General features: G+C 38.7%; 1 protein-coding gene and 2 pseudogenes across 2 annotated transcripts; all 3 read left to right on the top strand.

Moving 5' to 3' along the window:
• The first annotated feature begins 23838 nt into the window (after positions 1-23838).
• On the top strand, positions 23839-26038 carry LOC143609547 (amino acid transporter AVT1I-like; annotated as a pseudogene).
• A 7965-nt stretch (positions 26039-34003) lies between these two features.
• On the top strand, positions 34004-40324 carry LOC143609540 (respiratory burst oxidase homolog protein C-like; annotated as a pseudogene). The gene is made up of 13 exons (XR_013149439.1): positions 34004-34437; positions 34578-34740; positions 34817-34865; positions 35538-35651; positions 35734-36114; positions 36908-37174; positions 37262-37368; positions 37442-37537; positions 37893-38017; positions 38122-38230; positions 38325-38368; positions 38948-39474; positions 39897-40324. The product of XR_013149439.1 is annotated as a respiratory burst oxidase homolog protein C-like (transcript).
• A 9782-nt stretch (positions 40325-50106) lies between these two features.
• On the top strand, positions 50107-57474 carry LOC143609545 (respiratory burst oxidase homolog protein C-like). Its single transcript, XM_077084273.1, has 12 exons — positions 50107-50735; positions 50822-50987; positions 51463-51511; positions 51957-52070; positions 52148-52570; positions 53228-53611; positions 53837-53932; positions 54014-54129; positions 54211-54313; positions 54385-54452; positions 55629-56161; positions 56944-57474. The coding sequence occupies exons 1-12, from the start codon at positions 50150-50152 to the stop codon at positions 57051-57053; spliced, it is 2748 nt and encodes a 915-aa protein (XP_076940388.1). The 5' UTR covers positions 50107-50149; the 3' UTR covers positions 57054-57474.
• Positions 57475-72089: the final 14615 nt, after the last annotated feature.

Genomic DNA, 72089 nt, shown 5'->3' with positions numbered 1-72089 from the left:
TTTTTGTACACTATGGGTATTGAACCCATGACTTTCCCGTTCACACCTATACCACCTTACCACCCCACCAAAGTGGGAATGGCTACATATTCTAGATATATAAAAACATTGAATCACTTGAATATATAAACAACATTGAAAACAATATTCAAAGCCAAACATAAAATAGATAAGGGTTTTCATTTTTCAAGTAGTCAAACTCATGATCATTAAAACCTATCACCAAATACATATAATTGATTTGTGACTCGAACCACACAGCCAAATTAAATCCACGCATATTAAGTGACAAAATGGGCATATAAAAGTACTTAAAAATAGGAATGGACCTTGCCCACCTACCCATCCATGTTATTGCGTGACCAAGCACAATGGTTGGACACGAGGCCACAACATTCAAGCCATTGAAATGGAGACATTTTTTTCATGCAAGAAATCATAGCTTAAACACTTATTAGTACTCAAAAACTTTCAACAGATACGATTTTATTAGGATTATGGTTGTTTCATGTCACACACGTCAAATCATAATCGTTTTATGTCCGCTTTCCACTTATTTATTTAATAAGATTTATATTTCTGAAAACTCAAAGTTAGGTAATGTTAATGAAAATGCCATGATTTATTCAAACTACGTCCGTAAAAGTAATCAATCATTTTTATATGTATAATAGACAAGTCAAGAGGCAAAATGATAATGCTATTGAAAAACATGACCTTTCATGATTCATCATCAAACATCACTCCCTTTTCATCAAAGACATCATACATTTTGCCAATGGCCTACAAACACTAATTCTAGAAAGGAAAGTCCACTTAAAAAGGTACATAAGTTCTATATTAAGATCTTGTCAATTCCAAGTGAAATTTGATTCTTGGCACTAAGCTTTTTCATCATCCAAGTTGTACAATAATTTAAGCAACTTGCACTTTGTTAATGTTTAGATTAAATAATTTATGTCTTTGCATTTTAGGTGGTGGTATGATCAAATCTTTCTTTTTTCATAAGTTGAATGTACAAACGACATGATGTTTTGCCTTTTGAACTCATAACAACCATACTGGTAGACCCAGTTAAAACCAACTGGATTTTGGACCACTAGTTGGTCCGTATCGGTTTCTCTTTAGTAGTTAGTGATAAGATGATTTAACAATTCTCATGTTTATAGATTCTCATAGATCCCGTGATCTCTAAGAATTTTAGCTAGAGTGACAAATAACTATCAAGTCAAAACAATGACTAAGTTAAAAGTTTCTTGAAGTCCTGTTAATAAAATTGTGTATTGGGGTTACTAATACTATTACACATGTTTATACCATTTTATCTTTAGTAACTACAACATCAAGCTCTTTCCCAACTAACCATTGACGAAGACTTGTTGCTACAAAGCCCGGTCTTTGTTCGGACCAGTTAGAAGATCGAAACCAAGGACTGATTCAATCTTAGAAGACCCGAACTGTCTCAGGTGAAACCCTTTTTTATTTTTCTTTTTTGTTTCTTTATCATGTTTCTTTTTAGTTGTATAATAATTTTGGTATGATATTTTGGCGAATTATAATTATTTTTATTTTGGGTATTCCTGGATCCGCATTGTTCTGTTAACACTTTAATAACTTAACAAAGTTACTTTATTCAAACGATAACTAAAAAGTAGCATTTATTGAATGGGAAAAAATATTGTATTCACAGACAATGAAAATAAATAAATTAAAAACAATCTATAAGATAAATATTAATAAAGCGTCGTACTATTTTAAATCTTTGATCAAGCCCAACCAAGTCGCACAAACGTTGCAACTTGCAACACTACTTTTGGGTCAGTCCTCTGATTGTTATTTGCTAAACGAGACCCGGCCCAGGTTGGCCCACAGTCCGCAAAATGTGGCCGAGGTTCACTTTACTATAAGTTAAAAGCCCATATCATATTTGAGCTATAACACTTCTCCGTTTATGACCAAAGAAACCTAAAATAGTAAAATCAGATTTAAATCTATGGCTAAAAACTAAGAACTTTAATACTGAAGAAACACTAAGCGACCCCGGGCAGATTATGGATAATCTGGGGGCTAGATAATGTTTCCCACGAAGGTTAGGTCCAGCAGAGTAAGTTGTACTTTAGGGAACCTGCAAAACAGACACCGTAAGCTCGTCACTGAGAAGGGGGGGGTTCCTCCTTGTGACCACCCTCCGGCGTGAGAATCAGTCTATATTGCTCTTTGAATATAAAAGTATATGAATACTATTAGAGCAATTATCAAGTAAGTTATACGAGATAGTAGATGATCTTACCATTCCAAGATATTGGAGTATTTATAGCCGAAGGTAGGTTTTCTAGAAGGTACAGCCGGCTGAATAGTATTCCTGTTCAACCAACAGTGGATTACGCACAGGCCATACTGGTTGGTGGGTAGGTTACAGCCAACAGTAATAAAGTCGGCTGCACTATTCCACCAACTGTAGACCATGCACGTCCCACTGACTGTGGATTGTACGCAGGCCATGCTGGTTGGTGAATAGGTTACGGCCAACAGTAATACTATTCCACCAACTGTAGGCTGCGCCTGCTCCACAGTGAGGGTTGGTGAGTAGGCAGCGGCTAATAGTGACAAACAGTACTAGAGGGTGCTCCTCCTCGCACTGTTGTCGGTGAGCTGTCACCCTGTGATTGGCTCATGGGCTGTTCTGGTCAGATCATCTGTCCTATCCATACCTTGGTAGGTATGGTACAAAAGATCTTTCAGAATCAGACTGGCTCATTTGGGCGGGATTGTTCCCGCCTTGCTCATGCCTTCATGTGACTGCTGAAGTAGCTAGTCTTGTACGTGTAGCCCTGCTGTCTGCGGGTAGCCTTCCCTGATGGCTTGTATCCGCAACTGCGGGAACAGGCGGGGTACTTCACCATTGGGAGGCTTTCCCTGCGTGTACAGCTTGCGTACTGCGCGTAAGATTCTATGAGCATGGTGGGTCCTGCGGGAGCAGATGGCCTTTGCGCAGACAACCCTGTTGAAGGTGAGTCTTGCGGGACCAACTGGTCTCTGCTGGGACCTACCTCTTCAAGTCCCCCCAGTCCAATGTTCTTCTCATGCGTGTTTAATAAAGTGAGGTGAACTTTTGGACTTAAGCAAAGGGTTTTGAAAAGGGTTTTGTAAGGTTTTCCATGGGAAGTCCTTGTCACTTGCAGAAATGCCCGAGTTTCCTGCTTGGTCTTTGGGTATGATGCGGGTAGGTCTGTAACCTCCTCGCAAGTCAGGAGCATTGAGTCCCAGTTGTATGTATTTTCCATGAGGTTTTGGTAGTTTCGAACATAGTGATCAATTATGTTAAGACCACCAATTCCATCTTGGAGCTTCAAACAACGTAGTTCTCGACGCTCCCGCTATGCGGGGATGTTATTTCCGTTTCCGCAAGCATTGCCCAGAAGATCCTTCTTGGTTTCAATTCCCAGCGGAGCGCTAGGTATGTGAAGGGTTTTGCCTTAACACTGTACCTGCGCTCGTCTTACGGTTACTTTACTTCCAAGGTATTCCTGGCGTTAATTCCCTGCGGGTGCTAGGTATGTGAAGGATTTTGCCTTTACACTGTACCCGCACCCGTCTTATAGTTACTTGGTTGCCGAGGAATACTTGGCTTCAATTCCCTGCGGGTGCTAGGTATGTGAAGGGTTTCGCCTTAACACTGTACCCGCATCCGTCTTATGGTTACTTGTTTGCCAAGGTTTTCTTGGCTTCAATTCCCTGCGGGTGCTAGGTGTGTGAAGGGTTTCGCCTTAACACTGTACCCGCATCCGTCTTACGGTTACTTGTTTGCCAAGGTAAGGGGGGATTTTCCCGCTTTTTAATATTTTCGAATTTTGAATTTTGAAATTCGAAGAGTTGGTGAAAAGATAAGAACAGTCCAAACCTCTGAAACGTCGCGCGACAGTTTCTTCTGACTGTCAGGACGTGCAGGAAGTTATGGTGACGTGACAGAACATGGTCATTCCAGTCGCTTTTTCAGGCGCGTGGGCGTGATTTTTCTGGCGCGTGGCCGCGAAATTACTGGCACACGTCCTTTCAACAGCTGTTGCCAGCCTGCTTTTTGCCACGTGTCATAGTTTCATTGCACCTTTGATTTCTCTCTCCTCCGCATTAAATTCACCGCATTAATTGCGATTACTATATAAAGGGGAAGAGAGTTATCTGTAATTCACACTTTCACCTTTCTTCTTCTTCTCAAGTAATTTCCGGCAAATTTTTCTGTTCAGTAAAGCCTTACTCTGAAATCTTTTTCTTTTTTCCACCATGTCTTCTCATGATACTGATGATCAGAAGACTGCTGGCGAATGCCAGTGTTCTCTTCCTGTCGATCTGTACCAGTATATCGTCAGGAAGTTCATGCTCGAGTCTCTCGAGCCTGAGTTTCCTGAACCCCACCATACTGTGTACGATGCCCCTAGTGGCAAGATCGGGGTTTATGCTGCATTCTTTGTCTACGGAAACCTTAGGTTTCCGTTGACAAAGTTTGTGTACCGTGTCCTGGAGAGGCACGGTGTGCACCTGACAGAGGTGCACCCCATGGCCATTGCCAAGGTCCGGCACTTTGAGTGGGTGTGCCGGATACTGGGCCTTGAGCCCTTTGTTGACCGTCTGATGACCTTCTACACTTGGAGGTGCATCCAGGGGTGGTACACTCTTACAACCCGTATAAAGGGTTTAAAGATTTGTACCACCGAGCGGAGTCTTCGCTCATGGAGAAGAGAGTTCTTCTTCATATCCGCTCGCGCCGTCCCCATCGCCATGAAGTTTAAGAATGGCCAGGCGCTTCCGAACCTTCCCGCCCTTAACTACGAGGAGGCGGAATGGTTTTCGAAGATATCCCGGGTCCAGTCCCCGGTTTTCCGTTTTCCGGAGTCGGCGATGGTGATGCTGGGGATGAGCCGGGTGTGGAAGGCGGCGAATGCGGATAAGGTTCCGATCGTCCTTGAATATGGTTCGAACTCTACCCCTTATGGTATGTCTTGTTTCTTTTTTGCTGACTACGATTTTTTCTAACTTTCTTGTTGATTTCAGAGGGTAACGATCTTCAGTCGCTCCTGAATCCGCGGGAGGAAGATGGTCCTGCGCGGATGGGTACTCGTGCTCTAGACGAGAACGAGTTGCCCATCCTCGAGCAGACTGCGGGTCGGTTTGTGGAGGTTTACCCGCCAGGCCAAGAGATCCTGAGCCACCGTCGGCCAGGTAAGCCTATCTTCTACCCTGAACCTCTCAAAGCTGTGCCTGCTGCTGGAGTTCATGACATTTCTTCTTCTGAGGAATCCGCAGAAGGTCCTCCACTGGTGCGGAAGAGAAAGGCTGCCGTCGCGAAGGGCAAGGAGAAGGTGGCCTCTACGGCCGACCCGGTAGTCCTATCTGACTCGGAGTCAGATAATGCAGAGGTGGCGGGGAAGCCCGGTGGTGAAGAGACCACCGCTCTGGAGGCTGCAGGTGTCACCTCCGAGGAGGCAGCGGCAACGACGGTTACCGGTGGCAAGAGGCCGGCTCCATCGGGTTCGCCCCCGCTCGTCCGTGCGTTCAAGCTCAAGAAACCCCGTAAGTACCCCCATAATTCTTGTCTAGATTTGTTGTTTAAAATAAATTTTTCTAACACTTTTGCTTGTGTAGGTGTGGATGTTGACGCATTCCAGGGTGGAGTTGGAGCAAGTATTCCCCCGCCAATGACGGTAGGCTCGGTCAGCCTTCCCGAGGCATCGACCCAGGCGTCTACGCCTGCTTCCGCTGGTTCCAGCCTTCCTGAGGCTGTTCCAGCTGAGAAGGTGTCTCCGCCGGCCGTGAGTGCAATTTTTACAGCATCTTTCACGGAGCCGGCGGTTACTGTTGCTGAGGAGGTGGCGCCAACCATGGCTACCACAGCGGCTGCCACTATACCTGCGCCACCGGCACCGACGGCCGGACCTTCAGGTATGCGCCAGGTTTCCCGCCGATCTATGCCACCTTCCCGTCTGCCTGACCTGTTGGATGGATTTCCTTTAGGTTCAGGTGATGGGTTTGGCGGCTATCGGCCTGTTATTGACCCTACAGGTACGTAGGGTTCTTTTTCCTTTACATATTTTTATCATCTTTTCCTAACTGCCTTTGTTTCTTTTGCAGTGTCGGATTCCAATGAAGTGTATGTTCCAAGATGGAACATACGCCGAGGAACAACCCTTCGCACCCCTGTGGAGTGCGTGGACTGGGCTCGCCACGCTGCTCCTCATGGTGCGTTGGGGGAAGCCATGGCTAGCTACCAAGAGGGTAGGCTAACCAATGAGCTTCGGGTTCTCCAGGCCCGAACGCAGCCCCGCGTCGAGCTGCTTTGTCGTGAAAACGATAAGTTAAAAGCAGCTCGCGCCAAAGATATATCTGAAGCGCGGGCTCTTCGGGAGGAGAACCGGCAGTTGGCCGCTGCCGCAGCCGAGAAGGAGAAGGCATTCAAGGCCCTTGAGGTTGAAGTCCAGGCGCGACTCGAGGCCCGCTCCAAGGCTGCCCAAGCTGTGAATGAACAGCTTCGGCTGGCCAAGGAGACTGCGCGAAACTCAACTGAGAGGGCTGCCAAGGCTGAAGCTGTTGCTGAGCCACTTCGCGAAGAGAATGAGCAGCTTAAATGCAAATTAAAGGCTCTTCAGCATGCTCATGACGCCTTGGCAATGGAAGATGCCAAGAAGCTGCAGGAGATCCTTGACCAGAGGGGGGTGCTTGACCGTACTGAAAGGAAACTCAAAAGCGTCGAAGAAGCTGCCGCCAAGGAAGTTCAACTTGCCAACCTTGATAAAAGCGGAGCCGAACGTGCTTGTAAAGAAAGTCAAGCTACCCTCCAATGGTTGCTTCGAGAAGCGTTGCCTCAGGTATCCTCTTTTTCTTTACGCTTTCTGCTCGTAATTAGAAAATGTTCTAAGTATTCTTTTGTAGGTTGTGCGTCAGGTCCTCTCAGAGACCTCTTACGACGATGCAATGAGCGCAGCCCTCAACGCTTCTCATGAGGATGGGCAGAAGACTGGCTTCCTGCTTGGTCTAGGGTTTGCTGAGAGAGGCTTTCCGCCCTCCAACTTCCCTTTATTCAATGTTAATACTGAAGCTGCTTATGACCAAGCTGTGAATCAGTATGCTGCCTTCCCGCATCCAGTGGTGGAGAAGGTGAATGAAGTCGCTGCTGCTGATGATGGGCTAAACATCCTTAAGGCTTTCCTTGGGCAGCCGCGCTCTGATGGTGCTGGCCCAAGCGGAGGTGGCCCTGAAGCCTGATCCTGAAGATCCCTTCCCGCTGCTAGGATAGACTTAGCTTTGTATAGATTTCTTTTAGGCGGGTAGTTACCCAGCCCTTCTTGTAATTGATTGTGAAATATTAATCTCTTTGCGTATAAGATTGTTATTTCCTTGGGTTCTTTGCTTTATAAACTTATGACTTGCATACTTAGTTTAAATTAGCAATTTCCCAAGTGCTTAGAATAAGAACCTTTGAACGTGGTTGATAATGGGTTAAAGTTTCGCCTCCTCCTTCGTGATTGTGCGGGTAAAACCGTCACTTGCACTTGGTAGGATGGCTAATCTTTACCCTTTATCTGACCTGCGTGTAGGTTTTTCAAAATTTCTAAGGCATTAAGTTAAACCTTTGAACGTGGTTGATAATGGACTAAAGTTTTCGCTCCCTCTTTCGTGATTGTGCGGGTGTAACCGTCACTTGCACTTACTAGGATGGCTTTAACTTTAGACCTATATCTGACCTGCGTGTAGGTTTTTCTTGTCCTTTTTTTTTTTAAGTGTTCATAAGTTAACCTTATAACGTGGTAGACGGTAAGTTAAGTTTGGCTTCCTTGTTCGTGATTGTGCGGGTAAGACCGTCACTTGCACTTCCAAGGATGGCTAAACTTTACCTATATCTGACCTGCGTGTAGGTTTTCCTTAGGAACTTTTTTAACATTTTGGCGTTGTGTTTATGCGGGTATTGCCGCCTTCCACACGCAACTACTTCTTCCCGTAAGGGAAGTTCATAGGTTACAAGCTATCAATACATCGTGAAAGGAGAATCATTTCCATTAGAAGTGGCTCTAGGCCTTTTCTTTACAAGTTGGAATTGATCTACATATAACATTTGCGTAATTGAGCTCCATTCCATGTTCTAGGGATGGGAGTGCCATCGAGCCTTTCGAGCCGGTACGCGCCCTTTCCCAGAACTTCTTTGATGATGTATGGCCCTTCCCAAATCGGGGCCAACTTTCCTGGGCGTTGTTGGTTCGAAGCCTCGTTGTTACGCAGTATGTAGTCTCCTTCCTTGAAGTTGCAGAGTTTTACCCGCGTGTTGTAGTACTTTTGCATTTGTCGTTTGTAGTTTTCTTCACGCACGGCGGCTAAGTCTCTGCGCTCTTCGGTTAGCATAAGGTCTAACCGTCTTTCCGCATCATTGTCTTCTGGTTGGATTAAGACCCTTGGTGAGGGTAAACCGATTTCGACTGGGATCATGGCTTCAGTGCCATAAGTGAGACTGAACGGGGTTTCTCCCGTACTGGTCTTCTTCAGCGTTCTGTTTGCCCAAAGGACGTGCGGAAGCTCGTCCACCCAGCCGGATCTGTGTTCCAAGAGTCTTTTCTTGATGCCTTCGACGATGCTCTTGTTTGCTCTTTCTACCTCACCGTTACCTTGCGGGTGTGCCACTGAGGTAAAGGTGTGGGTGATTTGAAGTTCTTTCAGCCACTGCTGTAGCTTCTTGTCAGCAAAGTTGGTGCCATTGTCGCTTACCAAATTCTGTGGAAGTCCAAAACGACAAATAATAAATTCCCAAATAAATTTTTTGATATGCTTTGCGGTTGTTTGGGCTAAAGGTTTCGCTTCTATCCATTTGGTGAAGTAGTCAATGGCCACCACTAGGAACTGAACATTCCCAGCTGCTGTTGGAAATGGGCCTGTCACGTCAATGGCCCACTTCTGAAATGGCCATGAGGAAGTGACAGGAACAAGTTCATTTTTCGGGCGATGCGTGTTGGGTGCGTAAAGCTGACAAGATCTGCATTTTCTGATGTATGCCAACGCGTCCATATGCATACCCGGCCAGAAGTATCCCGCGTTGTTTAGCTTGGCTACCACAGCGCGGGGGCCTGCGTGTACTCCACAGATGCCTTCGTGAACCTCCCTTAGGAGGTAGTCAGCATCTTGGTTGTCCACGCATCTTAACAATGGGCCAAGAAAGTTACGTCTGTAAAGGGTGTCATTGACCAGCTGATAATTCAGTGCTTTACAGCGTAGTTTTCTTGCCTGTGACTTCGACTCTGGTAACGTTCCTGCTTCAAGGTATTTTATTATTGGGGTCATCCATGTTTCTGTACCGGTTTGGATGACACAAATTTCCTTGTGCGGGACTGATGGTGTTTCGAGGAGTTCCACGCGGATGTCCTTACCCAAGTGGGTGAAGGCCAGTGATGCAAGCTTGCTTAACGCATCCGCAGATTTGTTTTCGCTGCGCTTGACATGTATCACTTTACAATCGTTAAAATCGCGCATGATGGCTTTGGCCTGGGCAAGGTACAGGGCCATTGTGTCGTTTACAGCCGTGTACGTCCCGTTTATTTGGTTTGCCACTAGCATGGAATCTACATGGGCTTCCAAATTTTTTACACCCATTTTACGCGCAATCCTCAATCCGGCCAGGAATGCTTCATATTCAGCTTCGTTATTCGTACTTGGGAAATCCAGCCGAATAGCATAAGTATATTCCTGGCCTGCTGGGTTTGTTAATTTTAACCCTGCGCCTGAACCCTCGTTACTAGCTGCTCCATCAGTATAGAGTCGCCAGACCTCATCGATTTCGTGTGCTGGGGAGGGTTGAACCTCCTCCTGGCACTCTTTCTCCCGCGCAGCGGGGACTTCGGCAATAAAATCAGCCAGGACCTGGCCTTTAATGGCTGGTCTCGGCTTGTATTGAATCGCATATTCTCCCAATTCAATTGCCCATTTGGCTAGGCGTCCCGATAACTCGGGTTTGCCTAGAACATTTGAGAGTTTGAAGTTGGTGAGAATAGTGATTGGGTGACCCTGGAAATATCGTCTCAACCTGCGTGAAGCGTGTATAAGTGCCAAGACCAGTTTTTCCAGGGTAGAGTACCGGGTTTCCGCGTCTGCCAGCACGCGGCTAACATAATAGATTGGCATCTGGATGCCTTTTCGTTCTACAAGCAGGACTGCCCCGGTTGCTCTATCTGTTGCGGAGAGGTATAGGATTAACTCCTCTCCCGCTTGTGGTGCTGTGAGTGTTGGGAGTTCGATCAGGCGTGATCGAATCTCCTGGAAAGCTGCTTCCGCTTCTGGTGTCCAGCGGAAGTGCGTTTTCTTTAAACAATTTCTTAGTGTTGACACAAAAGGGAACGACCTATCCGCATGGTTTGCCAAAAAGCGGTTAAGCGCGACTAGTCGTCCATTAAGTGTTTGAGCCTGTTTTATGGTGGTAGGTGATTCCATTTTGACAATGGCTTCGACCTTTTCAGGGTTCGCTCTGAAGCCATCTTTAGTAATAATGACCCCTAAGAACTTCCCTTCTTCCACCCCAAATGAACACTTGCTCGGGTTGAGCTTCATGTTTATCTTTCTGAGCGTGTTGAAAGTTTCCTCAATGTCTTTCAACATCGTCTCTGGCTCGGGGCTTTTGATGACCAAATCATCCATATAGACTTCCAAGTTTCTCCCAATTTGGGCGTGAAACTCTTTGTCCATTAGTCGTTGGTACGTGGACCCCGCGTTCTTAAGTCCGAACGGCATCATTTTATAACAAAATGTGCCATCGGGCGTCCGAAAGGCGGTTTTGTCCTGGTCATCCACAGCCATGTGGATTTGATGGTACCCCTTATACGCATCCAAGAAGCATTTAAGGCGAAATGGTGCCACCGAATCCACCTTGAGATCAATTTCTGGCAACGGATAACAATCTTTGGGGCATGCTTTATTCAAATCTTTGAAATCTATGCACATGCGCCATTGTTTGTTATTCTTCGGTACCATTACGGGATTTGCAACCCATGTTTGATATTTGCTAACGCGCACGATGCCCGCATCAAGGAGTTCCTTGACTTGGGTTCTGCACGCGTTGGTTTGCTCGGGCCCCATTACTCTGCGCTTTTGTACGATCGGCGTTACGGCCGGATCGCATTTGAGCTTATGCTCTGCCTTTCCCCGGGGTACACCAGTCATGTCGGCTGGTGTCCACGCGAAGATGTCTGCGTTTCGCTGCAGTAAGCGCTTGAGTAAGGTGCGTGTTGGATCAACAATTGTCGGGCCAATGGTAACGGCCTGATCGGGATATTTCCCATTGAATGCCCACTGTTCAGGCTCAGTGATGGTTTGTTTGGCCATCTTCGGTTTGGGTTTAGAGGAGACAGATGCGATGCATACCTGGGGAATGCCCGTGATCATCGCTACGCCTTCAGTTGTTGGCCATCCCATCATGCCGTGGACTGAGGATACCACAGCGTTGAATCTTGCCATCCCGTCTCTCCCGAATAGGATGTCATACGTATGATGTGGTTTTTTCATCACAACAAAATCCACATCCTCCGTGCGTGAATAATTTCCATCAGTGAGAGTGACGGGGAAAGATAGGATGCCCAAGGGAGTGTTCATGCTGCCGTCAAACCCTTCCATTGAAGCGTAGACCGTCTCCAGGCGTTCCTTGTCTTCATCATCGAGCTTGTCGAAGAACTGCCTGTACATCACTGTCGACGATGCGCCATTGTCAACGAGGGTGCGGGAGGTGATGTAGTGCCCCAGCTGGCTTTTAATGACAATGGGGCCTTCTTTGTTTGGGCCTCCCGGCACTCGCGGGAAGCGCACTTCTGCTTCCTTCCATGCGCATGGTTCGGTCATTGGTCTCTTTCTTCCTCTGACCTTACCATGGACCATGTTGATGCTAATGTCGACGGGCTTCCGTCCGTTACCCCTGTACCTGTTGTCGTTCCTTCCTCCCTTCTTGATAGATGCCACGAGGTGTGCGAGCCTCCCATCCTTGACGAATGTCTCGACGATGTCCCTCAAGGATGTGCACTCCTCAGTGCTATGGCCCTTTGTCCCATGGAAGTCACAAGACTTGCTTTGATCCGCATTGGGTTTCTGTCGGATCACTGGAGCTTTTGGCCATGGCAGTTTTTCCGTGGCAAATATCTCCGTGACGCTCTTGGTGAGTGGCGTCCAGCGGTTTTTTCGGTTCAAAGGGTGCGTTTTGTCCCTTCCGCCAACCAGAGGGCGAGAGCTTGAGGGGGCGTCAAAGTTTATCCTTGACTGCCAAATACCTTGCCGCCTCTTTTTGTTTAGCCGGGCGGTTCTTACATTATTCTCCCTTGTCCTCTGCGTGTAGAGGTTTGTATTGTGGGGGAGATCTCTTCCCAGCTGTTTCTCTGTTTCGGCAAAGCGCTTGGCTGCCGTCATTATGGCATCCCACGTGGATGGCATACCGTCTTTACCCGTCAGAGTGCGGATGAGTTCTGGGTATTCAGCGCCCTGAATGAAAGCGGCGCGAACGAGGTCTTCACTGATGTTGCCCAGACTCACCTTCTTGGAGTTGAAGCGGGTGATGAAGTCTAGTAAGGATTCATCCTCTTCTCTGACACAGTTGAGGATCGTCCACTGCTCCTCAGTGTGTTTCCTCTGTTGACTAAACTGTTGACTGAACTTGTTCTGGAAGTCTGCCCAGTCATAAATGTGGTGGACCGGTAAACGGTCGAACCATGCTCTGGCTGCTCCTACCAGAGTCATCTGGAACATGTAGCACCACGTGGGTTCCGTCCAGTTACTGACGGTTGCCCCCGCAATGAACCTGTTCAGATGGTCATCTGGGTCGGATAGACCATCGTATGTGCCAACGTTGGACATTTGTTTGGCACTCCTCGGGGCGATTGCTTCTGCGATGTCCCTTGCAAATTTTGACCTTCCTGCGTTTGTAGCAGTAGGTCTAAAGGCCTTGGAGAAGTCGCGAGAGCTTTTTTCCGTGACTGGTTGGAATGCTTCCCCAAAGTTCCTTTTTGGCTGGGGATCCGTTTCCTTACGCTTCCCTTTCGCCCTATGGCGAGGGTTCGCGTCGGTGTCGGAGTCTTCCCCCTCGCCGTCTGAGTACTCGTACTCACTACTCATGTTGAGGTGCTGGCGAGTACTACCGAATTCCTCAGCTTGTTGGACTGAACGCAAGCGTTCGTCCAACTCAGCCTGAAATTCTCTTTGACGTGCCTCGGCCCATGCCTTCACTTGATCAAGTGTTTGGCGAGGGGCTCGAGGTCGTTTTTCCAGCTGGGCATCAGTGAATCCCAGTGGAATATTTACTCCACTTGCCCCTACATGAGTGACTGGGGTAGTGTTCGTAAAATGTATTTCACTTGCCCCAGCTTGGGTGGCTGGGGTAGTGTTTGTAAACATTGTGTTGCCGGTGTTAACCCCAGTGGCTGGGGTTGTGGTTACCGGAATTTCTCTAGTCATCTTGGAAGTTTTGAAAAACTGGAGAAAGATGTAGTTCTAGCTTTATGCACGGATGGCGCCAATGAAGAAACACTAAGCGACCCCGGGCAGATTATGGATAATCTGGGGGCTAGATAATGTTTCCCACGAAGGTTAGGTCCAGCAGAGTAAGTTGTACTTTAGGGAACCTGCAAAACAGACACCGTAAGCTCGTCACTGAGAAGGGGGGGGTTCCTCCTTGTGACCACCCTCCACAGGTTGGCCCACAGTCCGCAAAATGTGGCCGAGGTTCACTTTACTATAAGTTAAAAGCCCATATCATATTTGAGCTATAACACTTCTCCGTTTATGACCAAAGAAACCTAAAATAGTAAAATCAGATTTAAATCTATGGCTAAAAACTAAGAACTTTAATACTGAAAGGACAAATACTACTTTTCTCATAGCTGTTTTGTCACGGGACATACACTTCATTCAAATTATGTGACCGATTCCATGTTTGGAACGGGTAAACATGTATTCAACAATGCATATAGTGTGTGTTTATACATTCAACGATTAATATGAACGAGTATTATAGGTTAACACATTTAAGTTTAGAGGGGTTTCAATTGAGAACTTTATATTTTATGAGAATTATGAGACCCAAATCAAGAACAATGTTTGTGTAATTAAGAAGAAGATTATGGATATTTGATACAACATGCAGAAAAAAAAGCTATCAACAAAGTATGGGGAGGGTGAGATATAAGTAAGCCTTATATTTATCCTTGGTGATAAACAAATTGTTTCCAACGAGACCTCCAACTCCATAACAAACAACATAATAGTAAAACGAATAAAATAACAAATAATATATTAGAATAGTGTAGTATTTAGTACTAATAATGAAAGAATTTAGATACAACAACAAAGTTATGGCCCTAAGACACAATTTTAACCAAAACTATATCTTTCATTGTAAAGTTCTTAACTTTAATCTAGACTTCCAAAAGTCATATCATCTACCATGTCTTCGTAGAGATGAAGGTATGTCTAATAGCCTCTCATCCTAAGTCAATATGGGTTTGCCTTTACACCGAATATTCAATAAGCAAATTCTTAATTTATCATTGAGGTAATTGTTTACCATTGTGAGTATTCAATCTTTTATACTTGGTAAATGAGTTTGTCAATGAGTGATACAATCAACGAAAAGCAACAAATTCGACCGGTTTCCAATTTTATTTTAAACTTTAAGCTTTTTAGAATGTTCAGTTGTAACATCCCGAAATTTCTAAAGTAATATTTAATATATTATTTTGTCGGGTGAAATAAACGAGTTAGTGGAACGATAATAATAATAGCAAAATATGAAGACTTAGTAGGATAATTAGATGGGATTAGATATGGACCAAAAGGAAATATGGGCCTTCGGTCCATATTCTTAAGGGAGTATAAATACCCCCTTAAACCCCAATCCTTTCCATTCCATCCATTTATCCATCCTAATCTCTACACACTCCAAAACACACACAACCCGAACCAAGATCCAAAGGCGAGGACCCGAGCTCGTTGGTGCTAGATCGTCGTGACGAACCAAAGCAACAAGACCAGCTCGTGTTCGTAGTTCGACTCATTTACGGTACGTTTATATCGAGAACTTGTTCGTTTAGGTTTGGATTAGTATAGAAATGATAGATCTGTGTTTGTATGGTAAAAACGAATCCAACAAAGCTAAACTTACTGAAAATGGATATGATTTGATGGGTTAATCGATTGATAAAAGAACCCGTAACCTATATGCCTAAATCGCACCCATTAAACATCGATGTTAGGTCGATTTAATGGTTGGGGTTTGTAGGCGCTGGTCAGACGATTCCGTGAATACCTAAATCGAGTTATTTGGTTAAGAAACGAAGATGATTAAGGGATTTAAGGACGAACAGTACCTGCAGCTGGACAACTTCGCCTGCAAGCTAAGTTCGCCTGATGAACTTCGCCTGCAAAGCTAAGTTCGCCTGATGACAACTTCGCTGCAAAGCTAAGTTCGCCTGATGACAACTTCGCTGCAAAGCTAAATTCGCCTGATGACAACTTCGCCTGCAAAGCTAAGTTCGCCTGATGAACTTCGCCTGCAAAGCTAAGTTCGCCTGATGACAACTTCGCCTGATGACAACTTCGCCTGCAAAGCTAAGTTCGCCTGATGACAACTTCGCTGCAAAGCTAAGTTCGCCTGATGACAACTTCGCCTGCAAAGCTAAGTTCGCCTGATGACAACTTCGCCAACAAAGCTAAGTTCGCCTAAGGTTTAACTTCGCCTAAAGCTAAGTTCGCCTAAGGTTTAACTTCTCCTAAAGCTAAGTTCGCCTAAGGTTTAACTTCGCCTAAAGTTAAGTTCGCTTAGAAAATAAATTAAAAACCTAATGGAAAATGTGTTAAGACAGTTAATGTAAATAAAATTTTTCCAAGCTGACCTGGCAGCTCGACCCCAGCCAGGGGCTCTGCCCCTTGGACCCTGCTAGGGGCTGCCACCCCTAGACCCCGCTACCAGGGGCGCTGCCCCCGGACCCCCGTACGTTGTGGGTACTAGTTAAGACTAGAAAGATGATATGAGAAGTGATAGTTAATTGATACGTATACCTACAGTCAGCCGTGCACAATTGAAGAAAGGGATTACGATTAACGGTGAGCGTAACCGTGTTCAGGTGAGTTTCTAGCCCCAATTATGTGTCATGTTTTCGGGGCTGTGTGCATACTCAATATGTTTGTTAATACGCTTATCCTAAGAGATAAGTGTATGCCTCATGTGAATAATGTGAAATGTATGAATGATGGCTTGACGGTACGTGAACGATCTTCGGATATTGCATGTACTGTCAGGTTGTAACGCTAAGTATAAGGTAAGTATGATATGTATGCTTATGTGTATAAATGTGATAAAGTTAATAAAAGCAGGAAAGGATGGATGTACGGTAACGAAGAGGGAATCGAACCGTACTAATATTCGAGAACTAGGGAACCGAACCCTACTAATATTCGAGGAAAGAGGGAATCGAGCCCTAATAATACTCGAGGAAAGAGGGTACCGAGCCCTAATAATACTCGAGGAAGGAGGGTACCGAGCCCTAATAATACTCGAGGAATGTAGGGCGTAATGCTCTTTATAACGTAAGATATGAAAGTAAGTTAATACAAAAGAAAGTATGAAAGTATGAAAGTATGAATGAAAGAATATAAGTTTATGTGTATTGCATAGTGTATGATTAACTAGAACTCACTCAGCATAGCTGACTATTAGTATGCACGCAGGTGAGTAGGATGAGGCAGCTCACTTGAGGAGACACGTGACACTGAATAAGAGGCTGGCATCGGAAGACTCAAGACGTTTAAGTTTAATGTTTCGTTTATTTTGAAAGACAAAATGATGTTTTAAGACAAGACGTGTTTTGTTATGAAATGTTTTATGAAAGCTTTTATATTCCGCGAATGTTTTTATTAACTCTGATATTTAGAACTGCGTTTATGAGTAAATCCAACACGAAAGTAGGGCTACCGGTAACGGGGCCTTACATCAGTTGGAGTTAACTAAATTTTATTTCGATTAGAAACAATTCCACTTCTGTTACATGTGAAATATATAATGTCAAATGTATGACACAGTAGATTGTTAAAAGTTAAAACTGATTGAAATGAGTCGGGTTTTGGTTATGTTTCAAACAAGAAATATATTGTTACAAATATTTTATATAGTTTTTGATACATAGGCAACGGATAAATGATTAATTATCTTATGTTAGTCTCTTTAACATTTTTTTTCATAACATGTTATTACTTATTAGGTCTATGTTTGTATATAAGTCCACTAACTTACCGTTAATGGTGTGGCCATAGTCAGATTGACATAGTCTAATGACATATTTTAGGCATGCCAAGTCATTTTAGGTTTATGTTTGTAGATAAGTCCACTAATTTACCGGTAATTAATGGGCTTTATCATGTGCTAATGACTTTTTTAAACTACACTAGGTCCTTTAGGCGTTATCGACATGTATTGATGATAAGTTGAGTAATTTAGTGTTAATGACCCTTATCATATGCTAATGAATTTTATAGGTCTCATAAAACCATTTTAGGTCAAAACCAATCATTGAGGTTTTAATGGCTTATGAAGGCGATGACTTCACTAATTCATTGTTAATGAGCATTATCATATGTTAACAACTTATTTGTGGGTTCAGAAGTCAGAACTGTGGATATGTTGTTTTGGTGGTGACACTATAAGTATGTTTGTTTTAGGGTCTTTAGTCCCCTAAGCCTTATATTTATATATACAAGTTTCTATTGGCCGTTTAAAAAAAGGTCAATCAACTTATTTAGGTGTTAGTACCTTAATGGGCTTATCATATGCTGATGGCTTGTTTGCGTTCATGCTTTACCAAAAAAACATGCTGAAAATGATTGTTATGACAAATGATTATTTCAAAACTTGCAAACAATTCTTGTCAATGATGTGCACTAGGGATGGGATGAAATCGGTATCATACCGGTACCGAAAACCACAAAATTTTGGTACCAATATCGGTTCGTACCGGTATTTCATGTAAAATTCGGGAAATACCAGAACCGTACCGGTATCAATTGATATCCCTACCGAAAACGCTCATCTCTAACGTGCACCATTGATTTTCATAAATAGGCGTTATTAGAAGAGGTGCACAAATCGAGTATTAGAAAAACTCGGGTTCGGGTATAATCGGGTATATTAATACCCGGGTCGGGTTTGGGTCCGAGTATTGGCTTGAAAATCCATACCCCTATGTACCGGGTCCGGGTCGGGTATTGAACCGGTCTTCAATACCCGGGTGGTTGAATACCCTATTTCCAGGTATTGAAAAAACCCAGTTTCCTGGTATTTGAATACCCTATTTTCGGGTATTTAAAAAACCTTTTTCTATAGCGTTCTTCTGTTAACGGGCATGCTTCGTTTTTTTATCATAACTCCATTTTTTTGCATACAAAATTAAAAGTTCATTCAAACATATATAAACAACTAAACAATTGGTATAAAAAATATATATTTTATGTGTTTTAAATTGTTGTTTGGTATATCAAAAAACGATGCTCTAAATAAGTGTTTATATCAAATATGTGCTTTAAAAAAGATCTGTTGGAGAACGACTATAGATCTATGGGTAGCCACACAACCACTGCCAAGTGCCACACCGACACATGTGTACAAATACTAATAACCCGGAACACAAAAAATCCAGTTTGGGTATGCCAAAACCCGGTTCGGGTATTCAAAAAACCCTGGTTTTGGGTATAACTAGAACCGGGTTTCGGGTATTATCGGGTTTAGATCAGGTTCGGATTCGGGTTTCAACATTGAAAGTCATATCCTATCAGTATCCTACGGGTAGGTTCGGGTTCGGGTATTAAAAACCCGGGTTAAAAAACCGGTTTCGGGTTTTTTTTCGAGTCCGGGATTCGGGTTTTATTTTTCACCTCTAGTTATAAGTATAGGTAGGGTTGTAAACGAACCGATCGAACACGAACAAGGCCTTGTTCATGTTCGTTCGTTAAGAAAAAACCGTGTTCACGAACGGTTCACGAACACTTACCGAACGAGATTTTATGTTTGTGTTCGTTCATTAAGAAAATAAATGTGCTCACGAACGGTTCACGAACACAAACGAACACAAATAAAATCGGTAGAGGCTAGAGAATAAAACCATGTATTCATCAATGTGAATATTGAAAGCTCGTAAATGAATCGTATTAACACGAACAAGGGCATATTCGTGTTCGTTCATTTAACTTTATAATTAATCGAACAAATATTTATGTTCATGTGCGTTTATTTAAAAATGAATATCTGTGTTCGTTTATGTTCATTTTTTTAAATCTAAACAAACATAACTAAACAAAGATAAACGAACATAAATAAATATATATGAACTAATGTGAATGAACATAAACAAACATAAACAAACTTAAATCTGAAAACACATAAATGAACACAAATTAACAAGGAATTTTTACATATTTTAATGCCCCAATTAACAAGGGAATTTTTACATATGTAAATGCCCCAATTAACAAATATAAAACCTTTAAGCAGATGACATATCCACATAATATTTAATTATTTTCTATTAATACATAAACGAATGTTCATGAACATAAATGAACGAACGGAACATGTGTTCATGTTCGTTCATTTAATTAAACAAACACAAATTTTGTGTTCATGTTCATTTGTTTATTAAATAAATGAACATAAACGAACTTCCCGCCGAACGGTTCACGAACAGTTCACCGAACGTTCGGTTCGTTTACAGGCCTAAGAGAGGTGCACAAAAAACCCGAACCCGGAACAGGACCCGAAAAAACACCCGGAACCGGTTTTTCTAAAACCCGGGTTTTTAATACCCGACCCTAACCGTAGGGTACGGATAGGGTATGACTTTCAATGTTGAAACCCGAACCCGAACCCGTACCCGATCTAAACCCGATAATACCCGAAACCCGGTTCTAGGTATACCCGAAACCCGGTTTAAACTATACCCGAAACCCGGTTCTAGTTATACCCGAAACCCGGGTTTTTTGCATACCCGAACAAGATTTTTTGCATGCTAGGATATTAGTGTTTGTGCACATGTTTTTGTGTGGCTGTCCACAGATCTATAGTCGTTCTCCAACGGATCTTTTTTGGAGTACGTATATGATATAAATACTTGTTTAGAGCAACACCTTTTGATATACCAAACAATAACTAAAAACACATAAAATATATGTTTTTTGTATCATTGTTTAGTTGTTTATGTATGTTTGAATGAATTTTGAAGTTTGTATGCAAAAAAAATGGAGTTAGGATAAAAAATGAAGCAGACCCGTTAATAGAAGAAAACTGTAGAAAATGAGTTTTTTTTAATACCCGGAAAATAGGGTATTCAAAACCCATAAAACGGGTTTTTTTCAATACTCGAAAATAGGGTCTTCAAATACCCGGGTATTGAAGACCCGGTTTAATACCCTACCCGAACCCGGTACACAAGGTATGGTTTTTCAAGCCAATACCCGACCGTACCCGACCCGATTATTGTTAATACCCGATTTTTCAATACTCGATCATACCTGAACCCGGTTTTCACAATACCCGATTTGTGCACCTCTAGTTATAAGTACATAAATGGAAACCAGTTTGGGACATACACAAGCCCAAATATCATGAGACAATGATTTGAGAACCATTTTGGGGCACTCAAAGGCCCAAGAATTCTAACATGAAAACAGTCAACAAATACAAAATATAAATGAAACAAAGATTTGTTTAGCGACGCCGGCCATTGATTTTTTATTTATAGTTATAACTAGTGTTTAATAGGCAAGTCCGTAAAACCCGAGCGATGGTTTATCATTTCTCTCTTTTAATTACAATCACATTCAACAAATATTAAAAATTTGTAAGGATGAACAATTGCTTTTAAAATACACAGAAAAATCACTGCATTTCTCTCTCATATACTCACAACACCCTAAACTACTCCACAAATTATAAAAACTTCATTTACTAAATTTACTGATTAGGATGTAAATGCTTTGACGATTGACACCCTTGGGAGATGTGATTTAAACTTAACTAATGAAATAATAATTGCGATTCCCTGCTTCATGGTACACAACTACGCACACAAGATGACGTATCCTTTGCTGACGGGAAATGGCTTAAAGGTTTACTACACACGTTTACCGATTATTTAATAATCTATTTTCTTTGATATTTTTAGTTATTGACATTATTGGATCTACTTCATGAACTCTAAAATACGAGTAATGATTATTCTCATCTCTATAACATAATTAGAAATCAAATTTATTATTATTATTATTATTATTATTATTATTATTATTATTATGAAGCATGAATTGCTATAGTAGAGGACATATCTTGAGATTTGGAATGTACATTAGTAGAGTTTAGGTTTGTACAAATTTAGGACATTGAGCCTTGAAATATACATTTTGGATTATTTGAATCGTTATGTGCTAACACTTTGCAGTCTTTGCTAAGATATGTCATATGTAGAAGACTAGAAGGTTACAAGTTTGCTATTGGGTGCGTAGAAATACAAACAGCCACGAAGTGCGGTGGAATCCCCTAGTTGTTGTTGTTGTTATTATTATTATTATTATTATTATTATTTAACTTTATTTATATATTAAAGAAAATCGTACAATATCATTACCTATCTGTATTCTATATCTTTATTCAATTAAACCCATACATCACATTCACTATTTTTTTTCTTAGTACTTACAAGTACTCACAAAAGTAAGGGAATGCATATAAGAATTTATAAGAATAAGAAATGAAAAAGAGTCAAAATTTAACTTCCATAGTGTTCATTTATTGTTTAGACCAAACCATTTATGGTTTTTCATCGCAGTTTGGGTTTGGATTAGCATGTTCTTTGTCCTTCATGTTCATTCGTTTAAAATTAAAAGAACAGTCCACGGACGTAAACAAACGGACATAAATAAAAAAACTTAAATGAACATTTTTGAACAAACAAAAACAAACACAAATGAACATAATTGACAAAACATAAACGGGCCTAAGTTAGCATCAACGGACACAATGAACATGTCTAATACCTAACAAATCTTCCAAAGATATGTATTTATGTTTTTACTTATATAAATATAACTACTTATGCATTTATTAAATCTAAAAGAACATAAATAAATGAACAAAACATGTGTTCATGTTCATTCATTCAAGTAAACGATAATTAAATCCCTTTTAATTCGTTCAATATTAGCATGAATAAGCATTCCTAATGTGTAAAAAATTGTTAAGGAACTTTTATGGAAAAACATATAATATGTTGATTTTTTTAGTATTAATTTGCCTGTTTAAATTAAAAGGCAAAAGAAATGTTTATTAACCTAAAAGTTAGCAATCATTATTAGCAGGCAATCAAAGATGTTATCACAAGTATATATATGTACCGACCATCTTCTATGAAAGAAGAGAGTACTTGTCACAGTATCTTTAGAGTGATGAAATACCGTACTTGGCTTTCGATTTGTTTTTGGTAACAAAACTTGTAATTGAGTTGGTCTCGATTACTAAGTTTTCATGCTATTTAACTATTTGTTGTAAGCCACACCACTTTCTTGTTTGGTAAGGAGTTTTTATCTTAAGTTTATCTTATGGGTTTTTCTGTTTGACCTCACGAGTAATTCAAATCCCCTCATGAGCTATATTTATGGGTTTAAGTCTAAGTAAAAGACTACTAAGTGGATTAAGCCTCACAGAATCGACCCCATGAGAGCTTTTCAGGGGTATAATCAAATGTTCGTCGTAAAAAAAAAATAAAAAATCTAGTTGTAATTTCACAAAATATATTCTCTTTACAAATTTCAACAGACTCATATATATGTGATTTAACTTGAAAGAGGTCGGCTCCTTTTTCTTTTTTTTTTGAATATTAACCGGACATACACAAAACGAGCAATTACATTTAACTAGATGCTTTTAACCACTTGTTCGGTATAGAGGCAAAAGTCTATGCCTTACAACCAAATGGTTGTGGGTTCTGATCTCCTTTATAACATGGAGTGAAATACGTGAAAAAAAAACTTTAGCCGTTAAAAAAACTAGATGCTTTTAAATAACTCATATGTTGCAACGGAGACGTGACAAATGCCGAATTAATGTTTGGGCACGAAAGCTCAAACTATCATTTTTAGTATGTATTATAAGGGTGGTGGCAATGGGAAGGAACATGGAAGCCGGTACTGATCAGCATGAGCGGGAACACCGCCCCACCCCCCTATGATACCAAGAGAAATGAAGTTGCCGCGTGAGGTAGTTGTTGGATGTCATGCCTAACAAAAAAGAAAATAGGCAACTGGAATGAAGATCGGGATTTATGTTGAATTTTGAGTCGGGAAGGAGGAGAAACACCACCGTGCCCATCTAGATAACGTAGAAAGATGAGTGGGGTGACGGGACGATTGCCAACGCCCTAATTAGATTGCAATAATCTTTCACGTATAAATTCTCTTTCATTTTAAATAAAACGATATAATCATCAATGTTAATCTAGTTCGTCTCTTCAAAACCTAATGCTATCTTCAAAGATCAATACTAACGGCAAAGCTTGGACTAAAATCACATGGCTCAAAATTTTCAGACAAAAACAGAAAAATTTAAACTGCTGCGAAAACAAGGGGACCCCCGGCCCATAAGCATCCTTCACCACCGATTAATACGTCATAAAGAAAGCAACGAGGGATACCTAATGACAAACTTCATGATTATATAATAACCCCATAACCTTGTACGCTTGAAACACTTTTCATCTTTCTTTAACAATTCGGTGTTTGACTAAATCTATCTGAAATATAATGGCCCCACAAAAGCACTTGACCTCTGCTGGCACTAGCTCCTTCCTTGACACATGTTTCAATGGGCTCAATGCTCTATCAGGTTACATTTTAATATTTCTTGTGTACGTGCTGAATATTTTTATTGTAGTAGTGATTTAAGGCTATGCGTAATGGGGTGGCAAATCCAGGCGATAGGGGCGATTTTGAAGGGGAACACCGCCCCGCGGGCGATATTCAGGCGAAATGGGGCGGGGGCGATGGGTTGTTCTCGCCTTGCATTATATATATGTGTGTGTAAGAGATATATATATGTATATATATATTATTATATTACTATTTGTAGCCCCTACACCATTACAATCCAAAAGCAAAAACCCACCCTTTACTGACTGGGCGCCACGTGACGCAAAACACCCCAATTTGTAGTCCCTCCGCTACACATAGCCTAAGAGGTCACTAGCTTATAATAACACTTTGAACTGCTTTTGACTAAACTTATAAGCCATCAATTTATTGATTCATTTTTCCTTTTATTTGGAATAAAATTTTATCATTTCTAACTATTTTACAACAATTAATTATAGTTTTCCTTAACTTTAGGATTCTTCAAAAATATAATTTACATCAAAAATGTTATTTGTTTTTTCACAGGTGTTGGGATTATAAAAACCCCATTTGCGTTGGCAGCCGGAGGCTGGCTGAGCTTACTACTTCTGTTCATAATAGCCACATCAACTTTCTATACCGGTTTACTTATAAAAATATGTATGGATGTTGATCCAGCAATGAGAACTTATCCCGACATAGGAGATCGAGCCTTCGGTAAACCAGGCAGATTCTTAGTGTTATTCACTATGAACGTCGAGTTATATTTTGTTGCTACGGGTTTCTTGATAATTGAAGGAGATAATTTAAGCAACTTGTTTCCACAAATCGGTTTTGATATTATTGGGATTCATGTAAGTAGCAAGAAGAGCTTTGTAATTATTGTTGCTGCCATCATACTCCCAACAATTTGGTTCAATAATATGAAGATTCTTTCTTATATATCAGCAACTGGTGTCCTAGCATCTTTGGTTATACTAGGCTCTATCTCTTGGGTTGGTAGGTTCGACGGTGTAGGGTTTCAGGAGGCGGGTAAACTCGTAGATTGGAAAGGGATACCTACGGCTCTTAGTTTGTATACTTTCTGCTATGGAGCCCATCCCGTTTTCCCTACGTTGTATACTTCCATGAGAAACAAACATCAGTTCTCAAAGGTAGTAGATAGCAAACATAAGACCACACGTATTGGCTCGTTTTGGATTCCAAAACGAGCTCAAAACCGCCCCACACCTCATTTTGGAAAATATATTGATTGCAAGGGGGTTTTGAGGTTTTTTTTACAACTACGTCACTTTTTGCAAAACTAGTCATTACAGAGACTAGGAAGCCACATGTCAGAAAACCCCCTACGTGTTTAATTACCTCTCACTACGTACGCATGGTCTAATTGTTTTAAAGTAGTCTCCTTTTAGTTGTTCACATATTAACCATAAAGATGTAAAATGCAGGTGTTGCTATTGTGTTTTGTCTTGAGCACAATTACTTACTCTATGATGGCAGTGTTGGTTACCTTATGTTTGGTTCAGAAGTAGAGTCACAAATTACCTTAAACCTTCCTACCCACAAAACAAGCTCAAGAGTTGCAATATTCACCACCCTAGTGAACCCACTAGTTACATATGCACTACTGGTGACACCAATTGTCAACACAATTGAAGAACGACTTCCATCTCAATATACAAGAAAGTGTAGCCTCTTCATAAAAACAACGCTGCTAATAACCACGGTAGTTATTGCGCTAGAATTCCCCTTCTTTGGGTATCTGATGTCACTTGTTGGGTCGTTATTAACTGCCACAACGTCGATCATATTGCCAAGCTTGTGTTACTTGAAGATTTCAGGTACTTATAAGACATTTGGACTTGAATTGGTGATTATTGGTTTCATTGTGCTCTTTGGGATTTTCGTTGCAATCGTTGGTACATACAATTCACCGGCAGATATGGCACAAAAACTATAAGCCAAGAATTACAACTATATGTGAAACTAGAGAACTATACACTAGCTAATTAATATATCGGGAGGATATTTATAATGAGAATTCAGGTGCGCAAGACCTGTGTAATGTATTCAATTCTTAACGTAACTCTCAATGATGATTATTCAAGGATTAGCAATACATTGGTTTAACATCTTTATGTAATACTCATAATAATACATGATAGTACGTTTTTTGAACAACTAACTAAGTAACGCCGGGACAATTACTGAACACGAAAATATAATAAAACGTTTGGAATATATTTCTAAAAAATAAGTGAAATAGTGTACAAAAGTAGAAGAGAGGTGGGGGTAGGTAGGTTTTCTTAAACTTTTCTTTGATTAACTATGCGAATCAAGCTTGTACGTAACTCTTTTTTAAACTCAAGTTAGTGTGCGAGTAAGAGTTTACGGTGTAAGGCCAATTTTAGTGACTTATGATATCAAATTACGAAACTCATTATACATTTACGGTCAAGTTAATAATTTATGCTGGCGAGAAAACCGGACACGAAACAAGAGCTTCGGTGCACGCATTTAGCTTCAACGGTGAAAATATCCTCTAGAATGTTAGGTGTTTGGTTATAAATGTAACTTTGTATTTCATTTTAAGTGTGTGTGTTGTATGATGTAAATCACCACCCAAGGGGAGCTCACCTTGGGTGGGTCAGTTCTTCGTTTATTATATAAATCTTTTAGCCGATTACGGAGTCGTTCACTATACTTATTATCTTTATATTTTTGTTCGATCGTTTGATTTTTACCGCACTGTCTCAAAAACCGTGTCAAGAGCAAAACCGTTCGTTGTGATCGTTTTGGACCTACATATGGGATAAAATTGACCAAATGTATTTATAAAGGTTTGAATTGAGGTTAACTTATTCACTCAGAATATTATTCTTGATTATCCAATTGAAAGTTACTCCACTAATATTTTTCTTGAACAAGAGATCACTAATACCCCAAGGGTTTCACTAATACAAAAATAGTGATCACCTTTTACGGCCTTAATTGCATCATATATCCAAAAATTAGAACTTACGGGTAACAAACTTATATTTTTTTAAATATTAAAAACTCATGTGTATTAAACTCAAAAGAATCAAATTACAAAAGAGAAGAGGGCAGCGGGCAACAAGTAGCTCTGTCACCCACTTTTGAATGACAAATCTGATTCTACCGAAAACAAAAGTTATAGTTCTTCGGCGTCGACATATTACTACGCACGACTCACTGAACTTTTTTTAGAAACGTAGTAGCATCGGGGGTAAGAGACCCGAATGCATCAATGCAAAAGGAATGAAGACATGTAAATGTTCGAAACATGCTTTCTCGTGTTTAGCAAATTTTCCGCACTCTGTCTTTAACACGTTTGTCTAGCAACAAACCCGGTATCCATAAGGCCGATAAAGGGGACACTCCAGTAAGGTTCACACAGGCATCCACCCTGGTCTATCTAAACGTAAGAACGTCCGCTGACCGGAGAGTAAACCTCTCTTCACGTGAATCTGACACGAAATTCAAAGAAACCTCTTTTTTTTACTGAGACTCCCGCTCATTTTAATACATTATAAAGCACATTCCTTCCCTTGTAGATTTATGAGAGTGAAAAGGAGGGCTAATTAATCTAGAATCTAGATTTTAGACAACTCTTATATATTGAGGCTTGTTCACCGTTTGTAATATATATCAAACCCTGCTTGTCTAGTCGTTTCGTCTGATGAACTTCTTTACGCAAAAAATGATATTTTCTTTTATGCATGTATTTTGACGATATGTTTTAGTATATTTGTATGCCTCGTAGTACGGAATTTATCTTATAATAAGAAAAAAGGTACAAACACCTAATTAATCATACAAGGCCATTTTGGATTGATTAAACTCGATATATGATGATTTGAGAAAGGAATAAGTTAACGACATGTGGTTTTTACATTAAACAGAAGAAAGTTTTATGATACCTTATCGATTAGGTAAGTTTTTATGTTAAATGATACCCCCTCCGTTCCTTTGAAAATGTCCACATTTCTTTTTTAGTTTGTTCCATTACAAATGTCCACTTTCAAACTTTATTAATTAATTTCTAAATTTACCCTTAAATTAATGCAATTATTCCAACTTTTTTAAATTTTGTCTTTTTATATATGTCAATGGCATTATAGTAATTTGTTAAGAAAAAAGTGTAATCATTCAAACTTTCTTAAATTTTGTTTTTTTCAAACCATTACACTTGTAGAGGGACGGATGGAGTAATACAAAAAAGCTTTCTTCCAAGTTTATAATTAAATTAAACTTCATTATATATTGCATAAAAATGGCTAATTAAAGCAATAAATATGCAAATTTATATTCACCTTTTTTTAAGTAATGGATAAGATGTATCGTTTTAAATATTTACCCATTAGACGTGGTAATAATCAACAACAAGTTAGGGATATTTACTAGGTTAATTATCATACGGGTTTCATGCAGTTTGAGTTGGGTTACCGAAAGAAAATACGTTCAAAGTTAAGACTTTTGTAAAATTTTATGAGTTAAAGTTTATCACGACCAATAGGTTCAAAGTTCCCTTGTTTAAATATTTGTTTTGACTTCTTGTGTTTGTGCGCAAAGCCCCATTTAAACCATCAAGTGATCAGCGTGAATACGTGTAGTGGGAAGCACAAGTTTTCTTTGTCATTCTCTACGCTCCCTGTCAAGAGCAACATAACGGTTGTAATACGAAACACCTTATGCTTATTTTTAACTTAAATTTCTTAAGTTCAAAATAAATAGATCCCCGGTAGGTAACTTTGAAAGTGTTTAAAATTTAAAATGTACGTTGTATGATTTTAAACTTGATAAAAAAAATAAAACTTGATTGCATACAAAAACATGACTATCACAATAGGCCTTTTGTTTGACTAGTCTTGCATTATTCTTTCATTAAATAAAACGTCTCTTCATCATGAAAAAATGTACATTTGTCAAAACCCTTACGTGACAAAAACTAATAACGATGGTTCATCATCATCATCATCATCATCATCATCATCATCGTCATCATCGTACTCAGTATATCCCACCAATAGCAATGCTATGGTAGGGTCTGAGGAGGGTAAGATGTAGACAGCCTTACCTCTATCCCATAGGGATAGAGAGGCTGCTTCCGGTGAGACCCCCGGCTCGATAGTAGTTTTGAATCAAGCCTTGGACATATGACACATAACACTCAATCATCGGGACACCGGCTGATTGGTGCATGTGCCATTGTCTTTCGGCTATCAACGCCACCACATGATGCCTGATTAACCTTCCGCCACTTTTAACGTTATTTTCACGTGATTAGTAAAATAACGTCAAAATTAGTGCAATTTTACTTTTGCCCACCCAAGGGTTCACACATATATACATTATATGTGCGCACCGCAAGCAGGGCGTCTAATAACGATGGTTTAAACTTTCAGATGTTTGACTATAACCAAATCTAAGGTCTTAGCTTAGATATTAATTCACCAAAGCAATAACAATTACCTTAACATACATAACAACTAGCTATATGGTCGGGCCAAGTCTCTGGTGATCGGACACAACCTTCACTTGAACAAACATCGAGACTCCAGAAATCTTGGTGTTAAAGTAATGCTAGGTAGTCTAGTAGAGGCTCGGGAACATGGTACAAATATCAAGAGAGAATCGGGTTATGGAGTTATTTCCAACTTTACCCGAATGACCCTTTTATAGGCTGATCTTCAGACCTCTAGACCTCTATCGAACCGTCGGGCAAAATGCTAGTGGTCCGCTACCAAAATTATCTAGCCGCCAGTTGATTGTTTGTGGTCCGTTAGACAACTAAGTCATCGACACGTGCAGTGGCGAAGCTTGGGCTTAGTCACGGTGGTGACCGAAGTCACGGACTCAAAAATTTCGGGTCGACAATTCGGTTCGTGTTGGTGATTCGGGTCGGGTCGGGTCGGGTCAGATAAAACAATATGACGTCTATATATCTAATTTTTCTTCATTTATTCAAATAATTGTTCTTAAAATAAAAAAAAAATAGTTTTTTAACCAACAAATACCTAAAATATTCATGATGATGCGAGAGGAAGGGTGAGTAGGGATAAAAAAAATCGGTATTGATACCGGTACCTGTACCGAAATCGGTATAGATTTGGTACCGTCGGTACCGATAGATACCAAAGTTTTGAATTTTGGTACCGGTATATCTCAAATTTTACTTTCAATACCGGTATCGAACCTGATATTTTGATATTGGTACCGTAACTGGTACGGTAGTGATCTCATCCCTAAGGGTGAATACCTAGAAGAAGAATTGCAAAGACCTAAAATATTTATAAAAACAAATCTTTCACTATTCGATTACTATTTTGTAACTTTTATATATAAATATTGTGAGGTTTAAGAAAAAAAAAACAAACGATAGGGTATTATATTTTAAAAAAAATCAGTATTGACCGGTAGCATTTTGGAAATATACATCGGGGGTGACCGCGCTTAATACTTATAAAAATTTTCGAGAAAAATCATGAAATTTACCCTACTAACGGAGAAAACGGCAGTGGCCGGGCCACCCCCGGTCCCCACATGGCTTCGCCCCTTGACACGTGTCACAAATCCATACATCGTTATCTGCCACGTTTTAAAACGCCGTGGATTACTTAATTGGGTTAAAAACCCATGGCGAACCGTTAGAGGTTCGGATAGCATTCCATTCCAGTCCAGATATTACCCGTTGCAACTCCTGTCATTAAACAAATGAACGATATTGATTAATTTATGAAAATTTTTATTCATAATAACGAGATATTATCGGATAAGGGTCAATAAAAATCAAATTTGAATCTTTTAGATACACGATTAGAATAATCAGGTACATGGTTTCGTATGATCGGTTCGGGTATCACACAAAACCCGCAAAAAATAGAAATTATCAATATCATATCCAGTCGCGTATCCAAATACCCGACCTTAGTGTTTTTTATTCGAATTTTATTTTCATCTCGAATAATAAATGTCTTTTTGACTATATACACACTTGTCTCCTGGCACATACCTCATTAGTATGTTTAAATTATAAATATGTTAGGGATGTCAGACAAGCCCACATTTAACATGTTAGTTTAAAATTATTTTACGGGTACGGGTGCATATGGTATTTAATGATACATAATAACTTAATATGGTGGGTGTTTGAGATTGTTTATTTTTATTAACTTATAACTTATAAACTTTTCAAAAAGTAATAAGTTGTTTAGGATTGCTTATATTGTGAGAGGAAAAGTTCTATAAGTTACACTTTTGTAACATATTAACTTAATGAAACGTTATAAGAAAGTAAAATAAAGAATCCCAAACACCCCGTAAGTCAAAACATACACAGTCAATTATTCGAGCTATACCTGTGGTATATATATATTTTTTCTCTTTAATCTTTCACTGTTTTTGTGTAATAGGTATATATACTAATCCAATGAATTTTTGGATTTTAAGTTTCTTTTGTGTAATAAAGTTACATAAAAATAGAATAGTAAGAAATGTAGTTGGAATCACGAGTAGTTTTAACAAAGCACCGAGTATACTCGTGTTAAACCTGACACTCAAAAGTATTGGACCGAGTATAGATATTATTTTACAATCGGTAAGACTAAAGACTGTAATTACCTATACGTGTCACAAACTCGGCTAGTTGTCATCCCTAATCCATGCACATTAAAGAAGAGAAACACTCAAGAGTGTTCACATCACATTCTTCATATTAAAGTCCACCCAATATCGTCCTTAAGGTAGATTTTAATTTTTAAAGCTTTTCATCTAAATTGACACTAATTTCATTCTTAAAATGAGGATGAAATTTAAAGACTCGCTTCTTAATACTCATATCAAGGGACTCGTTATCAACTCTTCTTATTTATGTTAGTATTTGTAAATAAAAGAAAGACAAATTAATAGAAAAGGTAAAATAAAATAATTAATAAAAGTTATGGGTTCAAATCTTGTAGAGTACTCGGCCAACCAAAACCAAAACGTTAGAGGTGCCTGTTGTGGTCTATCTATCTTAGAAAATCTATAAATTGCTCTTAAAAGACAATTAGTTAAATAGAAATGAGATATATTAAGATTTTTAAAATATATATAAGCTTTAAAACTAAATTTGATTTTTTGGCTAACTTATCGGAAAGAGTGAGACGTATGACTGTATGAGGCACAAAATGGCCCACAACAAAAGTTGCTAGGTGATGGAAGACTGGTAAGTTACAAAAAATATGAATATTAAACATAACTTGGTCGACGTAACATAAATTCGGTTGGTATTGGTCAAGTTCGTTACGTCAACAACACTAAATCAAAAACTATAACTTTGTGAACACCCAAAACAAAAATCAAAGTGGCACGAATGTGGTCGCTATCGGGTTTATGCCAATATATGCATTAAACCTAAAAAGTAAATTAGTAAACACGGAAACACCCATAATAGTAGTGACACTCGTATAGCTAATTATACAAAATATAAGATGTTTTAAACGAAAAATTCCAGCTACGTTTGTTATGGTACCGAAACTAAACCAACAAAAATTACGTCAAGTTAACATGTTTAAAACACGGGCGTCATTGCGGCGAGTTAACACGACTTCGATCGGTATCAATTAGGTTTATTATGAGTACGGAAACTAAACCTAAAAAACTAATTTCGTCAAATTATTATATTTTAAAAAAAAATAAAGCGTGCTTAAAAACTGGAAAAAATAAACTAATAAAGCAATTAAACAACATATAATTGAAGAGAAAAAGAAGAACACACTTTGTTGCTTGGGGAAGAATCGAACTTACATGACTAAAAAATCATCGACTATTTGGGACACCTCCAGCCACTGAACTAAAGTTAACACATTGTTAAAATCTTAAACTATATTGTAAAAAAGATGAAATAGAATATCCTAAAAACATTTGTAGCACGGACCTTCCGTAAAAACCTGCCGCGTTGCATCGACGGCTAGACGCAAATTCGGTCGGTATCGCTTAAGCTCGTCACGACACCTACACTAAATCAAAAAATTATATTTGAACTCCTAAGATAGTGTCAGCACACGTATAGCTTATGATTAAAGCGACACATATATAGATGGTACCTGATAGAAAATAAATTACTAAACGCATAACTTATGATACAAAAAATAATATAAGTAAAACGACGTTTATCGGTTGGCAAATTACAGGCATTGTGACGAAAATTCGGTCGGTATCTATAGGTTCATCACACACTGGAACTAAACCCAAAAAAATAATTTCGAAAAATTAACATATTAAAAACAAAAAAAATACCAAAAAAACAAAAAAAAAACATAGGCATTGTCGCGGCGAGTCGACATACAGTCGGTAACGATTAGGTGCATTACCATACCAAAAGTAAACATATAAAATAATTTCGTTATTGACTATGTTTGTTACGGTACCGAAACTTTATAAACAACAACACGGGTGTTGTGGCGACGAGGCGTTACATTTTTAGTTGACGTCGTTTAAATTCGTTACGATACCGAAACTAAATCTTAAACTCAATATATCCTTAAATTATTATACTAACAAAAACCTTTAATAAAACGAATCTAAATTTCAAAAACGTGTGACAGCCTATCAAAATTTAAACAAAGTAGGCTTAAAAAAATTATACAGCCAAAGCTGCCCATCAAAGTTTAAGTTAAAACAATAAGTAGGCAAAAAAAGAAAAATAGACTGTGAAGCCAAGGTTTCGAACCCTGGCAGTTTAACTCCCAAATAGTTAGAGCAAAAGACACCTTAGCCAACATACCGCCACTAACAAACTTGACTAATTGATGAAACTAATAGTATAAATACAAAAACAATAGGATTCTAAAATGGAGTTGTGGCACCACCATTTGATATTTATCTAGATATATAATAACTTGAACCAAAGTCTCAGTATTATAAAAATTGGTGTACAGCGTGTATACAATTAATATTGGTTTATAAAAAACGTTCATATACAACTGTTTGGCATAATATACATACGTTGACTTACACACGATCTATATAAGTGGGACCTTTCTCGTTCTTTATATATCTCACAACAACTAATACCAATAAATTCCACAACCATTCTTCACATTTCTTCAAATTAACAGGCCAATATCAATTAACTTAAATTTCAATTCATTTGGTTGTAAGTTTGTGTGCAAAAGCATAAGATGGCTACAGATGATGGAGGTGGTCCGTCGAACAAAAGTGGAGGCCACTGGAAAAATGTTCGGCATAATTTTCTTGAAGGCGGTCCGGGAAGTAGCCAGGAGCTGAATTTGGAGAAAGTATCATCAAGAATCCAACAACTGTCTAAAACGTTGATGCATTTGAATGCCTTATCGAAACAACAACCCGTTACAGCTGATGCTGCAGCTGCAGCTGATCCCAAGGGGCTCAAGTTTAATATTAGCAACAACGACAATTTGAATAAGCAGTTTGAAAAATTCAAGGATGACAATGGCTTACTTAAACGTTCAAAGTTCGGCGAATGCATTGGTAACACATAATTCATAGCTTGTTCTTCATTTTTCATCCAAGTGCCTTCACTCAAATTAATTAGCTTGTCACAAAGTTTTATAATGTTGGTTTACTTAGTATTCATAAGCTTTATCCTTTTTACCTTTGTATATTGATAGGGATGGGCAAAGATTCAAAAGATTTCGCCGGGGATTTGTTTGATTCACTTTGCCGGCGAAGGAATATAAGCGGTGATTCAATTAACGAAGTACACTTTAAGGAATTTTGTGCTGAAATTGCTAATCCAAGTTTCGATTCAAGGCTACAGATTTACCTGGACATGTGAGTGTTTAATATTCTTAACTAATTCATATTATTGCTTGAGGAATATTTATATACTTATATACATATAATGCAGGATTGATAAAGATAAAGACGGTAAAATATCAAAAAATGAAATCATGGAGGTATGTATTAAGGAATACACATTTACCTTACATGTGTTTAGGAATACAAGAAGTATGTCATATATAAGAAACTTGTTTTAGAAGAGAGAATGCGTTTTTCTTTGAAGTTTGATAATTCATAAGTTACAATTTGTTAGCCTTTTAATGATTCCATTAAGAGCATGCCTATGAATTGGCGTGTTTGGCTTAAAAGACACATCTTAATGGCTTATTAGCCTCTTAATAGTTAAGTTTCAGAGACATGTTGAATAAATCATAGACCATCTCTTAATTCAGTCCTCTTAATATTGCCAAACAACCCCTTAGTAAATAATCAATCAAATTCAGTATACTTAAGCACGTCATTATCAGATAATCACATTTCCTTTTGTCAAAATTAATAGGTAAAAGTAGATGATCTATAAAGTAATGACAAAACCTTAAGTTAGTAATTATGTAATATTAAGCAATTATAGATATGAATACAACGATGATAATTACAAAAGAAATATAGTAAAGTGACCAAAGTCATTATATCCTAACTTATAATAAAGATACAATAAATGAAACCTCACTAATGCATGTCATCTGAAACCATATATATTCGAAGTGGGAGGAAATCAAACAATTAGAGTTGGTTTAAAAAACAATGAGTATGCTAAATATAATTTACAATTGATGCACATGATGCAGATTATCATGGCAAGCGCATCAGCCAACAAGTTATCAACTATTAAAAGCGATGCAGATTTATATGCAACATTGATCATGGAAGAACTAGGCATGGACGAAGCCGGCTACATCGAGGTACAGTTACAGATTACACAATAACAATTTGACATGGTTTGTTTGGAAATATTATAGTGGTCAATGTGTAATGACTAAACAGATTGGCAAGTTGGAGAAGGCATTAAAAGATGCAGCAACCGATAACAAGAGAGGAGAAACACAAGACTTAAGCGAATCATCTAGACCGCAGTCGAAACTGATGCACTTTTTACATGATAACTGGAAGAGATGCTGGGTGGTTGTACTTTGGATAGGGATAATGGTTGGTTTGTTTACTTGGAAGTACATTCAATACAAACACCGAGCTGTATACGATGTAATGGGGCCGTGTGTATGTATAGCTAAAGGTGCAGCCGAGACTTTGAAACTAAACATGGCGATTATGTTATTACCTGTTTGTCGGAACACAATTACATGGTTAAGGAATAAGACTAAGTTGGGTGCCGTGGTTCCGTTCGATGACAATATTAATTTCCACCAAGTAAGTTGATATTCTCACATGAGTGTAACTGAATCTAACAATTAAGTGAATCATTCGACAGACGAAGTACATTCATTTATTTTTTGTTAATTTGGTAAACGATTAAACACGAATAAACTTTTTTTTCTGTCAATTTAATTAAACAAACAAACATAAATACATGTCTTGTTTGTTCATTTACAATACTTGTGAACTTTGCTAATGTTCAGTTATTTTTATGTTCATTTACATTTTTATTTAAATTTATTAATTGGTAGGTTATTAATAATACTAATAGACCCATCATGCATTTGCTACCTCATCAACCTAATCATATTTTAAAATCAAACATTGAGTAAAGATATATTAAGGAAATCTCATTTAGTTTTCAGCTTTTGACTAATGGCATTTAGACTTTAATTTGGATATTGACGCGCCTAATTATAAAAAAATGTTGCATATTGTCGAATCATATGACGATGTTGTATTCAGACTTTGAACTGATCAAACTGTTTATTTCAAAGGTGTTTTCGTTTGTCTTCCTTTGTGTTCACTTATATCATTTGGAATATTAACGAACAAGCAAAAACTAACAAGAAAATCGGTTTGTTGAAGTGTTCGTATGCTTTTGCTTGTTCAATTAATAATTAAGTAACAAACACGAATAAAGTGAACTTTCATATTTGTTCGGTTCGTTTACATACCTATTCCTTCTTACTAATTTGCAATGTTTCTTAGAATGTTGCATAACTTATTACTGCAGCCTCTATTCAAAAATACCATTTTAATTTAGTGCAACTTTATACTGTCACAGGTGATTGCAGTTGCGATCGCTATTGGAGTTGGGTTACACGCGATTACCCATTTAGCATGTGACTTTCCCTATTAATCCATGCAACCGAGGAAGAGTATAAACCGATGCAACAATATTTTGGGGATCAAGCCGAGAACTATTGGCATTTTCTGAAGGAAGTAGAAGGGTACACGGGAATAATAATGATAGTACTAATGACTATAGCCTTTACGCTAGCATGGCTAAGAAAAGGCATTACACCACCCTCGTTTTCAAATAAATTAACCGGTTTTAATCCCTTCAAGAACTCAAAGCTATTTGGTGCAATTGGAACCAAATCAAAGGAATTTATTACCTCTCTAAACAAATTAACAGGATTTAATGTCTTTTGGTATTCCCATCACCTTTTAGTTATTGTCTATGCATTGCTTATAGTTCATGGGATCAAACTTTACCTCACCAAGGAATGGTACAAGAAAACGGTTCGTTATCTTCTCTCATTTTAATTTTATAAACCATTTTATTTATCACCGTATAATAACCTTTCGGATACAGACTTGGATGTACTTGGCGGTTCCAATCTTGCTCTACGCTTGCGAGAGATTGATAAGGACGTTCCGGTCTCGTATTGACCCTACCAGTGTACTTAAGGTATAATCGTACAACTAAAACTAATATTTTCACCATGAGACTAAAACCCACAACCTTTTAGTTGAGAGTCATAGTGTCATACATTTTTACCACTACACAAAGCTAGTGGTTTTGTCATTTCCCTATAGTTGTTATTAACTATCTCATATTTAGTTTCCAATGTTATTAGTCAACCGTTAGGATAGTTGAGAATCATATATTTATCATGTAACACCATATATATTATGGGTGAATCATATTTAGATTATTAATGAAGCCGTTACAAGTTTATCATTTAACATAAATTGATCGATTTTGGTTATGTTTTATCATTGACACAAAAGATGAGATATCTGAAAGCACTTGTCTGTTAAAGGTGACTTCTTATCCTAAAGTACCTAGAGGGGTACTGGCACTTCGAATGAAGAAGCCTAATAACTTCCAATACAAGAGTGGAGAATACATATTTGTCAAGTGTGCTGCTGTCTCTCCATTTGAATGGTAAATGATACCTTTAAAACGTCAATCGAAAATGATTTATAAATTGTGTATGGTATATATATATAATGCAGTAACTTTTGTAATTAATTCATGTTAATTAACAGGCACCCATTTTCCATTACATCTGCCCCTGATGATGACTACTTGAGTGTGCATATCCGGGAGAGTGGTGACTGGACTGAGAAAATAAACCAAACCTTTAGAGTTCCAAATGTAATACATAATTATATCATGTGTAATTTACTGTTAATTTGTTACTAAATCTGGTTAATCATATCACCTAACATGTGTTTTTGGTCTTTGATAGGCAACTGGGATTTTTAGAGCTGATTACCCCGAAGATAGTCCGCTGTAAGCGAATTTAACAGTTTATGATTTGCATAATATATACATACTAGTTTTTATACTAAAGTTGATAAGTAGACTGGCTGAGTAACGCGTTGGGTTAATGGTTTATGGTTTGCCATCTTTTCGCACCAGTTGAAATGGGCAGCATCCACCAGTTACTAGTGATGTTTCCCCCATGTATTATGCATTAAGAACTTATAGTATTTTACAAGTCTAGTGGAATATAATAAACTCTCCCCATAAGTGTTAGCACATCAACCAAAACTATTTCAACCGTTACTTAAAATGACTTATTAACAAACCCAACCCACCAACTCACCCATCTTGATCATGTGATTTAGAACTTTTATGTGCATTTGGTTAAGTTTAAATATGCATACAATCTCTTAAATTCTTTTATTATAACAACAATTGAACAATAAAAAGTTTTCATGGGTGAACCGAGTCCAAACCGTGTTGTTTGGACCGATTCTAGAACAACTTGTTCCAACCAAATCTAATTGGACTCATTTCCCCATCATATATAGATTTTTAAAAATTTAGATGTGTATATTAAAATGAGTTGATCAAAACTATTGACAGGGTCCCAAAAGTTATAATCGACGGTCCATATGGTGCACCGGCACAAGACTACAAAAATTTCGAAGTGGTGTTGCTAGTGGGCTCAGGAATTGGAGCAACCCCGATGATCAGTATTGTGAAAGACATTGCGAATAACATGAAAGCCAAGGAAGAACAAAAGTATGCATTGGAAAATGGTTTACAAAAGGCTAATCTGAGTCCAACACATACACATGACTTTAAAACAAAACGGGCTTACTTCTATTGGGTCACTAAGGAACAAGAGTCGTTTGCTTGGTTTAAAGATGATATGAATGAGGTTGTCGAGACATGCAAAAATGGTGTTATAGAGATTCACAATCATTGCACAAATGTTTATAAGGAAGATGACGCGAGATCTACATTAATTACTATGCTTCAGTCACTTTACCATGCTAAAGAAGGTGTTGATGTAGTGTCTGGTACTCGCGTGAAGTCTCATTTCGCTAGGCCTGATTGGCATGATGTTTTCAAAAGAATTGCTGAAAATCACAAAGGTTCCAGAATAGGTTAGTCCTACTAACTCATTCTCACTTTATTCGTTGCTTTATAACAAACATACCCACTAAAGTGTCATACATAACACTAATTTAGATTTTAGGGTCTTGAGATGGTTGAGCGTGAACCTTTTCCCCAGTTTAAAGTTTAAACCCCGACTCTAAAAACATGTTTTTAAAATTCTTAAATTATTTAAAACTTCTGAAATAAACTTCATCCTACACACACGTGCGCGCGCGCACACACACACAAGTGTTATTACTTATTTTAGTAGTGTTTGTTGATGTACGTTATATAATGTTATAAAATAATAAAAAAAGGCGAGCTTTATATTATGAATACTAATGTCTAAGGGCAACTGATGGGTAGTTTTGCTAGAATAGGTAATACTATTTGTAATGTTTTTTAACCTTAATATTGTTATAATTCGCAGGGGTTTTCTATTGTGGAATACCAACACTAGCAAAAGAGCTGAAAAAACAAGCCACAAATTTTACAAATCAATCAACATCGTTTGTGTTTCACAAAGAAAATTTCTAAGAGAAGATTCCTTTGGTGTCCTAAAATTTTTGAGGGTCATTATTCATGCCCATCAATCACCACTCCTTGCAAAGAATTGAAAATCAAAGTTACTATAATTTAAGATTATGTTTTTGTTTTGCGTCTTTTTATGATTGGTGTCATCGTTCTATCATGTTGGTCGGTTTATTATCGAATTAAGTACATCTGATTTATGAGTTTCTCTTGTTGGAAAAGGTTTAATTATGACCTTGGGTGGCAAGCTAAAGGTGTATACGTTTCTTTAGATAACTTGAATTATAGTTGCATGAATTTCAAAGTATTGTGTTATGATCGCTATTAAGCTAAGCCCAATGGGTCTAACCAAAGAGCCCAATATAAGAGTTGAGTGCATGCCCAAACAAGTTAAACACTCAGGTTATAAGCAAGAAGAACAGATGATTGTGCAAGGCATGTATAGAATTATGTGTAAGGTCAAGATTACACATCTCTAGTACTTCTTCTCTGTAATCCCCACACCCTTCTTGATTCTTAAACTGTTTGAATTCAATTATTGAATATTGATTGCTTAATTGCAACGGTTCACTTCATATTGTTTTATCAAATTAGTATGCATACCAAGAGTGATAAACTGGACCCATAAATACTTTTATCTGGAATTTTAGCTTTCTAAATAGTGAATTACCATATAAAATAGTAACCAAATTTTAAAATTGTTTCAATCATGTCACTTATAAAATATTTTGCTCTAATCAGATCACTATAGTTTCATTTGTGTTCTTATCCTATATATTTTATCTAGATAGCATGTTATGTAGGTTTTTTTCTAAATAGTTTAACATTGAAAAATATTTTTTTTAAAAATTGAAAAAATTGAGAAAAATAATTTTTAAATTGCGAAAAAAATCTTGAAAATTGCAACAAAAAAAATTAAATAAATACATTTATTTTGCAATTCAAAATGTATTTTTTCTCTCTATTTTTACTAATTTTGTTAACTTTTAAAAAAATATTTTCCAATGTCAAACTATTTAAACAAAAAAAAACCTACATAACATGTTATTCAGGTAAATATCTACGATTAGAACACTTTTACACGCTTTATTGACCTAATTGAAACAAATTGTTTTATGAATGGCCTGATTAGAACAATTTCAAACTTGATTACTATTCTATATAGTATTCTCTTTAAATAGTAAGCAAACTAGTCTTTTAAGAGGCACGCTAATAGCTTCATGTGTGGATTAAAGGTTTTCGGTGAATTCCTATCGTTTTTTTTCACTTACAAAATATGGCAACTGATCTAATTGAAGAAATGCAGCTATATCAACTTATCAATGTATTTGCATCTCATCCTTAGGAGACCTATTATACAGCTTTAATGGTAAGGTTGAGGAAAATAACATGTACAAATATGAAACGTAGACCACGTAAGTCCAAAAATTAATGGTTGATTAGGTATACCGTATTTGGGCCTAGCTTCCTACTGAGATCAAACTTTGGGCTTACACAGAAAAAGCTTTTTAATTTATAGAACAATCACACACAGAAAACCAAATTTTGGATAATAATTTCTTCAACACTTTTCACTTCTAACACATACCAGAAACCTAAAAAAATAGAGAAAGTAATCATCAAAATAGAAAACTGATATCTCAACTAATGCATACTGCTTTTTTTTCTAAACAGCATTTGCACCTCCCTCTAAGACCCAAGTAAGGCTTCCTGAGACGAGATATCAACCGTCCATACTGATTTTGACCATTCTAGTCTATAACTTACCCAGGAACACCATGAAGGAGGATATTAACTCACCACTATGAGAAAACCCTCATAAGTCAGGTTTCGTACATGAGACCATAAAGATTCTAAGTCTCAACTATCACCTTATACCATTCGACCAGAAGGCCAGTTACGCCTACCACTTTATATCATGTTCCTTTTGTAAGGGAATTATTGTGGTAGGTTTGTCAAATCTTGAATATAAATTGTTAGCCTAGGATTAAAACTGAGTATGAAAATAAAAGCGTGAACTAATTCACGTATTTTACAATTATGGTGAAGGTACTAAGTTTAGCCGAATTCGATGAAAGCGCTTTCCAGATAATGGTATTAGGGCTCGAAAGCTGGTTTCAATGATCCGGCTCGTCAAGACATACTTTTCCGTCTATAACTTATGGGCCATGTAACTTTAAATATATCTCAACTTACGTCAGCCTTATGATGCTATCTTTTCTAGCCCAATCCGTATGTCTCATGTTGCTAGCTTCGAATTAGCTTCGTATTAAATCTCCTTCAAAGTATTTTGTGAACGTAACACCCACTTATCTATATCAAATTCCATTACCATCAATCTACCTCAAAACTTAAAACCTTCACAAGAAATTTAGTCGTCATAGTATTATCATCATGTGCAAACACAAGCCAATAGACATGAGCAAGTTAACAATAGTGCGGTAGGTAATAATCCAACACCCCATTCCACAAAGCAAAAAAGGTGCTTCACGTACAATTTGAAAAATCAGGGTACAACATGGTGTAATATGTTGTTTGCTTTCTTTTGACCCAGACAATAGCAACAGTACGTACTAGTTAGCTAATTAATTCAACCATGTCGTCTATGACTACTGTAATCAGTCCTTTTTACGAGTTTATTGGCTAATGAAAAAAAAAGAAGTATTTTTATTCTCTTAAATTTTAAATAAAGTAAAAATAAAATATGAATTTCTGTCCTTTTGTCTCTTTTTTATTAGTGGTTTAGAATAGAACAAGTAGTCACAAGTAGTTAATGGTGGGGTTACCATTATCCTTTTTGTAGTGACGAATCCTGCATGTGTTCCTGCTTCCGCATAATTTCCTTCGGATTGGGCTGTGTGGATCCTATTTCAATGGGAACTTGATGAGTCGATCCACCTACACGGTAAAGCCTCCAGGCGACGTATTTTTTTTAAACGAGGACCTCGGTAACGCGACATAAAGACTCCTTCTTATTTCTATTTAATTATTAATTAATTTACTAAATTCTTCTAGCTAACTCGATCTTACATATTAGACTTTTTTATTTTTTTATTTTGTGCATTCTTTTTTGGCAGTTAAGTTATCAAGATTGTGTTTTGACTTGATATCTAGTGACCATTCTTTGATGTGGCTTCTCGTCACTGTCATTACTTTTTTTACTTTTGCTGTTTTACTAAAGTTACTAAACCCATGATTACTTATTTATAAGATTTCCATTCAAAAATTTGTTTGCTTTCTTTTGACCCAGAAAATAGCAGCAGTAAAGTCAACCATGTCGTCTAACACCATTTTAATTCCCAGATTAAAAAGTGGTTGCGGTTTTTTCTTTTCTTTTTTTTTAAGTGTTTAGAATTATCCTAATACCCGAGTCGGCCTTCCTGAGACGGAATACGATAGAACCTCATATTACTTATTACCCAACGTTAAGTACATCTTAAATTTTTCTTTACTAAACTTGTACTTAAAACATCTAGATTTTAACTTCTCTTGAAACATAGTTCATTACGTACACGACAATAAATTCTAAGGCTAAAATATAGGTATAAATCTTCCATGCAAGCTCTCAAACCCAAAGCTCTAGCCATCGAACATGGTCAATCGCTCCTTACATTATCTAAGAACATGCTAATTCAGCTAATAAACATTGTCCTGAATAAAGACCAACATTTTTCTAAATTAATTTTGGTCATGGAACAGCTAGCTGTGCTCTTAGTAAACTTGACCCATGGGCGACCATGGTCATAGGTGGTGTCATCATGCCTAACGTTTGCACAATTCGGACCTTGCTGGGGAGTCCTGTTTAACCTTAACTATTGGCACTTGCTTCATTCGCAATCTTTTACATTGTTGATCTCTTTCTACGCACATTGGTTTTCCAGTAAATAAAAATTTCTCATCCACTTGCACATCCTGAATCGGCAAGCATCACTAGTTCTCTCACGAAGAATGAGGTCTTTCATGATCTTGCATACATGTGATATGGACTCATGGCATACATCGTGAAGAATACCGAACTCAATTGGTTGATTTTACTTATACGCGATAGTCCCAACCCTTGCGACGGTTTCAAATGGTCCAATATATGTTTAAGCTTTCCATGTTCCAGAATCTCATGACACCTTTCCCTAGTGATACAGCAACATTCACCAACTTAAAATTCCAACGATTTCCTCCTTTTGTCGACATAACTTTTTTGTTGATCTCGAGCTGCTTTAAGTCGGTCTTGAATCTGAATGAACTTATCTGGTTCCTAGCTAGTGATGGGTTCCTAAACCACCAGTTCCAAACTCTAAAGCGGAATATGTTTAAATCCTACAAAACAGGTCCAAAACCGCCGATTACTTTCGGTTCCAAACCAATTCTAAATTAAACTACCATTTTTGTTTCAGTACCCATATCCGTGAAGTCGGGTGAAATGCTTGAGAAGTTTCCATTTACAAATAAAGCAATCTGGTACCTTGAGAAAATATAGAGAGGTTTCGTTTATATATTTAAGATATTTATAAACGAAACTTTTAAAAGATCTCTGGTTGCTCATCACCTTCTCTCAAACCACCATATTGTTTTATTTGTAAATGTAGTCTTCTCATGTATTTGACTATAATTCACGGGTATGGGTCTCACCACCTAGATAGCCCTTGAACGAGTTATAACATCTCATTAAATTAAAAATTAATCTTACCAAATATTTGATACGGAAATCCTATATAGGTATATACTAAAAAATAATATCCAATTTTTTTTAAAAAAAATATTATTTATTATTAAGAAACAATTATATAGTAAAAAAAATAAACAGATCATGGGTCGCACCAAACCCGGATACTTTTAAACGGGTTATAATATCTTATTTATTTGTGAAACTCTTTCATAACTAAACCCTAAGTATATTATTAACTTTCTTACAATAAATAAAATTAAAATCCAAAAAAATATATAAATATTAAAAACGAAAAATGTAAAACAACTCCCGTAATACGGGGAATAATCTAGTGATTTAATAAAACTACATTTAAATAGGTTTATTAGATTTTAATAATCCATATTGGCTGGCATTAACCAATAATAATCCATATTCATTTAATCGCCACTGGCGGTCCACGATTCGAAAAAGTTGGTCCCCAATGGTTTCTCGCTAAAATAAACTTAACGGCGTTATATATATATTTTTTCCGAATTTCAAACTACTGTGTTAGGATTTTTGATCGGAAAGAGGATACGAGTCCATTGAAATAAAAACTTAGTTCGAAATGGTAAACCAAAACGACGAAACAATGCTTCAATTTAGATGTTTGAACTTCCAATTAACAAATATCAAGTCGTTTGGATTACTGTCTCGAGCTAAGTTTAACATCAACGACTCGTATTATCCTTCCGATCAAAAGCCATATTCATTAGTTTGAAATTCGGAAAAAGTATAACGATATAATACTTTGGTTTAGTTTGTCATATTGTAACAATTATTATAGTATAATAATACGTAAACAATCGTGAACATAATTATTCTAATAATTCTTACACTTCTCACATTTAAAGTTGGTTGTACCGAATATAAAAACAATGTCAGACCCTACTCACAAGATTTTGATCAGAACTAGACCCAATGAAATAATTATGTTACTAACTCTAATTAGTAATTTAGAGTTAACTATGATTTTCGTTCTTTGACTAGTTTATGAGATTCACATTTTCAATATATGTATCTAATTATTATATTTTTTAAAGCATTTTTAGCACCGTTTCAAGCTAAATTTTACATCCATCGACTCGTATCCACCTTCAGATCAAAAGCCCTAAAAAATTAGTTTGAAATTAAGAAAAAGCTTAATGCCGTTAAGTTTTTATTTATTTATTTTTATAGGGGGGCATTGAGACCCATTTTTGAACTTTGGGATTACCAGTCGGCCAATAACATTTAGTTAGGATTATTAAAATCCATTTTGACATTTATAAATTGTATTAAATAATACGATATTTAAACATAGGGTCAAGTTATTCTACAAAGGGTAACAAAAATAAGAAGTGTGACCAAAAGAAAATGGGTATAGAGGTAATTGTACACATTTTCTCTCTCCACATGCAAGTCACATGTTAATACCCTCAACATTTTAGAACGTTTATAACTTTTTCGTATAATATTTTTATTTAAAAAAAATATCATCATAATAACAAGCGTTTTTTTATCTTTAATATGAGTATAATTTTTGTTATATAAAATTTAAAACAAAAATCAAGTCATTGTGTCTTTTCGCACACAATTGTGTATTTTCGCTTATCATTGTGTCTTTTTTCGTCATTGTGTCTTTTCGCACACCATTGTGTCTTTTTATCTAATACATAAAACACAATGCTTAATACATGTTACACAATAATTTGAAACGTAAAACACAATAGTGAATACGTATAACACAATGACCTAAAACGTAAGACACAATGGTGAATACGTATAACACAATGACCTAAAACGTAAGACACAATGGTGAATATGTATAACACAATGACTTGAAACGTAAAACACAATGGAAACAACATATTACGCAATGACACAATGAACAATAAAAAAACACAATTTAAAAAACCCATTAATTTTTTTTTATTTTTATATAACAATACGATACTCATATTAAAGATAAAAAACGTTTATTATTATGGTGAATTTTAAAAAAAAAATAATGTCGTGTGAAAAAGTTATGGATATTTTAAAATAATAAGAAAATTGACATGTGTCTTGCATGTGGAGAGAGAAAGTCATTCAGATCTAAGATCAATGGACTGGATTCTTTCCCACTATTTCCATTTTTGTTGTCCTTTGTATTTTAACTTTACCCTTTAAATATATATAATTCTTTTTTAAATAAATAGTTTTGTTAGCAAAAATAAGTGTAGAATGGGTGGTGTGATGTACATCATTTTTTTATGTCCTTAGTGTTTACTACTCAAGAATAAATGTGTGCTTTTCTAAAGAATGATATAATTGGATACGTATTTCTACCCGATCCTCTCTTCTCATTAGCCTCAATATAATCACATATACAATCTTCTAGATAAAGATCTCAACAACAAATACGATATACATGGAAATAAATATCATCTACATATACGTCTACAACAAATACGATATACATGGAAATAAATATCATCTACATATCATCTAAGACGGAGTACCTCCACTGTGATTTTGGTGGGATAAACGACAATGAAGACACACAGAACACAATTGAAGGGCAGGTGGTCCCGCAGGTAACGAAGTTCAAGTATTTAGGATCATTTGTACAGAGCGATGGGGAATTAGACAGTGATGTCACCCACCGAGTTCAGGTAGGATGGTGTAGATGGAAAGCAGCCACAGGTATATTGTGCGACAAGAGTTTCCCGACTAAACTAAAGGGAAAATTCTATAGGGTGGCAGTTAGACCTGCAATGCTATATGGAACAGAGTGTTGGGTCATCAAGAAGGCACAAGTGCGGAAGATGGAGGTAGCAGAAATGAGAATGCTACGTTGGATGTGTGGGCACACAAGGCTAGACCGAATAAGAAACGTTGTGTTTCGCGAGAGATTAGGGGTGGCGAACATAGCAGACAAGATAAGAGAGTGGAGATTGAGATGGTTTGGACATGTAAAGAGAAGACAGACGACGAATCCTGTTAGATCCGTAGAAAACATTACTATAGAGGGGAGGAGGGGTAGAGGACGACCGAAATTGACTTGGGATGAGAGGATTAGGCATGATTTGATAGACCTAAACCTCTCCGAGGACATGGTTGAGGATGAGAATTCGTGGAGAAGTAGAATTAAAGTTAAGGATTTTTAGAGAGAATTGAATACCTTAGGGCTTAGACTTAACTTATTTAGGTCGCATACCATAATGGTATTTCCCTTACATATATTATTATTATTATTATTATAATTATTATTAGCTTTTATATAGCTGTTAAACTGTGATCTTATTATTAATATTATTATAATTAGTAGTAGTTTGTATATAACTGTTAACTTTGATTTCCTTTATTTTGCTTCATACACATGTACTTAGAGCCGAGGGTCTCTCTGGAAGCCACCTCTTCATTCCTTTGGATGGAGGTACGGTGTGCCTACATCCCACCCTCCCCAGACCCTACTTATAGCTTTGCTGTCGGTGGGATTTTACTGGGCGTGATTGATTGATTGATTGATATACGTCTATTAAAGAATGAATGTTTTGCATATATAACAATTAACTTCGCATGTTTGTTTTAGTCATTTTAATTGTAGATGCTTCCTCTTGCTCTACCAACTAGCCCGGGAAAGGCGAAATGAGATGAGGGGGTGGTGACTGGTGAGGAGGAAGAAGAGGAGGAAGAAAAGTTCATTGAAAAGAAAATCAATAGTCTTGATGGTGGTGATGGTAGACTGCGGATTTTGTTTCTTCCTATATTTTATTTATTATTCCTTTTTATTTCTTAAATCTTTGTTTAGGTTAAAAAAAGTAAAGTAACTGATATATCAACACGCTTGGTTTTTTACATGTCAAAACAAGTAGATTACATAAAATAATGACAATTCCTAAATTTGTTATGATAACTTTAAATGTCTAAAGGTTAATTTATCATAAAGTCAACATTTTCAATCTAAGCAAGTTTTGTATGTATCATTCTAAACTTATAAAAATACTATATTTTAGAAAAAATAAATCAAATTAAAAATATCATGTATATCAATATTTGTAAAATATATATATATATATATATATGCAATATTTAAAGTTATTTACACATGTTTAATTAGTAATAATTTATATAAAAAGTTAAATATCTTGGTTTAATTATGAACTATGTTAAAAGTGAAGAGAAAACCAAAAACACTTAATTATTTACTGTTTGTTGTTTCAAAACTGATTAATTATCTGTCAAATGTTAAGTAATCGATTATCTTTTACTTTAGGTCTAGTGGTAGGAGGCTTGAGTCACTAAGTGAATATGTATATATTTTTTTGAAAAATCATAATCCATTAAACTCAAAACGATTACAATAAAGTGGATATTGACAATGAAGTATTTGAGTTAGGCTTTGTGCAAATGTTATCAGTTCAAACCTCGAGCTTACCCAAGTTTTCGTCTCACTGTGTGTTATACTAGAGAGTTCTGTTTTTATGGTGGCACAACGATTGTCAAGTGACAGCCGAATGTATGATTTTTCAAGGAACATAATTTGACTAAAGTAAGACAAAGGAACTCTTCAACTTTAAAGAAAACTATGGCCTAACATAGAGTTGCACAAAAAAACCGGTTCCCGAACCGGTTTGGCGGTTTAAACCGGAAACCGGTTTTTAAAAAAACCGGTTTTTTAAAAACCGGTTTGACCGGTTTACAAACCGCCGGTTTGTATATCGGTTTTAAGTTTTAGAGCCAAAACCGGTTTTGAAACCGGTTATAAAAAAAACCGGTTTTTTTTAATAACCGGTTATAAAAAAACCGGTTAACCGGTTTTTTTATAACCGGTTAACCGGTTTTTTTATAACCGGTTAACCGGTTAAACCGGTTTTGACCGTTGTATAACGGGCATATAGCAGTATTTTTGGTTTTTTGACCGTTTTTTATGGTTATTAAAAAAAAAAAAAAAAAAAAAACCGGTTAACCGGTTAAAAACCGGTTTTTAAAAAACCGGTTAATAAAAAAAACCGGTTTATTAACCGGTTCTAACCGGTTTCTAAACCGGTCCTAACCGGTTAGACCGGTTAGGGTTTTGAGATGAAAAAACCGGTTATTAACCGGTCCGGTTATTAACCGGTTCGGTTTTTTTCCGGTCCAAAAAAAACCGGTCCGGTTAATAACCGAACCGGTTTTTTTAAAAAAACCGATTTGTGCACCTCTAGCCTAACATTAAAGAACGTTAAAAAAAAGAAACAGTAATCGATTGTATCGAAAATTGATTTTCAAAGTATACGTCCATCCGTGGTTTAGCCATCTTATATTATATTAAAATAATAAATATTAAAAATAAGAAAATGGGTGTAAATTTACATGACGCAAACCATACACGCTCTCACCATATAAGTGGAAGCCCTCTCATTCTCCTTCATCTCACAATCCCACCATTAATTGATATCTAAACATATATCTTCAAATATTTCTTAATTAATCATTTCATTTTGTTTCATTATATTTCTTGGATGCAAATGCAAAACATGGGTATAGATGGGATGCATGATTACCACTCCGACACAGAGTTGGTCGGAGTGGACCGGCATTCCTTCATCGGTCCACTTAGTGTAAGTGGACCGCTGAACAAACGAGGCGTCAGGAAAGGCGCCAGATTTAACATCCCTGAAGGGAGCACTGGCTCCGGTGTGAAACCCGACGATTACGTCGAGATCACTCTGGACGTCCGTGACGACACCGTGGCGGTCCATAGTGTCAAGACCGCCAGCGGTGCCAACGTGGAGGATCCAGAGCTGGCACTTCTGGCCAAAGGGTTGGAGAAGCGGTCCTCGTTTGGATCGTCCGCAGTGAGAAACGCGTCTGCTAGAATCCGACAAGTGTCGGAAGAGCTGAAGCGGCTGACTTCGTTCGGAAAACGACCTGTGGGTCGTTTAGACAGAACGAAGTCAGCTGCGGCTTATGCTCTCAAGGGGCTGAAGTTTATTAGCAAGACTGATGATGGTGGGAAAGCTTGGGCCACGCTTGAGGAGCGGTTCGATAAGCTAACCGCGGCCACCAACGGCTTACTTCCCCGAGCTAAGTTCGGGGAATGTATCGGTAAGATATGATTCATAGTTTTTTATTTTATAAAAAAAAATGGTTGAATATTTATTAATGGTTTATAATTAATTATATGATTTTAGGGATGAAGAAAGAGTCAGATAAAGAGTTTGCTGAAGGGTTATTTGATTCACTTTCCCGGCGGAGGAATATAACCGGTGATGTTATTAACAAAGCACAATTAAAAGAGTTTTGGGATCAAATTGCTGATCAGAGTTTTGATTCAAGGCTACAGACTTTCTTTGACATGTGAGTCATTATTATTATTATTATTATTATTATTATTATTATTATAGGCAGGTGCTTGCGCGATAGTGTTTGGGAAACAAAACGGTTGATCTCGTTACATGTTAATTTCTTTTTAGTTAAGAAAAACTATACTAATACATTACTTAAATTATAGAGAATAAAATACTTGTTATGATGTTATTTTTTTTTAAATATTTACGTGTAAAAATTTTGACAATTTAAAAATCATGAGAAGAATTTAATTTAAAAAAGAAAAGAAAAATAATTAATATATGTGGAAATATAAGGGGGTAAAAGCGTAAGTTGTCGCTTTGTTAATTTATTAACCAAACGCGTTATAAACCATTAAATTTTATACCTTTTAAGTTTTAAAATGTCGTCTTGCTTCATAATAAAATATAGATTTGTTTGATGTATTTTTAATTCATTTATTTGTTTTGGTGTGGATTTAAATTTGGAAATACGATAATTACAGGGTTGATAAGGATGCAGACGGCAGGATTACAGAAGACGAAGTCAGAGAGGTATGCATTCATTTTGGCTGATTGGGAGGATATTATAAAATACTAGCATATTTTTTATATTTTTGTGTAAAAGGACTTCCAAACCAATATGGATATATTTAAGTCTAAGAAATTATATATAATATATATATATATGTGTGTGTTAAATTAACATAATCATTAGCTGCAGACTCTAATGTGAAATAGCAAGACAAGTTCATACAATTTTATATAAAAAAGAGTTATGCAAGTCAGCATTTTTTAACACTCAACTTGAGTTCCTTAAATCTTCACCCATTTCATGGCAACAAGTTAGTTTAGAAAAAAAAAATTCATAATTTCTCTTTTGTCCAAATCTTTTGAAGACATCATGTAAGATGGACAATAAGTTAATAATGGGTGTCTAGTGGTAGATTAAAATAATTAATCCTAGCACTTGCTAATAATTGATCCCCATGTGATGCAGATTATCAGCCTAAGTGCATCAGCCAACAAGTTAACAAATATTCAAGCACAAGCTGATGAATATGCAGCATTGATCATGGAAGAACTAGACCCCGACAACCTCGGTTACATCATGGTACAATTACGAAATGCACAAGAACGTTTGATATATTTATGTTTCAGGATTAATTAATTATAAACGTTACGAAACAGATTGAAAATTTGGAGATGTTATTATTACAAGCGCCAACATATAACGTGAGAGGAGAAAGCCGAAACTTGAGCCAAATGTTGAGTCAAAAGCTGAAAACGAATTACCATGGGAACCCGATAAGAAGATGGTATGAAGATTTTAAGTACTTTTTACAAGACAACTGGCAGAGATGTTGGGTGATTGTACTTTGGATAGGAGTAATGGCGGGATTGTTTACATGGAAGTATATTCAATACAGACACCGAGCTGTGTATGATGTATTGGGGCCGTGTGTATGTATAGCTAAAGGTGCAGCTGAGACTTTAAAGCTAAACATGGCTATTATATTATTACCCGTTTGTCGAAACACGATTACCTGGTTGAGAAACAAGACTAAGTTGGGTGTGGTGGTCCCGTTCGATGACAATCTTAATTTCCACAAAGTAAGTGGATATTTTCACATTTGAAAAAGTATTGCTTGCCATGTTCAGAAAAAAACTCATCACCAATAACTTATAGTGGGAGGTGGCTTTCAAAGGGTTTAAGGCAATAAGGCAGGAACACTAAAAAGTTGACTCCACAATCCAGAAAAGGTTATTTGAAAGGGTTGTGATGTTCATACACCACTAACAAGTGATACAAACTCGTATGGAGACCATACGACTCGTATAACATGCAAATGGTGACCAGCAATGTTAGTGACAAAGCGATATGATATTACTACCATATCAGCCATATCGTTTTTTTAAATAAAAGCTATAACTATATTTAATTTAAAAAAACAAATTATTAATTATTTAAAAAAACTATAACTTTTAAGTTTTAATATTGTATTTTTTAGTAAAACTATATATTTTTCATTTTTTAATAAAACTATAACTTTTTTTAATGTTAAGATTGATATATTAAAATATTGTTATGGGCATTGGGCAATACGACCCGTATTGAGTGACAACAGGACTAGTATCTACTTCTAAATCCTATTTGGAAAGTTTCTTAGAATCTTTAAAAGTGATTATTGTGATTTGAAATTGAGAATATTAGTTTCTAGTGCTTGAATAAACTAATTCTGATCACTTAAGGGTGTTATTATGTTATAGGTGATTGCAGTAGCAATCACGATCGGAGTTGGTTTACACGCAATTTCCCATTTGACATGCGACTTTCCACGATTAATTCACGCAACAGAGGAAGAATATAAACCAATGCAACAATTTTTCGGGGATCAAGCGAAGAACTATTGGCATTTTGTGAAGGAACCGGAAGGGTATACTGGAATAACAATGGTAGTACTAATGACTATAGCGTTTACACTAGCAACCCCATGGTTAAGACGAGGCAAGCTCAAGCTTCCCTCATTTTTGAAGAAACTAACGGGGTTTAACGCGTTTTGGTATTCCCACCACTTGTTTGTTATTGTCTACGTGATGCTTATAGTTCACGGTATCAAACTTTACCTTACCAAAGAGTGGTACAAGAAAACGGTTAGTTCCTTCATGTTCTCCCATTTCATAAAAAGCTTGTTTCTTTGAACTATTAAAAATAGTTGTTTACCAGTCACTATTAGGGTTTAGTTGTGTTTAGCCTAGCGGCCCGTTAAAGGTTTGTCCAGGGTTTACTTCCTATATATTAATGTTTTCCCTTCATCGTAATTACAGCTTTCAGATATATTATTCCTGTATCTTTTACATAAATCATGTTTAATGCAGACATGGATGTACTTAACGGTCCCATTAACTCTATACGCTTGTGAGAGATTAATAAGAGCGTTTCGGTCAAGTGTTAGGCCTGTCAAGATCCTTAAGGTATAATCTTACATTCGCGTGTAAAACTTTTTTTTATCTGAAGTAGCAATTTTGAGTAACATTGGGTGTGTTACTTAAAAGGTGGCTGTTTATCCTGGAAATGTATTGGCACTTCATATGTCAAAGCCTCAAGGCTTCAAGTACAAAAGTGGGCAATACATGTTTGTCAACTGTGCTGCGGTATCCCCATTTGAATGGTGAGTTGTACCTTAAATAATGTTTAAACGGCCAACCAATCGACATGTTTCAATATCTTAACAGTCAATACATGTCAACAGGCACCCGTTTTCCATTACATCTGCCCCAGGAGATGACTACCTGAGTGTGCATATTCGGAGTGCTGGAGATTGGACTAGACAGCTAAAAGACGTCTTTACAAAGGTATGTAACATGTTACTTATCGTTAAATTTGGTACCTTAGTGTGTTTCACCTAACATGTGTTTTTTGGTAGGTTTGTCACCCTCCGGGCAACGGGAAAAGCGGGCTCCTTAGAGCTGATTGCCAAGGAGAAAATCCAAAGTGAGTTAAGTGGGGATAAATATGGGAAATGGGATGTAGGAATTTTTTTTAATAGTGATGAACAAATTTAGAAAAAAAAATGTGATTTTTAGTTACATTATAAGGTTAGAGATGGCGGACACGATGCGAACGCTCTAAGGTGGGATGGTGTAGGGGTTGGGTAATGGGTTAAAGCGCGGGTATTTGTCATCTTCTCGTACGGGCTTAAACAAGCCATGTCGACCCTAAAAACAACTTTGTTGTCCACTTTAAAGATAACTTATGTCTATTACAACAAGTCAAAAATATTGTTATTACAATAATGTTAAGTCTTTTAATAGAAATAAATAGTTTAGCTGGAGAGCATAATCCTTAAAATATTTTGTCAACATCATGCACAGATAAAGACATCTAACATATTAGAAAAGATTGGCAACACATCAGATGCATGAGTTTTTGGACTTTTTCACTTTGTCTAGTCATGGAGACTTGAAATCTAAATAAAACTTTTCATATATTCGGATTATTAATTTTGTAATATTGTCTATAGTTATAATAATTAACCACATAATGTTTTAATATCAAATGGACAAAAGGTCTTTCCGGGTCAACCCAGCCCGGCTGTTGCAACGCGTGCGACGTACTAAATGATGACTTTTTCTACCCAAACCCATTTTGACCCGTTTCCCACTATCCCCAATCGAGAATTCTAAAATTTGGACTAGTATATTTAGGGGTATGCATTGGTCGGTTTTGGGCTAAAATTGAACCAAAAACCAAAATGCCGGGTTTTTAAGTTTTTTAAAACCATTCGTTTCGGTTTTTCGGTTTGGGTTCGGTTTCAATTTTACCATTTGGGATTGAAATTTTTAGAACAAAAAAATGACTTTAGGCCTAACTTTATTTTTTTTGGAAATTAATGATTATATGATTATTATACATTCAGGCTTACAGCAATTGGGTTACACTATTTAGTATCCTATAATTACTTAACATTCAAAATTAAAAAGTAAAATCTATATATTCGGGTTTGTTCGATATTTTCGGTTTATATTACATGCAAACCAAAACCGAACCGAACATTCAGTTTTTACATAAACATAAAACCAAACCCTCGGATTTTGTTTGGTTTCGTTTATTCGGTTTCATGTACAGTGCTTCTGGTAATCTAAACAAGTTGATCAAACTTTTTGACAGTTTCCCGAGAGTTTTAATTGACGGTCCATACGGTGCACCAGCACAAGACTACAAAAAATACGAAGTGGTGTTGCTAGTGGGCTTAGGAATTGGAGCAACTCCAATGATCAGTATTGTGAAAGACATTGTGAACAATATGAAAGCCAAAGAAGAAGAACAAAATGCATTGGAAAACGGTGGCTCATTACAAAAGAATAAATCAGGTTCAAGAAGTACAAATAACTTTAGAACAACACGGGCTTACTTCTATTGGGTCACGAGAGAACAGGGTTCATTTGATTGGTTTAAAGGTGTTATGAATGAAGCTGCTGAGATGGACAAAAATGGTGTTATAGAGATGCATAATTATTGCACGAGCGTTTACGAGGAAGGTGATGCGAGGTCTGCTTTGATTACTATGCTTCAGTCGCTTAATCATGCTAAAAATGGTGTTGATGTCGTTTCGGGTACTCGTGTTAAGTCTCATTTTGCTAAACCGAAATGGCGGAATGTTTACAAGCGAATTGCTCTTAATCACACAGGTTGCAGAATAGGTTAGTCCTACCAACTCATTCTTATTTTCTCTTAAAAGTGATAAAAGTTTAATACTTACATAAAGTAGAGTCGCTATAAATGTTTTCAAAACAAAACCAGACAGTGAACCGGACTTGAATAAATAAAATATGGAACCTCGAGTAATAAACGAGTCATAAATTGAGAGTTTCAAGTAAAAAAATTGGAAAATCTGGTTCGGCCAATCATGAAAACAGTGGTCACCATGGGCGGATTGGGTTGAAACAGGTCATGAACTAGTTGGGACCAAAACGAGCCGGGTTGGGTTGACTCGCAAACACTAATACACGCTATTTCTTTATTGATTAATAAATATAAACCAGAAAGCGCATTATAGTAATAGTTTATGAACAGTACTACAGCAGTCTATTTTCATAATATATCTTAATAGGGATCATACAAAGAATTATGCCTAAAAAGATCTCCTATAACCTGTAATAGTTTATGATAATAGCTCCAAATGAACCTTAAAAAAAGCTAAACTACAACGTTTATAATGGTGGGCCCGGTTAGCTACTGTTTAGTGCTAATTAACTAATATTAATAACAACATTGACAAAGAAAGATGAATCATGAATCATGCCAATATGATAAAATGTAAAACAAAATATATAAACACACCAATTAGTAGGAGACGGTTGTTTCCTCGTGTCAAAATGGTGAAGACACGAGAGAAAAGGATTTAACGATACGGTGTTTAAACCGCGTGATGAATACATTATAATATCATAAAATTATAAAAAAAAATTATTTTTATTTGCAGGGGTATTTTATTGTGGACAGCCAACACTAACAAAGGAGTTGAGACAGTTAGCTTCAGATTTCTCACACAAGACATCAACCAAGTTTGACTTTCACAAAGAGAATTTCTAAAAAGATCTATTTTTTTCCTGTTTTGCCCTTCAAGAAATCAGACCAGTTCAAACCTTCTAGAAACAGACACCTACCCTCTCCTCTGTACTATTCTTATTATGGTATATAGTATTAGAGTTGTAATATAAAAATGAAAGGAGTATTATAGTGACATCCATGATTGTTGAGGCTGCCAGCAAAAGGTATTGGAGATAAAATTGATATTAATAAATTAAGAAAAGGAAATGCACCATCAAGCTCTATGCAGGATTAAAGAAAGAATGATGCGGCTGCAGTAATGGCTGATGTCATCCTTCAATCATGTTGGTTGGATTGTTGGTCAAATTTTGTATCTTCAGTTTTAATGTTTTGTTGTCAAATATGTTGGTATTTTAGGTGTGGGTGGCAGGAAAATCTATTGAATAATTGGAATATCAGCAAGTCACCTAATTATTGACTCATTATGTATATATTTTCTTTTCAAATTTTGAAATATAGTAGTAATGAATGTGTTGTTATTTATTAGAGTTTTCACGTGCTTACATTTCATAGTATTGTTTTAACATATCATTACGCAGAAAGATGTGTGAATTTTCCCAGTTTTGACGGTAAGATGGACGGGTTGGGCAACGATTTGGGTATGGGTTGATCCATAACTACTTATGTCCATTTTTTTTATTTTTTATTAATAGTTATTGTGTTAAAGAATGATTACACAAGCTATATTACTAACTAATCTTTTTTATATAATAATTTAACTAAAACTTACCAAAACTGGATTGTGAAAAGAAGTCAAAATTACCAACACTACAAGAAATGCAGATACTATACTTATAATTGTCTATATTTTAACTATTTTTATTAAAAATTAATATGTTAAAGTATGATACCGCAAGCTATGTTAGTACTCATTTCCTTTTAATCTTTTATATGTTAATTAAAACAAAACATAACCGAAATTGACTTTCGAAAAAGAAGTCAAACTTGTAAACTCTAACAGAATTGCAAATATCAACAAATGCAGATATTACTTATAATTTGTCCACATTTTTTTTTTAAGTAATAGTTGATGCTTCAAAGTATAATTACACAAGATGTATTAATAGTACCCCCATATTCTTTTATACAATCATTAAGACGAAACATAAACCCTAATTGACTTATAAAAGAAGATTATATTTGTCAGCATTTAAAGAAATGCAAAAATTAATCAATGCAGATAAATATACTCTTAATTTGTCCATATTAATTTTTTTAATAAATAGTTAAGATTTAAATTATGATTACATAACCTATATTACTACCAATTTCCTTTATATAAACACATCCTAAATTGTCTTAAAAAACAAAACTGTCAGCGATATACGAAATGCAAAAAATCAATAAACACGGATATTATACTCAAAACTTGTCCAGTATGTTAATTTTTTTATTAACTTTAAATGTGTTATAGTTAATCACAACCTATATTACTACCCAGATTTACTTGTAAAACAAAAGTAAAAAATGTCAACTCTAAAAGAAATGCAAAAAATTAATAAATGCAGATATTACTCTTATCATTTTCCCATATTTTTTATTAAAAATAAATGCCAAAAAAAATCAATAAAGCAGATATTATTCTTATAATTTGTCCATATTTAATTTTTTTATATATAGTTATTGTGTTAAAGTTAATAACTAGCTATAATACTACCCATTTCCTGTTATATAAGTATTTAAGATAAAATATAGCCCAAGTTGATTTATGAAAAAGAAGTTAAAACTCTCAGCTATAAAAGAAATGCAAAATTAATACATGAAGATATTCTACTTATAATTTGCCCATATTTTATTATTTTTAACTAACAGTTACGTGTTAAAGTTAATCACAAGCTATATATATTAGTAGCCATAAATTGACTTATGAAAAGGAAACAATGATTGTCAACTCTAACAGAAATGCAAAATCAATGATGAAGATGTTATACTTATAATTGCATACGTAACTCTTTATCTTTGAATGAAAACAACACGTATAAGATGAAAATATACACCAGAGTCAAAAAAATTGACATGCAAACTAAAACATATGGTTATTTTTAAAGGCCTTAATCAAGCAGACAGCAACAAATCATCAAAGAGCTCAAGTGGAAATGTCCTTTTGACTTTTAAGATGAGATAGTCATTGTGACTCTAAAGTCCCTTTCATCTCTTAATGAACGGACGGTTCAGATCAAATGAAGCAAAACAATCCTAATCATAAAAAGGGTGTGAAATTTCAATGACCCACAAAATTGATTGAAACAAATTTTGTTGTTTGATGATCTGTATGACAGACAGATGAAACAGTTAGGTGGTGGATCCCTCGTTTGAAAAGACTGAAATGATTTTTCCTTTTGGATTTGTGTAGACTCTGGAGGGGTCGATTTCAACCCCATTATATGGAATTGAGCTGAGTTGTATTTGTTTGATAACGAGTCGAACAGGTAAAATATAAAAAAAAGTTGAAAAAAATGAAACAAGTCATACGGGTTAAATGGAAAGGTCAAAACTTGTCTAGGTGCATTTTAGGTGTGTATGTCACAAATCATATTATTATAAACAAAATCTATTCTTTTTACCCTACTTAACACATAAATTATTTATGAACTTAGTAAGTAGACTAAAGTCCTAAGAAGCACAACCGACCCAACCCGTTTTGTCCAGTAACTCAACTCGCCTGCAACCTCTATATATTAACTAAACAAACAAGATTCTACTTCAAAATATGAAACTGGCCTGAACATAATTCATTAACCAGTCCCACAAAAATGTATTTGTGATAGTAGGTAAGGAAAAAAGCATAGTTATTAAAAGCGGGCGCTTTTTGCGCTTAAGCGCATTTAAAGCGCCAGGCGCATTATGTGCGACTAGCATGCGGCAGATATTTAATGCGCAGTGTTATTTTCCCAAACCTCCCATGCGTATTAAATTCTCTTTAATAATTTGTTTATATTTCTAGGAGTCCCCTAAGAGCATCCACAACAAGCTCCAACTCCCTAGGTTCGAATCTACGTGGCGGACGGCAAACTCGAGAAAAACCAAGTCCACCATTGTGAAAGAAAGTTTTTGAGAGAAAGGTTTGCTTATGCAAACTTGAAACAAACTTTAAATGACACTTGTACTCTCTATCTATATCTCACATACATATTGAAGAGGTAGGTCCCAGCAGAAGCGGTTAGGACCCGCAAGACTTCCTTAAAAGGAGACGTCTGCGCAGTTGAACACGCAAGACTCCTCAGACGGACGTCTGCGCAGTTGAACCCGCAGACTTCACCATAGGGACGTCTGCGCCGCGACCTACCAAACCTACAGGACCCACCACGCTCAGAGTTATGACGACCTCACATGCGGTACGCAAGCTGGTCCCGCAGGAAATGCCTCCCTATGGTTTCCAAGTATCCCCTGTTCCCGCAGGTGCGGATACCCGCCATTAGGGACTGGCCACCCGCGCAGCATGGCTACACGCATAAGGCTCAGACTCGTAATAATTCAGTAGTCACCTGAAGAAGGAATGAGCAAAGCCGGGAACATTCCCACATAAAGGCGGGAGGGGGAAAACTCCCGCCTAAATGAGCCAGTCCGTATAATAATGGAGGATCTTTTGTGTGATACCTGACGAGGTATGGACAAAAGATCTGACCAACGATACGACAGCTCACTGACAGCAGCATGGCAACACGCCACAGCACTGTGACCATTAGCCGTCGCCTGCTCACCAACTCCTGCCATACCACGTGCCTAGCCTGTAGTTGGTGGAAAAGGAAAAGTGAACAGCACGCCTGGTCACTGTCAGCCGCTACCTATCCACCAATTACCAGCAGAGCACGTGCGTAGGCCACAGTTGGCAGAGTAATAGGCCGGCTAAACCTCCTTGGAAACCCACCTTCGGCTATAAAAGACATCAAATGGTATTATCATTTCATCATCTAATATCTTGTATAATTTACCTGATAACTGCTCTAGTATTCTTAATATACTTTTATATTCAAATAGTAATATAGACTGATTCTCACGCCGGAGGGTGGTCACAAGGAGGATCCCCCCCCCCTTTCTTAGTGACGAGCTCACGGTGTCTGTTTTGCAGGTTATCGGAAGAACCATCTTGCCGGAATTAACCCCTCGTGGGAAACGTCTATCTAACCCTCAGGTTACTCGTAATCTGTCGGGGTTCGACTGGTGTTTCTTCATTGGCGCTATCCATGCATAAAGCTAGAACTTTATTTTTCTCCAGTTTTTTCAAAATTTCTGGAAAGATGGTTAAGGATACTCCGGTCCCAAAACCGAGTAACCAAGAGACTCCGGTAATTATGACCCCAGCTACAAGGGGGAATACCGAGTACACAAACTTTACGAACACTACCCCAGCTACCCAAGCCGGGGCAAGTGAAGTAAATAATCAGACACTGGGATTCACCGATACCCAGTTAGAAAATCAACAGACGAGGCTCCCCTGCCAAACACTCGATGAGGTTAAAGCGTGGGCCGAAGCATGTCAAAAAGAGTTCCAAGCTGAGTTGGATGAACGTTTACGTTCAATCCAACAAGTGGAAGAATTCGAGTACGATGATGATTCGGAGGAATCCGAGGAAGACGCGAACCCTCGTCATAGGGCGAAAGGGAAGCGTAAAGAAACGGATTCCCAACCGAGAAGGCGTTTTGGAGAAGCATTCAGTCCAATAAACGTGGGCAACAGTCCACGGGACTTCTCCAAAACATTCACGCCAACTGCGGCAAGGGCGGGAACGTCCAAATTCGCAAGGGACATTGCGGAAGCAATCGCCCCAAGAAGTGCCAAACAAATGTCTAACATAGGCACGTACGATGGTATTTCTGACCCTGACGATCACTTGAATAGATTCATCGCGGGGGCGACCGTCAGTAACTGGACGGAACCCACGTGGTGTTATATGTTCCAAATGACGCTGGTCGGGGCAGCTAGAGCGTGGTTCGACCGTCTGCCGGTCCACCACATCTACGATTGGGCAGACTTCCAACAGAAGTTCAGCCAACACTTTAGTCAGCAAAGAAAGTACACTGAGGAGCAGTGGACAATCCTCAAGTGCGTCCGAAAGGACGAAGAATCTTTGCCTGACTACATCACTCGCTTCAACTCGAAGAAGCTAAGCCTGGGCAACGTTAGCGAAGATCTCGTTCGCGCCGCTTTCATCCAGGGCGCAAACGACCCGGAACTCATCCGCACCCTGACGGGCAAAGATGGCATGCCATCCACATGGGATGCCATCATGACCGCAGCTAAACGCTTTGCGGAAACCGAGAGGCAACTGGGTAGAGATCTTCCACAGAGCACGAACCTCTACACCCAGAAGACGAGGGAAAACAACGTCCTTACCGCCCGATTAAACAAAAAGCGGAAGCTGGGCATTTGGCAGTCAAGGGTAAACTTTGACACCCCATCCGGTTTCCAACATCGGTTGGGCGGAAGAGACAACATGAAACCGGAGAAGAACTCCAGGTGGACGCCACTCACAAAGAGTGTGACCGAGATATTCGCCACGGAGGAGCTCCCGTGGCCAAAGGCTCCGTTTATCCGGCATCGCCACAACGCTGATCGGAGAAAGTATTGTGATTTTCACAAAGTCAAAAGCCACAACACTGAAGAATGCTTAGACGTAAAGGACTTGGTCGAAGCATTTGTCAAGGATGGGACACTCGCGCACCTTGTGGCGAAGTGAGCATCGAGCAGGCTGATGCGTGAACCCCACCTTGGGAAACGCACGAATAAAAATCGCAGCTTCAACAGATACTACATACTGCGTAAACAACGAGATCCCGAACAAGATACATGTCGGCTCGATGGTGCTCCCATCCAAGCCACGCCTAATGGGAGCTCAATTACACAGTTTGTATGTAGATCAATTCCAAATTTGTAAAGAAAAGGCCTAGAGCCACTTCTAATGGAAACGATTCTCCTTCAAATCGAAGCTGATGATTTTATATTTGTATTTTATGAACTTTGCACATGAAGATGCCGGTATTCGCCGCATCAAGTGAAGAATCGTTGCGTGGGGAAGGCGGCAAAACCCGCACAAACCCAAAAGCATCAAACCTTCACGCAGGTGAGTTAAAGGGGAAAGGTTCAGCCATCCCACTATGTGAAAGTGCCGGTATATCCGCATGAATCCTGGTAGAGGAAGCTGAACACTAACCTATTAACAACCACGCGTTGAATGGTCGATTCGAACACTAATGCCGGTAGTCATCGCATCAAGAAGTCATTGCGTGGGGAAGGCGGCAAAACCCGCACAAACCCAAAAAACGACAGAACCTTCACGCAGGTCAGTTAAAGGGGAAAGGTTCAGCCATCCCACTATGTGAAAGTGCCGGTATATCCGCACGAATCCTGGTAGAGGAAGCTGAACACTAACCTATTAACAACCACGCGTTGAACGGTCGATTCGAACACTAATGCCGGTATTCACCGCATCAAGTGAAGAATCGTTGCGTGGGGATGGCGGCAAAACCCGCATAAACCCAGGGAATGACAAGACCTTCACGCAGGTCAGTTAAAGGGGAAAGGTTCAGCCATCCCACTATGTGAAAGTGCCGGTATATCCGCACGAATCCTGGTAGAGGAAGCTGAACACTAACCTATTAACAACCACGCGTTGAATGGTCGATTCGAACACTAATGCCGGTAGTCATCGCATCAAGAAGTCATTGCGTGGGGAAGGCGGCAAAACCCGCACAAACCCAAAAAACGACAGAACCTTCACGCAGGTCAGTTAAAGGGGAAAGGTTCAGCCATCCCACTATGTGAAAGTGCCGGTATATCCGCACGAATCCTGGTAGAGGAAGCTGAACACTAACCTATTAACAACCACGCGTTGAACGGTCGATTCGAACACTAATGCCGGTATTCACCGCATCAAGTGAAGAATCGTTGCGTGGGGATGGCGGCAAAACCCGCATAAACCCAGGGAATGACAAGACCTTCACGCAGGTCAGTTAAAGGGGAAAGGTTCAGCCATCCCACTATGTGAAAGTGCCGGTATATCCGCACGAATCCTGGTAGAGGAAGCTGAACACTAACCTATTAACAACCACGCGTTGAACGGTCGATTCGAACACTAATGCCGGTATTCACCGCATCAAGTGAAGAATCGTTGCGTGGGGATGGCGGCAAAACCCGCATAAACCCAGGGAATGACAAGACCTTCATGCAGGACAGTTAAAGGGGAAGAGTTCAGCCATCCCACTATGTGAAAGTGCCGGTATACCCGCAAGAATCCTGGTAGCGGAAGCTGAACACTAACTCATTAACAACCGCGCGTCGAACGGTTAAAAGTCATTCTGAAAGGATAAGGAAAAACCTACGCGCAGGTCAGACATAGGTAAAGTTTAGCCATCCTACCAAGTGCAAGTGCCGGTCCTATCCGCACACGCACAAAGGGGGAAGCAAAACTTCAACCTACTGTCAACCACATTCAAGGTTAACTTATTCTAAACACTTGGGAAATCGCTAATTTAAACTAAGTATGCAAGTCATATAAGGTTTATAAAGCAATGAACCCAAAGGAAATAACAGTCTTATCCACAAAAAGATTTGTATTTCACAAAGATATATTACAAAGAATGGCTGGGTAACTACCCGCCTACAAAACAAAATTTAGTCTATCCTAGCAGCGGGAAGGGATCTTCAGAATCAAGCTTCAGGACCACTTCCACTTGGACCCGCCCCATCAGTGGAGCGTGGCGGTTCAAGGAAAGCCTTGAGGATAGCAAGTCCATCATCAGCAGCAGCGACTTCCTTCACCTTCTCCACCACCGGATGCGGGAAGGCGGCATATTGGTTCACCGCTTGGTCATATGCAGCTTCGGTGTCCGCATCGAACAAAGGGAAGTTGGAAGGCGGGACGCCTTTCTCAACGAACCCTAGACCAAGCATGAAGCCGGCCTTTTCCCCATCCTCATGAGAAGCGTTGAGGGCTGCGCTCATGGCATCATCGTAAGTAGTCTCTGAGAAGACCCGATGCACAACCTACAAAGAAAATACAAGTGTCAAACACCTTTTCTATGAACAAAGGAAAGCGTGAAGACGTAAAGCTAAACATACCTGAGACAACGCTTCTCGAAGAAGCCACTCCTTGGCAACCAGAGCTTCTTGGAGGGCGGCTTGAGCTTGGGTGCAGGCGCGTTCGGCTTCGCTTTTGTTAAGGTTGGCAAGTAGCACTTCCTTTGCGGCAGCCTCTTCGACGCCCTTAAGCTTCCGCTCGGTATGGTCAAGCACGCCCCTCTGGTCCAAGATCTCCTGGAGCTTCTTGGCATCTTCCATCGCCAAGGCATCATGAGCACGTTGGAGAGCCTCTAATTTGGCCTTGAGCTCCTCGTTCTCCACGCGTAAAGGCTCAGCAACGGCTTCAGCCTTGGTGGCCCTCTCGGTTGCGTTCCTCGCAGTCTCCTTAGCCAGCCGAAGCTGTTCGTTAACAGCTTGGGCAGCCTTGGAGCGGGCCTCGAGTCGTGCTTTAACCTCAACCTCGAGGGCCTTGAAGGCCTTCTCCTTCTCCGCAGCAGCTGCGGCCAACTGTTGGTTCTCCTCCCGAAGAGCCCGCGCTTGAGATACTTCCTTGGCGCGATCTGCTTTCAACTTGTCGTTTTCACGACAAAGCAGCTCGACGCGTGGCTGCATCCGGGCCTGGAGAACCCGAAGCTCATTGGTTAGCCTACCCTCCTGGTAGCTAGCCATGGCTTCCCCCAACGCACCATGGGGAGCAGCGTGGCGAGCCCATTCCACGCACTCCACAGGGGTACGAAGGGTTGTTCCTCGGCGGATGTTCCATCGCGGAACATACACTTCATTGGAATCCGACACTGCAAAAGAAACAAAGCAGTTAGGAAAAGATGAAGAAAAAATATAAAGGCTAAAAGACCCCTACGCACCTGTAGGGTCGATCACAGGCCTATAGCCACCGAACCCATCGCCTGAACCTAAGGGAAATCCATCCAAAAGGTCGGGCAGATGGGAAGGTGACAAAGATTGGCGAGAAGCCCTGCGCGTACCTGATGGGCCGGCCGTCGTTGCCGGTGGCGGAGGCATAGTAGCGGCCGCCGTGGTCGCCGTCGCGGTCGCCGCCGCAGAATCTGCGGCAATCGTAACCGCCGGCTCGGTGAAAGATGCTGTAAAAATCGCACTTACCACCGGCGGTGACGTCATCTCGGCTGGAACAGTCGGCTCAAAGGAGTGAGCAACTGATCCAGCGGAAGCAGGCGCAGGCGCCTCGGTCGTCGCCTCAGGTAGGCTGACCGAGCCTACCGTCATCGGCGGAGAGGTACTCCTCTGCGCTCCACCCTGGAATGCGTCAACATCCACGCCTGCACAAGAAGATAAGTGTTTCAATAAATTTATAAAGTGATAAATCTACAAAGATAAGAAGGATGTTTGTACTTACGGGTTTTCTTGAGCTTGAACGTACGGACGGGCGGGGACGAACCCGATGGAGCCGGTCTCTTGATGCCGGTCACCGTCGTCGTCATTGGTTCTCCGGAGGTAACAGTCGTAGCCTCCGGAACAGTGGTCTTCTCACCACCGGGGTTCCCCGCCACCTCTTCATTATCTGACTCAGTGTCAGATAGGAGCACTGGATCGGCTGTGGAGGCCGCCTTCTCCTTCCCTTTCCCGCCGGCAGCCCTCTTCTTCCGCACTAACGGAGGACCATCTGCGGATTCCTCAGAAGAAGACAGGATGTCAGGAATTCCAGCAGCGGGTAGAGCACTGAGGGGTGGAGGAGAGAATAACGCCTTACCTGGCCGCCGGTGGCTCAGGATCTCGTGGCCCAGCGGATAGACCTCCACAAACCGATCCGCTGTTTGCTCCAGGATGGGCAACTCGTTCTCGTCAAGAGCACGAGTACCCACCCGCACGGGACCGTCAGCTTCCCGCGGGTACAGGAGCGACTCCAAATCGTTCCCCTCTGAAAGAAAAGAAACAGTTAGAAGACAAACTCATATCAGCAAGAAAGACAAGACATACCATAAGGAATAGAATTCAAACCGTATTCGAGAAGGATGGGAAACCGAGATGCCTCCTTCCATACCCGGCTCATCCCCAGCATCACCATCCCGGACTCCGGAAACCGGTAAACCGGAGATTGGACCCGGGATATCTTCGAAAACCATTCCGCCTCCTGGTAGTTGGTGGCGTGAAGGCTCGGAATCGCTTGGCCATTTTTAAACTTCATGGCAATGGGGATGGCGCGGGCAGAAATGTTGAAGAACTCCCGCTTCCACGAACGGAGACTGCGCTCGGTTGCGCAAATCTTCAAACCCTTGATCCGGGTTGTCAGGGTGTACCACCCCTGGATGCACCTCCAAGTATAGAAGGTCATCAGGCGGTCCACATAGGGCTCAATGCCCAGAATCCGGCACACCCACTCGAAGTGCCGAATCTTGGCAATCGCCATCGGATGCACCTCGGTCAGGTGCACACCGTGCCTCTCCAGGACACGGTACACAAACTTTGTCAATGGGAACCTAAGGTTCCCATAAACAAAGAATGCAGCATATACCCCGATCTTGCCGCTGGGGGCATCGTACACAGTCTGCTGGGGTTCAGGAAACTCAGGCTCAAGAAACTCAAGCATGAATTTCCTGACGACGTACTGGTACAGATCGACAGGTAGAGCACACTGGCACTCGCCAGCAGTACTCTTATCGTCGACTACAGCTTCAGCATCATGGGAAGACATATTGCAGAGAAAGAAGAAACGATTTCGGAGGAATGCTCAACTGAATAAGGGAGTATTCACCAGAAATCGCCTTAGAGATGAAGAGAAGAAGTGAATGTGTGAATTACAAAGGACCCTCTTCCCCTTTATATAGTGATCGCAATTAATGCGATGAATTTAATACGGAGGAGAGAGAAATTGAAGGTGCAATGAAACCGTGACATGTGGCACCAGGCAAGCTGGCAACAGCTGTTGAAAGGACGAGTGAATTTAATTTAGCGGCCACGCGCCCGAAAAATCGCGCCCACGCGCCGTAAAAAGCGTCTGGAATGACCATATAATGTCACGTCGCCATAACTTCCAGCACGTCCTGACACAGTCAGAAGAAACCGTCGCACGACGACTGTTCTTATCCTTTCACCAATTCAAATTTCAAAGATTCGAAAAGTAAGCGGGAAAAACCCCTTACCCCGGCTATCCAGTTGACCGTAAGTCGGCTGCGGGTACAGTGTTAAGGCAAAACCCTTCACATACCTAGCACCCGCGGGGAACAGAGGCCAAGAATACCCAACTATGAAGTCGGGTGCGGGTACAGTGTTAAGGCAAAACCCTTCACATACCTAGCACCCGCAGGGAACGGAAACCGGAAAAACCCAATTATGAAGCCGGGTGCGGGTACAGTGTTAAGGCAAAACCCTTCACATACCTAGCACCCGCAGGGAACGGAAACCGGAAAAACCCGACTATAAAGCCGGGTGCGGGTACAGTGTTAAGGCAAAACCCTTCACATACCTAGCACCCACAGGGAAGTGAAGCCGAGAAAATCTTGGCATTCCACCCAACTACAAAACGGGCACAGGTACAGTGTTAAGGCAAAACCCTCCACATACCTAACACCCGTAAAAAGTCATACCTCGGCACCCAATTGTAAGTCGGGCGCGGGTACAGTGTTAAGGCAAAACCCTTCACATACCTAGCGCCCGCAGGGGATTAAACGCCAGGAACACCTCGGCAACCATAAGTCAGGTGCGGGTACAGTGTTAAGGCAAAACCCTTCACGCACCTAGCCCTGCAGGGATTTAACGCCAGGGATACCTTGGGAGTAAAGTAACTAATAAGACGAAGTGCGGGTACAGCGTCAAGGCAAAACCCTTCGCATACCGAGCACTCCATGGGAATTGAAACCAAGAAGGATCTTCTGGGCCATGCTTGCAGAAACGGGATTAACATCCCCGCATAGCGGGAACGTCAAGAACTAGATTGTTTGAAACTTCAGGATGGAATTGGTGGTTATAACATGATTGATCACTATGTTCAAAACCACCAAGACCTCATGAAGAATATACACAAAAGGTTCTAAATGCTCCTGACTTGCGGGGAGGTTACAGACCTATCCGCATCATCCCAGAGATCAAGCAGAACATTGGGAAATTCTGCGTGACATTGGGAAACCCGTGGGTAAGACTTCCCGCGGAAAACCCATAAAACTAAACCCTTTTCAAAAACCCCTTGCTTAAGTCCAAAAGTTCACCTCACTTTATTAAACATTCATGAGAAGAACATTGGACTGGGGGGACTTGAAGAGGTAGGTCCCAACAGAAGCGGTTAGGACCCGCAAGACTTCCTTAAAAGGAGACGTCTGCGCAGTTGAACACGCAAGACTCCTCAGACGGACGTCTGCGCAGTTGAACCCGCAGACTTCACCATAGGGACGTCTGCGCCGCGACCTACCAAACCTACAGGACCCACCACGCTCAGAGTTGTGACGACCTCAAATGCGGTACGCAAGCTGGTCCCGCAGGAAATGCCTCCCTATGGTTTCCAAGTATCCCCTGTTCCCGCAGGTGCGGATACCCGCCATTAGGGACTGGCCACCCGCGCAACATGGCTACACGCATAAGGCTCAGACTCGTAATAATTCAGTAGTCACCTGAAGAAGGAATGAGCAAAGCCGGGAACATTCCCGCATAAAGGCGAGAGGGGGAAAACTCCCGCCTAAATGAGCCAGTCCGTATAATAATTGAGGATCTTTTGTGTGATACCTGACGAGGTATGGACAAAAGATCTGACCAACGATACGACAGCTCACTGACAGCAGCATGGCAACACGCCACAGCACTGTGACCATTAGCCGCCGCCTGCTCACCAACTCCTGCCATACCACGTGCCTAGCCTGTAGTTGGTGGAAAAGGAAAAGTGAACAGCACGCCTGGTCACTGTCAGCCGCTACCTATCCACCAATTACCAGCAGAGCACGTGCGTAGGCCACAGTTGGCAGAGTAATAGGCCGGCTAAACCTCCTTGGAAACCCACATTCGGCTATAAAAGACATCAAATGGTATTATCATTTCATCATTTAATATCTTGTATAATTTACCTGATAACTGCTCTAGTATTCTTAATATACTTTTATATTCAAAGAGTAATATAGACTGATTCTCACGCCGGAGGGTGGTCACAAGAAGGATCCCCCCCCCTTTCTTAGTGACGAGCTCACGGTGTCTGTTTTGCAGGTTATCGGAAGAACCATCTTGCCGGAATTAACCCCTCGTGGGAAACGTCTATCTAACCCTCAGGTTACTCGTAATCTGTCGGGGTTCGACTGGTGTTTCTTCACATATATATATACACATTATATAAGTATAACTTTAATAACTTTTTAATAGGTTTGTAGAGGTTTGTTTTTGTGGAAAAAAGTAAGGTTTTTGAGAAAAGCTTGGAATCTGATGTGGCGGTTTGTGAAGGTTTGTTGTTGTGGATGCTCTAACACTCCACTATGTAAGGGGTTCCATAATCAATATTATATCACCCAAATAATCAAGAAACTAAGAATTACAAGTTAATTTTGTTCTTATTTCCCTATTTTCTGATTTCTTTCTTTACTATGCACTTTTTGTTCTTTGTTTTTTGTTTTTGGTTGTTTTTATAAACTATTTGAAGAATGAATGTATTTGTTCTTCGTAAGATGTTCTATTTAAGTTAACTTTTTTATTTTTTTAATGTGCGCTTTTTTAAAAAAAATCGGGCGCTTTTTTTGCGCTTGTCGCCTGGGCGCTAGACCCAGCCTCAACGCTTTCGAGCGCTTATCGCATTTGATAACTATGGAAAAAAGAATTTCTTTTCTATGGTATGTGACATAGTTTGATGTTTTTAACATGGTATATCCTCTATAGCCGGTAAAATTGTGGCTTGGCGCACAAATTTTTGATGACGTGGCAGCGTGCCACATCACTTTATCTGCTATAGAAGTTACATACAATGGAAAAATACATTTGTTAAAGACGCGTTAGGTGATAATGCATCAACCATTTTCCACTAAATGAAAAGCAGCTTCATTTTTTATGAAAAATATGGCTAATACATGGTCTAATTTGTTTGCTTAGTCTTGACCAAAACAATAGCAACAGTTTTATAATTCAAGTATCTCATCTAAGACCTCGTAAAAAAGTGAACTCTAACTTTTGTATATTAAAATGTCTATTTTCTGATTTCATTTTAGGCAGTCAAGACTGGATTTTGGCTGGAAATTTAGTGACATTCTTTGATGTGGCTTCACACAGCTGTCATTACTATTGAGGTTGCTTAATTAGGAAGATGGTTGCAATTTTTCTATCTTCTGTGTTTCTAATATCCTAGATTTTATTAGCAGATATGTTAGTTTAAGAAACAAAAATAAGAACAATATATTGACCAATCATTCTAATGTACAGGTCATGGCTGAATATTGTGTGACTTGATTCATATCTCATTGTCCAACTACTAAGCTACTTTAGCATCAAAAGTTAAATTCTTGACTCCTGAGTATTATAAGTTTAGTAATTGAACTAGACTAGTTAACAATTAAATTATAATGGTTAATAGCATTAAAAATCATCTTATTTTCCCTATTTTATACATTATAGCACTTCACCCACATTAAAATGACTAAAAAAATATGAATAGTGTTATAGTAAGTAAAATAGCGAAAGTAGAATGATTTTAAATGCCATTAACCCAACTCTCAGTGTTAAACACATGATTCAGGGTAACTTTTTTCTAATTATATCATATCCCTGTATAAGTGTGTATGCGTAGCAACTAGATTATATCCATAATCACATAGCTTGGTATATATGATTATATGAAATACGAGTCATGATTTTTTAGTGTGGTTGATTTATTGGATTAGTGTAGACGTTCCCTGACAAAAGCAGGCCAAAATTTGCATTGTCACTATACAATTTAGTTCAATAAAAGTATTATTATGGTTTTCTCACTCAACTAGTATTTTCAATTATCAATTGTAAACCTAGACTAGTTTTCAAAGAATCACCAGATTCTCATAGTTCCATGAGCTAGCATGATACATACA

Source organism: Bidens hawaiensis, unplaced genomic scaffold (assembly GCF_021521415.1).
Source record: "Bidens hawaiensis isolate Kalapana, Puna unplaced genomic scaffold, B.hawaiensis_p1.1 tig00001611_1, whole genome shotgun sequence".
Taxonomy (NCBI): domain Eukaryota; kingdom Viridiplantae; phylum Streptophyta; class Magnoliopsida; order Asterales; family Asteraceae; genus Bidens; species Bidens hawaiensis.
Note: the sequence above shows the minus strand (reverse complement) of the source record. Positions and strands in the feature narration are given on the sequence as shown.

What these genes read in the sequence shown, in the direction of transcription:
- LOC143609545 (XM_077084273.1), top strand. Translation starts at nt 50,150, where the DNA reads ATGCAAATGCAAAACATGGGTATAGATGGGATGCATGATTACCACTCC. An exon ending in CAGAAGACGAAGTCAGAGAG is followed by an intron (nt 51,512 to 51,956) that starts GTATGCATTCAT and finishes CATGTGATGCAG; the next exon opens with ATTATCAGCCTAAGTGCATC. An exon ending in AAGAGTGGTACAAGAAAACG is followed by an intron (nt 53,612 to 53,836) that starts GTTAGTTCCTTC and finishes TGTTTAATGCAG; the next exon opens with ACATGGATGTACTTAACGGT.